Source organism: Gossypium hirsutum, chromosome A01 (genome assembly GCF_007990345.1).
Source record: "Gossypium hirsutum isolate 1008001.06 chromosome A01, Gossypium_hirsutum_v2.1, whole genome shotgun sequence".
Lineage (NCBI taxonomy): Eukaryota > Viridiplantae > Streptophyta > Magnoliopsida > Malvales > Malvaceae > Gossypium > Gossypium hirsutum.
In genome coordinates, this window is record NC_053424.1 from 12,818,460 (window position 1) to 12,885,891 (window position 67,432).

The 67,432-nt window shown below is 31.4% G+C and overlaps 5 protein-coding genes across 12 annotated transcripts; 1 reads left to right on the forward strand and 4 right to left on the reverse strand.

Annotated features, from left to right (window-relative positions):
• Positions 1-32,230: 32,230 nt before the first annotated feature.
• Positions 32,231-34,927, forward strand: LOC107917825 (uncharacterized). 4 transcript variants are annotated; one of them, XM_016847164.2, is made up of 3 exons: positions 32,255-32,573; positions 32,844-32,967; positions 33,399-34,927. In XM_016847164.2, exon 3 carries the CDS (start codon positions 33,422-33,424, stop codon positions 34,691-34,693), a length of 1,272 nt encoding a protein of 423 aa, XP_016702653.2. In that variant the 5' UTR covers positions 32,255-32,573; positions 32,844-32,967; positions 33,399-33,421; the 3' UTR covers positions 34,694-34,927. The 4 variants fall into 4 exon arrangements, with proteins under 4 accessions (XP_016702652.2, XP_016702653.2, XP_016702654.2 ...); XM_016847163.2 differs by lacking the exon at positions 32,844-32,967 and having other exon boundaries at positions 32,231-32,573; XM_016847165.2 differs by lacking the exons at positions 32,255-32,573; positions 32,844-32,967 and adding an exon at positions 32,587-32,843.
• Positions 34,928-35,091: 164 nt separating this feature from the next.
• LOC107917826 (protein TORNADO 1) lies at positions 35,092-40,380 on the reverse strand. The gene is made up of 3 exons (XM_016847168.2): positions 38,244-40,380; positions 36,923-38,163; positions 35,092-36,702 (listed from the first exon to the last, which is right to left on the reverse strand). The coding sequence occupies exons 1-3, from the start codon at positions 39,757-39,759 to the stop codon at positions 35,311-35,313; spliced, it is 4,149 nt and encodes a 1,382-aa protein (XP_016702657.2). The 5' UTR covers positions 39,760-40,380; the 3' UTR covers positions 35,092-35,310.
• A 3,436-nt stretch (positions 40,381-43,816) lies between these two features.
• LOC107917827 (heterogeneous nuclear ribonucleoprotein 1) lies at positions 43,817-46,951 on the reverse strand. Of its 4 annotated transcripts, XM_041076457.1 has the most exons (6): positions 46,633-46,951; positions 46,383-46,496; positions 46,217-46,291; positions 45,867-46,093; positions 44,475-45,669; positions 43,817-44,384 (listed from the first exon to the last, which is right to left on the reverse strand). In XM_041076457.1, exons 4-6 carry the CDS (start codon positions 46,086-46,088, stop codon positions 44,371-44,373), a joined length of 1,431 nt encoding a protein of 476 aa, XP_040932391.1. In that variant the 5' UTR covers positions 46,089-46,093; positions 46,217-46,291; positions 46,383-46,496; positions 46,633-46,951; the 3' UTR covers positions 43,817-44,370. The 4 variants fall into 4 exon arrangements, with proteins under 4 accessions (XP_040932391.1, XP_016702659.2, XP_016702660.2 ...); XM_016847170.2 differs by having other exon boundaries at positions 43,817-45,669; XM_016847171.2 differs by lacking the exon at positions 46,217-46,291 and having other exon boundaries at positions 46,633-46,950.
• Positions 46,952-48,407: 1,456 nt separating this feature from the next.
• Positions 48,408-50,262, reverse strand: LOC107917299 (probably inactive receptor-like protein kinase At5g41680). Its single transcript, XM_016846664.2, has 2 exons — positions 49,137-50,262; positions 48,408-49,057 (listed from the first exon to the last, which is right to left on the reverse strand). Exons 1-2 carry the CDS (start codon positions 50,260-50,262, stop codon positions 48,408-48,410), a joined length of 1,776 nt encoding a protein of 591 aa, XP_016702153.2.
• Positions 50,263-51,644: 1,382 nt separating this feature from the next.
• Positions 51,645-53,184, reverse strand: LOC107918163 (probable serine/threonine-protein kinase WNK11). Of its 2 annotated transcripts, XM_016847694.2 has the most exons (3): positions 53,046-53,184; positions 52,236-52,739; positions 51,645-52,071 (listed from the first exon to the last, which is right to left on the reverse strand). In XM_016847694.2, exons 2-3 carry the CDS (start codon positions 52,737-52,739, stop codon positions 51,691-51,693), a joined length of 885 nt encoding a protein of 294 aa, XP_016703183.1. In that variant the 5' UTR covers positions 53,046-53,184; the 3' UTR covers positions 51,645-51,690. The 2 variants fall into 2 exon arrangements, with proteins under 2 accessions (XP_016703183.1, XP_040932393.1); XM_041076459.1 differs by having other exon boundaries at positions 52,236-53,120.
• Between the last annotated feature and the right edge of the window lie 14,248 nt (positions 53,185-67,432).

Here is a 67,432-nt window from a genome sequence, read left to right on the forward strand (position 1 = left end):
ATTCAATGGAGGGTACATATCCCTCTTTTATTTGGAAGAGTTTTCATAAGGCTAAGACAATGATTCTCGAAGGTACTAGAAGGTGAATAGGAAACGATAATGTTATTAATGTCTTTCACGATCCTTAGGTTAATGATGAATTTAATTTTTTTTATTGACATTGCTCCTATTGAGCGATGTGATAATATGGACGTTTGTGATTTCTTTCCGCATATTGGGGGATCGTGGGATGAGGAGATGGTGGAATGGTTGTTTGAGCCATATGACACTGAGCGGATTCTATGTATTCCTTTGAGTTGGTTCCCAACGGAGGATGTTTTTATGTGGCACTTTAATTCTAATGGCCATTATTTTGTTAAGTCGGGTTATCAAGTGGCTTTTTGTTTGTTTACCAACATTATAAATTTTCACGTGAATGGTCATTAGCAATCCCTTTGGAATGAGGTTCTTCCGCCAAAGATTAAAGAATTTTTATAAAGATTATTATGTGGTTTTGTGGATTGTATTAGTCAATTTTTAACTCATGGGGTGAATACTAACATTACAGATTTTCATGTGAATGGTCATTAGCAATCCCTTTGGAATGAGGTTTTTCCGCCAAAGATTAAAGAATTTTTATAGAGATTATTATGTGGTTTTATGCATTGTATTAGTCAATTTTTGATCATGGGGTGAATATTGACCCTTATTGCCTGGGATGTCATCAAGCTAATAAGGATTTAGACCATATCTTTATACATTGTCCTTTTGCATTTATTGTGTGGCATGAACTTAGTTTAGCACCAAGTGTTTTATTAATTGATGAGCTTGTTCATAGGAGTTTGTTGAACAACAAGATAATCAAAAGACACGTGTTTTAGGAATGCTATGGGATATTTGGCATATCAGGAATATGGTGGTTTGGAAACAAAATATTATGACGAAAGACCAACTTGTCCAGCTTGTGGATGAATTTATGCAATATTGGTTGGGAGCGAGGTTGGTTTAAAACTCTTAGGCTACAATGCATACTTCGATAGAGATGGGAAACATTTGTTGGCGGAGGCCGGATATGGGAAAGATTAAATGTAATGTTGACAGTTCCATCCTTGCTGATAGTGAGAGTATAGGATGGGCGGTAGTTGTGCAAAATGATTCAGGTAATTTTGTGTGGTGTATTTCTAGTTTCATGAAAAGCACTCTCGATCCTTCTCGGTCAGAAATTCTTGTGGTGCGGAAGGGCCTTTCCTAGCTCAAGCCTTTGCATTTAGACAGTATTGGAATGGAGACTAACAATCAAAGGCTTTGGCAAGCTTTTCATCTTAATGGAGTGGATGTCTTGGATTTAGGTTTGTTTTTAAAGGATTGTATTTCTATTGCCTTGGATTTTGAATCTTGTTTATTGTATTGGATTCGTAGATACGCTAATAAGGTTGCTCGTGTCTTGGCAAAGAAAGCTTTATTGAAAGTGAACTACATTGATTGTGTTGTTTGTTTGTTTGTTATTGATAATATTGTTAATGCCGAGAAATTGATTATTTTGGATGATAACGTGGGGAGTTAGGATTTGGGTGTATTAGGTAAGTCAGGACTTGTGTGTATTAGGTAAGTCTTATGGCTTGGATTTAGGTGCTCCATTTATTTTATCCTTGTTTGATTCTAGCTTTTGATTTATTAATGAATATGGTTTTTCCTAAAAAAAAATAATACTTTTATCTCTCTTCTTCCCTTACTGAGGGTATATTTACTCTTAAAATAAGAATTCTCCTAATTCTTGTATATTATTTTACCATTGATTTCATTTAGTTTTAAGGAGGTTGAAACAATTTGACAGCGAAATCAAGTATTTTGTATTAAAAACATTTAAGTTGAATTATTAATTTTTTATAGAGACTAAAAGTATAGATTTTCAATTTAACTAAAGAGTTAAAAATTTTAAAAATTATTAATCTTACGAGGAATAAAAAATGTAATTTTTTTTCATTTGATAAAGGATGGTTGATATTAAAATATTAGTTTTATAGAAAGACTTCATTTAACTAAAAATGCCAAAGCTCTAACCTCCTTTGGGTTCCCCATGATTTGATCTTACTAACATTTATTCATTTAATAAACAAAACATTACAATTTATCTATACATATATACTAATCTATACCTATTTATTAAGGTAAGGTCGAAGAGATTTTCCCCATGCTGATATATAGCATACACCTACAATACTTATATATATATTATAGAAGTAGTTAATTTTCAGTTTTGATCATTCTAATGTGCTTAAATTTGATATTTAATCCTTATACTTTAATTTTTAATACATTAAAAGTGATTATTTTTCAATTTCGGTCCTTCTAATATGCTTAAACTTGAGATTTAATCATTATGCTTTAATTTCAAACATAATTTGGTCTTTATATTTGTATAATGTTATTAATTAGTTTAATATTTTTGTAATGTAATTAATTAGTTAAACTAGTTAATATCTTTAACTTTTCAATTAAAATGTTAAGTGATTATATATAATTTGAAAGTTGATTCATAAATCCCAAAAGTAGAAGGATTAAATTCTTGAAAATAAAAGTTGGAGAACTAATTTCCAAATGTACGAAGTGTAAAGACTCAGAGTCATGGTTGTTTGAATCGGTTGGGGTATCAATTCAGATAGAGACATCAAAGCAGTTGACCTGCAAACCAATATAGACCAATTGAACCAAGCTAAAAAACGGATTGAAATGGTTTTTTAATATTTTTTAATGGTTTATTGAATTGAACCATACGAATTAATAGCCTGACTGGTTAGATCACTGGTCCAGTTTTAAAAGCCTTGCTTGAAGTATATTTTAATTTTCAAAATTTTACTCTATAATTTGATATAAACAAATAATCAACACAATGTGAAGCATAAATAAACCATACTAGTATAAATTAAAAATTTTATGACTATAACTCAATTGTATCAAAATTTCATAAAAAATTCATTGAACTCACATCATGAAACCAAAATTCATAAAAAAATTATGCTAAAGCATTTCTTCTTTTATGTGTTTGGTGAAATGAAATTACAGTGATTCTTAACTTTTAGGTATTCAAAACATAGAAAACCACAGATTTATTTGTTGCTTACCTATCATTACTATTATTCTTTCCCCAAAATAGAGGCTTTTATTATTACTTAGATTTATTTATTTAATTGTTTACTTCTCTTTCATATATGTTTTAAATAAATTTTGAAAAGGGTCTCATTCCACCTAATAATTGACTCATTCAAGGAATGAATTTGATGATTATAATTAGTTTTGATTCAATCCCTAAAAGATCGATTACCCAAAAACATGTCATGTATAAATAATAAATTAGCTAGTGTGCAAGATATCGAATATGTCATAATTAAGATATATCAACAAACTTTTTAACAAACATACCAAGTCACAATTGCTAAAGATTATTAAAGTTAGATCATGTCATTTGAAAATTATAAATGAACTAAATTATTTTAATTTTATGCTAAATATCACATTTTGATTGTTCAGTTATGGATTATTTTGGGATAAATTTCAAAACTACACATTTATCTTGGTTTGATGTGTAATTTTATACAAAAATTTTGATTTTGTGTAATTTTATATATAAAATTTTGATTTGATTTTATTCTCACAAACTATTAACACAATTATCGATATAGTGTAATTTTATGTTTATATATCGCATACATAAATAATTATTTTTATCCAATATAAAAAGAAATTAATGAATTTATTTTTTCAAAAATGTGTAATTGAATTTAAATTAAATTTTCATGTAGAAATTTAGGTCAAAATTGAAGTTTCATGTGTATAATTGTAACAAAACAAAGGTAATGCATCAAGTTACACATTAAAACAAAATTCATGTATAAATTTGAGACTTGCCCTTATTGATACATTGATACAACAAGAAAGAGGTACAAATGAGAGAGTGGCGGTAGCTGTGAAGGTCGGTTTACCTAGTCGAGGCAAAGAGCCTGAGGTTAGAAAAAGTGAAAATGAGAGTATGAAGTCTAAGAGCTAAAGGTAAGTTAGCAGAATATAGGATTGTTGTCTTTGAAAGGCATTCATTTCTTCATCGTTCTAGAGGTATTTATAGGTAAGGGTCTCATGTGAGGTGATATTAAAAATGTTAGACTTGCTATCTAACAATTGTTAAGGAACACATGGGGTGGGTGTCTTTGATGGGACGAGAATGTTTGTGATAAGACAAATCTTGTCATTCATTCTAACTTGATGGTATAGGGTAGTTGAGCCCACATGGTGTTCAGTGACCAACAACTTCATGTTCTCAATGAAAGCTTAAATATTCAAATGTCGGATGGTTCACGATTATCTGGATGGCTATTTCAAGTGAAAATCTTAATGACGACCTTTCAATTTACTGGTAACTAGCTTACTATTTGGGTGTCCTTTTGGTTTTTCATGTGTCCTCATGTGGATGAAGGTATAACAAAATTCCCTCATTTGAGTCGAGAGGAGAGTTACAAAGTGGCCTTCCTCGAGGCATCTTGATATGCTTAGTATTTTCTCTTCAACAACTTGTTTTGGATAATGGCATTGTTTAATGGTGAATCGTTGTATGAAAACCTTTAACATTCTGTCATAAATGTACTTTGAGGACTGCATATTTAGGGAGTCATGATAATGATGAATAACTTTTTGGAACGGGTGGTGAGTTGCTATTGGATGTCGTTTGTCCTTCGAAATGATGTGTTTTGGGAGATAGGTCTATATATTCTTCGAGTTTTCTTTGTTGAGATTACTTTGCCTCTCTTTTCTTTGGAAATTTTTGCAACTATTGTTGGCTGTTTTCTTGCTTTTAATGATTTTTTCAATAATTTCTTCATTTTAAAAGTTTGTTTGTTTCAGTTTGTCTTGTGGTTTTTCTTCTTTGCTATTCTTGGAGTTATTTTTTATATTTTTACTAGAAAAAATGGCTAGGGAAGATAAATAGTCTAGTAAGAATAAAAATAAAGGTGGTGATCGTACAGGTCATGCCCTACTGAAAAAGGCGACGAAGAATCAGAACACAACCATAGCCAAGTTTGACAGAACTACTACAACCAAGTTTAAGAGGAAGAATTATGAGTCTATTCTTTAGTCTTAGCTATCACTTCTCTAGAACCTATTAGGAGATGGAGAACCTATTAATGTGTCGCAGGTTGTTTGCAAAACATCATAAATATGAATTCAGTATCCTGGGAGAGTCACATCATCTAAGCGAAGTGTTTGACCCAGATTCAAGTAGTGGGAGGCTTGGGTTCTATTGTCCATTGTTTCTTCTAGAGGCGGGCTTTACTTTACCCTTCTTAGATTTCATCTAGGATGTTCTATAGGATTTTAACGTAATATCAATGCAACTAATAGTTCTTTTTTAGTGGCTACTTGTTGGGTTCTTTATCATGTATCGTAAGAAGGGTATATATCCTTATGAGCGGATATTCTAGTATATGCACTTCATACTGGAGTCGAATGAGGAGAAATTTCCTAGGTTGTTTGAGTTTGACCTCGAATAATGGCTCCCCAGACAGAAATATGCTCTACAATGATGAGGTGACCATGTGTGTTGACTATAACAAATATATCCTTGTAGAGATGAAGTTTTAGAGGAGATTCAATTTTCCCATTGACTGGATGTTCCTATTGAAAAATGTTATTATCATCTACGTTTGCAAGATGTACCCATGGGTTCTTGTAAGTAAAAAATGATGAATCAAAAAAGGATATTGGTGGTTATCATTGAGATTACTTTTAGAAGTTTCTTCAAGTATTGTCTTGGAGAAGAGGGTGTTTCCGAGTTCACCTCTAAAAATATAATAGATTACTTCCGAAGTAATAGGGAAATGCCCTTTGGTGTCAGGTGTTTTCCCTTTCTATGCCAAATCTGAGATTGCTTAATGCCTGTGATGAGTGACTTTAGAACTCATTTGTTATATTACCAAATTCAGTCATCTGCACGATCGCAGCTAGAAGGTACTTTCGAGTACTGGCCAAACCATTCATCTACTTTGAGATAATTGTCATTTGGAAGCTTTAGAACCTCTTTCTTTTAACAATAATAGTTATGGTAATTAACTTTGTGATAATTTTTTTCATATCTAACCTTTTTGTTGGTTGTGTTGTGCAGGTAACATCCTTTTATCAAGTTCAAAAAATCTTGGGGAAAGTACTAAAGGTTTCGAAAAGAAGCAACTAAATGAAGCACCATTTGAGAGGGGCACTTTCACAAGGTCTACAGGTCCCAACATTTCCTTCTGGCGTCCAGCTTTGCCTAAGGTTTTTCTTGTTAGATGTTTAGTGCAGGCTTTGGTTCAAACCTCAAGATCTATTATCATCCAACTAAAAGGTCATACACGTGCTTCCTCAGGTCACACCATCATGGGGCTGTGTCTTAAAACGAGAGGGAATAATGGTAGAAAAAGAAGAGTTCATTGCACAAATCTATGAGCGAGGTAGAATGATTTGTTACTTGGAATCCAACCTCAATAAAGCCGTTGAGAGGCTAGATAGGCAAACTCAATCTTTTAGAAAGGAAAAAACTTGCTAAAGAGAGAAGATAGAGAAATAGATGGAGATTGAGAAAGTTGCAAATATGGTGGAAGGGGTTGTTCCTTTTATTGTTGTGCAAGGGGTACTTGTTACTATGAAAGTAGCTTTTAGGTGTTGAATCTAATTAAGATGAACTTTTAACCTATTTTTAACATGCTCCAAAAGGGTTATCACTTTGATTTTGACGTATACTACCCCTACAGGCTTAAATGGGAGAAGTTCCAAAATCATTTCAAGAGGTTAGTATATTATGGGGTGTTTTAATTGTAAATCTTTTCTTCATCCTGAAGACATTGAAACTCAAGCAAGACCATCCGAAAAAATAACTACGAATAATGCTACCAGCAAGGATGCTTCTAGTTTTTCTAGTGATGATAACCTCGATCCCAATACTTCTCGCAACAAAGGAAAATATCTTGTAGATTTAGATACCTCTCGTAATAAGAGAAAGGGTCTCGTTGGTAAATAAGCTTTTATAAAAATTTTCTTTGTATAGTTGTTTGTAATTTCTCCTTTGTACATTATTCAAACTTTAATGAAATACATATGATTTTCTTCTCTTTTGTGTCTCTTCTTTTGGCTTTTATTTCATAATGTTTGTTGGTAGCATGATATAGTATTGAGTAATCTTAATTATTACCAGAGAGGATGGTCCATGCCCAAACATCTAGTTGTTTTCATATGTTTTTAGAAGAATAAATTTTTGGCATGTGGATCTTTAGAAAATTTGAAATCTGTTGCATAAGCTTCTTGGGAGGATAGAAAGTATATTCAAGAGCATATAATTCAGGACTTGACAGTGTTGCTTTGTAACAGCCCAGTTTTAACTAAATCGAAACAGTGGTTTTAGAACAAAAAATCTGATGTTGAAAAATTATTTTAATATTATTTTTGGTATTTACAGCATGTTATTTGATACGTGTGAAAATTTTGTGAATTAATTTTATCGATTGATTGGTTAAAGTATAAAAAGGACTAAATCGCGTAAAATCAAAAGTTTCATTCTACTTGTTAAAGGTGTCAAATAGCTTTGGCTTTTAAACATGATGGCCTTAAATGGTAATTAAACCATTTGAAACATTAGTGGACTTATATGGACATATGATTAGGTGGTTTTAAATGTTTTATTAAAGGTTATTTAGGTAAGTTGATTATTAATATGATCATAAACAAAACAAACAAACTTTAATTGCTTTCATCTTCTTCAATTGCCGAAATTCAAGAGGAAAGAATACCAGTTTAGGGTTTGAAGGGTTCGGTCATTGCTTAGCTCAATTGTAAGTTTATTTTTGTTTCATTTTTTATGATTTCTATATTTTTGTAATCGTTGCAGCTCAATCTAGCTAGCCTGTACCTTAGATTTCGAAACTGTTAAAGATTTTAAGAGTTTCCATTGATGAGTTTATGAGTTCTTTGGTATTTGAAGATGAAATATAAATTTTTGATGATAGATTTTTATGTTTTGTAAAGTGATTTTTGATGAAAATAAATAATAGGGATTAAATTGTGAAATGTGCAAATTGAGTGGTTAAAATATGAAATAAATGAAATTTTTGTGCTGTTAAGGACCTATGAACAATTCAACCAAGCTTGGGTTTATTGAAATTATGTGAATTTTGTGTATTTGTGAAATTAGAGACTAAATTGATTAAATGTAAAAGTTTAAGGGCTAATGTGAAAATATGTCTAAATGTACGTCTTGGACTAAATTGAATGAATGGTTGATTAAATAAGTTAATTTTGAATATATTTAGGTCAAGAAAAGAGGAATTCAGAATTAGATCAGGGGAAAAGTAAGGTTATCAAGTAGTCGATCCAATCTGTCAATTCTGAATACAAGATAAGTTCATATGTGGTAATTTCATTATAAAAGTATGTTAAAAGCTTTGATATTGCATAAACTGTGATTATAAGCTTATGGATAATGTTCGAATTGTGAAAATGACTCTACGAATGCATTTGATGATAGAAACGGAAAGTGTAAAATCCCGGTTGAATTTTAGGAATAGATTTGGATACTAGTGTCATGTTATTAGATGATAAGTTGAGTTGGCTTAATGCCATGATATTAACACTTCGGTTGCGAGTTATACCGATTTGACTTCGGGCCATGCATATTGGATGATTTGGCTTCAGTCCATGAAAATTATTCTTCGGATAAGTTACCTTAATTTGGCTATGGGACATGGTATAGGTACTTATCGTATGAGACTATTGAGTATCTAATTTCTATTCCAAATGGTTTAATGGGTAAATGAATGATATGGTTGAGAAAAATGTTAGTATTAGGCGATACAAGTATGTGCAGAACCTATTTGAGTATTAAATAGAGAAAGTTTAATGGGATGGTATTTAATCGTGTTTTAAGACATGAGAAAGGTTTGTAGTTAATGTGAAATTGGTTGATTTACATTTATTCGATGAATTAAGTTATTTACATACGAGCTTACTAAGCTATGAAGCTTGCTTCGTGTTATTTTTCTATGTTTTATAGTGAATCAAGGCTAGCTCGGATCCAAAATTCGTCAAGAACATCATCGCACTATCAGACATCTATTTGGTACTTTTGAGTCGTGTATATATAGTATATGGCATGTATAGGCTAGATGTGGTATTTTAGTTGTGATTATAACCATGAGAGTTGGCTTGTAAATGATGTTAATATTGATGTATGTTTGGCTAATAGAAATGGCTTATTTTGGCATGTTTGGTATGAATATGGTTAATTGTTTTGTAAAGTATAAATTCTTGAGAAATGCTTTGATGAAGTATGATTTTAGAAGTTGAGTCGATAAGTATTTGATTAGGTAAATGGCATTCAATTGAGTATTGAATTTGGTTGAAATGAATATTATATGAATTGTGCTTTTGGTTGATGATTTTGGCTGCCTAATTGAATGATGAAATGGTACTATTTTGGTTGTTTAGGTGAGCATGAGTTGAGGTGGCAAATTGGCCTTACAAATGGCCTATTTTTGTCCACACGGGTAGAGACACGGGCGTGTGTCTCGACCGTGTGCGACATACAGTCTTGTTATATGACCGTGTGTCCCCTGGTGTTGTTATTAAAATGAAGTCAGTATGCCCCACAAGGTGTCACACACATACGTGTGACTGGCCGTGTGGTACAAGTCAGTATACCCTCTAGTTTTCACACGGTCCAGTACACGGACGTGTCCTCAGCCGTGTGATACAAGTCAGTATGTATGCCCTATTTTCACAAGGCCTGAGACACGGGTGTGTCTAGAGCCGTGTGAGGCACACGGCCTGTTCACATGGGTGTGTTTGGAATCGAGTGAGGCACACGGCCTGTTCACACGGGTGTTTGACCCCTGTATGGTTAAAATTTTACTAAGTTTCCAAAATTTTTGTAAGATATTAGTTTAGTCTTGAACCACTTCTAAAGCATGTTTAAGGCCTCGTAGGCCCTTATAAAGGACAATGTGATTGTGTTGAATGATTTATGAGAATAGATGTTTTATGGTTGATAAATGTATACTATACGTTGTGTATTGATCAGTAATACCTCGTAACCCTACTTCAGTGACGGATTCGGGTTAGGGGTGTACATGCTTGGGAAAAGTTCCAATGATGATGCTTAACCTAGAATGTCTTGTTTAACCACGTGTCGTTTCAACATTGGAGGGTGTTAAGACATCATTTATTTTGCTAAAACACATCATTTGGGCGAGAAATTTTATAAAACCCTTATTTTTCCTCTTCAACAATTTGTTTCTTGCACTACTATTCTATTGCTTTGCTTTCATTTTTTTTTCATTTTTCTGCTTGAGTTCTCTTGATCTCGTGTTGGTTTTTTTCTTTATCTTTCTTTGAGATTATTTTTAGAGTAAGAAATTTTCTTTTCTTGGCTTTTATTTTACTATTTACCTTTTTCATAATGTCTTCTACTGAAACTCAGTCTAGTTTATTGAAGGTTTTTGAATCTCTAATGATTAGAAACCGTAGGGGTGAAGTAGGTTCTTCAATAGTGTTGATGGTGGTAATGAAGGGAACCCTTCACATACGATGTAGGAGGTTGCAAGTTAAGGCTTTCAATCAATCAAATACAGTTGTGTCTGTCAAGACAATGTTCATATTGTTAGTCGTTTTACATGCACTACCATGTATATGGAATATACAGTATTATTGCAAGCTCGGAGGTTCTGCCACAAGATGACTATATATGAAATATATCGAATAAAAGAGGAATATGGCTTACATGAGACTTGCAAGAACCATTTATGCTTCTTTCTTCCTTTGTATGCTTTAGAAGAGGGGTTTTACCCTTCTGTTGCATCTTTTTGTGCGGAAGGTTTTAAGCTTCTACAAGATAGCTACTTAATAACTATCTAGAACTTCTTAGCGATTATTGACTAGTTTTATCATCTTTTTTTTAAGAGATGAGGATGAAACTAAAGCTCAAAGTCTTTCTAAATTTGTACCAACTATCCGAAGGGAATCAAAAGAAATAATTGAGGCTGCTATGATTCTACTGTAGGCAGGGGAATCCCTAAGTCAAACATATCTTGTTTGGGAAGATAAGCAACATAAGGATTGACCACTGCAAGTATATTTTTTTACAATAAAAATTCAGGGATAACTTTGATTTTCCTACCAAGTGTTTATTGCTCTCCGAGACGTTTGCAACCTTAAGCCTTCTTTAGCTGGAGATTTCGAGGCAAAAAAATATTTTAAGATCATTAATCGAGAGGGTTTACTTGTTGTTCTCGGAATATCTCTTTTCAAAATGTTTTCAAGTATTACCTTTTATTACAGGGAGGTTGTCGATATAGTGAAATAGATCTTGAGAAGGGGTTTAATCCGGAAGAGCATTAGAAACCTGAAGCTACATCGTACCTATTCGATTGCGATTCTGTTATAGACAAGATGTTAGCAGTGAGGATTTTAGAGCTCTGAAACCACTTGGTGAATATAGGGCTCACCCTAACTGAAAATGGCTTGTACCTAGATCAACAGTAGTGCATCCCTTGCCTCACTTATCCTCGTGTGGAGGTCCTTATGGGATCATTCGAGATTGGACTAAGAAGTTTCTAAAAAAGGCAAACTTCGTTTTCCCTCCTGCTCAATTGAAAAAAAGTGTAATGCCCTGAATAATTTATTTCTGTTTCTATAAATATCTTACACAAATATCTATTTGCTTTAGTGGTTAAGTGTTCTGGGTATGTCTGAGAGGTCTTGGGTTCAAGTATCACCTTTGCCAATTTTGTTATTTTTGGATCCAAGCCTTATCCTAGTTCAATGGGCTTATGTAAAAATATTTGTTAATTCATATCATAATGAGCCTGCTGGCTCGAATGGTAAGGGAGTTGGTGTGTTAGAGGTCTTGTGTTTGAATTATTGCATTAGCGTGGGTGTTAAGTTTTTGCTCGGTTGTATGTTAGAATTTTGGTAGTGTTGGGATTCTGAGGAAGTTGGGATTATGTGGTTAGTATAGAGTTAGATGTTATCTAAATTATTTTATTTTATTTTATTTTATTTTTCTCTCTCTTTCCTCTTCATGAAATTCTGACGTTTCTTTTCCCCTTTCCTTTTTTTTGTTCCTCCTTTTTTGTGGCTTTCCTCTGATCTCTGTTTGCTTTTAATCGTCACTATTGTGTCATTGGTTCTCTATTCGACTGGTAAAGGATTTTCAGTCCTTAAACTATTGGTTGGGGTTTAGCATGTTAATCTTTGGTGGCTAAGTGATGAATGTTGTGATTAGAAGAAGGCTGTGAGGCAGAAAATCCTGCTTCAAAGATTTGATTAGAAGTTGTGCTTGTTTTTGTAAGCAGTAAGTCAGTTTTGTGTAATTTTGTAAATCATGTTAGGCTAGTATTTGGTTACTAAAAGGTGTTGGGTTATCTGTTTTGGGTGCTGGTGGTCTCAGGAGTTATTTAGTGGCGAAAACGAACTAGACGTGTATCCCTTACGCAGAGAATCAAGCTTCGGCAAAAGTCAAAAAACTATTCTATCGATGCCACACAGGCGTGTGCCTGGCCGTGTGATTGGCCATGTGTAAGGCACGGTCGTGTGGTCGACGAAGGCATGGCCATGCGCAAGATACGATCATGTGGTGATGTAGGTGTCGTTGTGTGGGCCACACGGGCTAGGCCAAGTTGGGCGTATGGGCCACACGGGTATGTGGGCCAATACGAGCATGCCACAAGGGCGTGTGGGTATTGGGCCAGGTCGTGTAAGCCACACGAGCAAGGCCAATCTTGGTGTGTGGGCCCACACGAACATGTAGGCCAAAAATTTTAAAAATTTTTATAGGGTCACACGAGTCGTTCCGATCGATTATAAGCCTACCGTAGGGCTGGTAAAGGCTAACCAAACCCTATTTCGTATGTTATGATATCCTGGTAGACTAATCTGAATAGGATACTAAACATATGCATGTTATCTGATTATAAGTATGTTGAGCATGTCAAATCTGTTATTTCTATATTTTTTTATATCTATTTTCAGGTGGGATTTACATATGAGAAGGAAGTTTTTTGTATGGGAAGTTTTTTGTATGGCGATCATCGCCTACCATCTGGCAGCTTGGCTGCACATTATCTGATATGTGTCGCATCGACACTATATGGTGTATAGTGATGTGTGGGTGTTTTTAACCTCACCTGATGTGATGGGATGGATGGATATGGTGTGTAGAGGATAGGGGTAGCACTCATTGTATTTGTTATGTATATTCGCATATCTGTTTTTGTTGTCTGTATCTGAAATAGACATAAGTCTGAATCTGTATCTGATTGTATATGAGCTTACTGTATGTTTTGCATGTCTATTTTTGTTGGGTTACACACTGAGTTTTCGTAAACTCACTTCTGTTTGTCTGTTCTGTATAGGTAATCCACAGACTTAGACAGATAGGTACAGCGGAGTCTTGCGGTGACCACTAGTCTATGAATTGATTTTAATTTAAGGTTTTGTTATTTAAGGGTTATTTCTAGGAGTTTTATATTAATTGGACTCCCCAGACTGTTGATTTAAATTTTGGGGATTTGGATTTTTCGTTTAATTTTTTATTGGGACGACTAGCTAAAAATACGATTTTTACTAAAACAAAGATTTTCTAAACTTACGAATGGGATTTTAAGAAAATAACATTTACTTATATCCGCCACAAATTTTTGTTTTGGAAAATAAAGTAATTAATTAACATTTTCGACAATGGATATAAACGAATATGAGTTGTCTAAATCGAAACGATTTAACGTAACCGTTTTCATCTAGGTCGGGTTTGGAGGGTTACAAAAAGAAAATATAGTAAGAAATCTTCTCATTTTTGGTCCTAATTAGGTTACTAACTTATTTCTGACTTCTATTATTTATGCAGGTCAAATAAAAATGATGAGATTGTTCAACAAAAGGCTAATTCCATGCTGAAGAGTGTGTTGAAGGGAGTGTCCATATCCCTTCCAACTCTAATGAAACAAGCTAGCAAGAAAAGGAAATGAGCTCATTTCGAGGCACCTGTTGAGGTTGATCGTCAAGATGATGCGAATGATAACATATTTATCCTTTCGTTTACCATAACCTCTTGCTTGACTGTAAATCTTGTTATAGGTGACTCCTCTATTTAGGTTGTTGTTTTTTCGAATGGGAACCCTTCCATTAAAGCGAGCTTCCCTTCGCTTCTTATTATTGTAGTTTCTTCCTATATTGCTACAACTCTAGATAAATTTCTCAAGTTCAAAAGCCTTGTTTTACCCTGTTTTTCACTAATTAATGCATGATACTTGTGCAAGTTTTATGGATCATATGATGACTATGAATTTGGCATGTGAACAAGTGGCCCAAGAATTGTCATCCCTTTAGGTAACTTGAAATAAAGCGGAAGGTTCTGCAAATTCCTCGAATGAAAAGAAAAAAAACTTTTGGTTTCTCTAGTGTGGTTGGTTCTAATGCTCATATCTAAGTTTGCCTACCCCTTAGATGGGTTATTGGCTATTGATAGCCTTGAAATTTCTTGGGAGGCAATCATCGCAAGAGGTTGGTCTAACGAGATGCTAAGGTAGAGGTATGGACACAAACGTTCTCAACCTCATCCCTTTTTGAAAACTTATGCACCATATTATAGAGATGGGAGAGCTTGCTTGGTGTATTCCAAATGATGATGTACTTCATATGCTAGTGGGTGGTTTTAATAATGAAGGCTTGAATGACCCATTCATCTATAGCTCATTTTATGATCATGGTAGAAGCATTGAAATATTGCACATAATTATGAAGGGACTCGTTTGCTCATTAGTGGATGGTCATCAAATAAGTCGGGGATTGCTAGAGTGTTATGTTGTCCAGAAAACGACTTATGGATTGTTTGGATAGTTGCTCAAAAGAGTGATTGGACCATCAATGCAACAAAAAGTACCAACGTTGAGCTGCCTACGAAAGGGTCATAGAGAAGCCCTACACTGAACTCCATCAAATGCTCATAGTATATTAATGTGATTGTTGTACATACCTAAATGGTCTTTCGAATCTCCTAACTTGTTATACATAAATTTTAGAAACATGAAGGATGTTGAGATGTGGTTATTTAGAACCTTGAGTGTCAATGGCTCATTGAAGTAGTTTCAAACAGATTCATCTATTTTTACCTCTTTTACTTCTTGCATTAATTCTGCTCTAAAGGTTCTAAGTTGTTCTTCCACGGAGATATTGTTATTACCCTAGGAATGTTGGGATACTGCTAGAAGGTTGACATATTCCTACAAATATATTCTAAATTATTACATCTATTGTCCCATCGAAGTGCGAACTAAGCTTCCTCTTCTTGATGTTCTGAATTTTCCTGTCTTGGGATTTTTCGTGCAACTCTTAACACAACAATAAGCTAGTCATTTTAGGCGTTCTTTTTCTCAAGGACACGCTGCTATTCTTTAAAACTACGGTCTTACTGTGAAAACTACTCTTCCAAATGTTGTAGCTTCTTATGAGTTTTAGAGTCATGGGGTTGAGGACCTGAAGCTTGTACATGAGAACCTTGATCCAGTGGAATATGAGTCATAGTTGGTGGAGATGGTGCAGTTGTAAGGCAGGTTATAGCCTATTGAAAACATTAGGTTATCTGGTCAAAAAGCCTAGGGATGGATGCGTCACGCGATTTGTTGATGCTCTGTGATAACTGGTGGAATTGGAGTAATTTGACAAGTAACGGTTGTTGGTGCAGAGAGAGCAACTAGGTTGGAGACCTAAGGATCTTTCAAAGCTTTTACCAGTTGTTCTATGGTAAGGAGAAGGACGTTCGCGTACTACAAAAGGGTTCCTACAAGGTGGAGAGAAAAATGAGGAATTTGAGTGGAGTTTAGGCCAATAGAAACTCTTAAAATAGGTGGAATGAGAGTGTCAAATGGAGTGGAAAAGTTTATTTAGTCAGCTAGGTCACTGATTTGGTTAGCTGGGTCACTAATGGTGCCATTTTAGGATTGTGAAGCCATGATGTCCACACTTATCGTACCAATTGTTGATACAGTGATACAATAATGAAAAAGTGCAAAAGAGAGAATAGTGGTAGTTATGAAGGTCGATTCACCCAGTTGGGACAGAGAGTTGAAGATTATAAATAGTGAAAATGAGGAGAGTATAAAGGCTAAGAGCTAAAGGTAAGTTAGCAGAATATATGCTTGGTATCTTAGAGAGTCGATCATTTCTTCAACATTCCTAGAGGTATTTATAAGCGAAGCTCCCATGTAAGATGATGTTAATATGTTGAACTTGCTATCTAGCCATCATTATAGAACGTGTGGGGGGGAAGGATGTCGATAATGGAACATGTCTTGTCATTCATTTTGGCTTGATGGTATAGGCAATTAAGCCTATGTAGTGTTTGGTGACCAACAATTTCATGTTCCTAATGAAAGCTCAGGTACTCGAATGTAAGATGGTTCATGCTTGTCCGGATGGTCATTCTGAGTGGGAAGCTTAAAGAGGACCTTCTAATTTATTAGCAATTGGCTTATTGCTTAGGTGTCTTTTTAGTCTACCACATGTCCTCATGCAGATGTGAATATAACAACCTCGATTATTTTCAATGATTTATCTTTCAATGCTAATGGGAATATATCAATATATATATAAATATATATATAAATACATATGAAAGTAAAAAAGAGAAAAAGCTCAATTTCTATCCCTATTAGAGGAGTTTTTTTCTCCTTTGACTAAAGGTAAAAGTGGGTGTTTGGTTATAGGGTTTAGAAAGTTATATTATTGAAAACCCTGAGATGTACTTATTTTGGATTTAGAATTTTTCTTTTTCAAAGGGATACTTGAGGTTCATTAATATATCATATCTTTTTAGGTTAAAATATACCTATAATCTTTATACTTTTTAAAAATTAGGAATTTAGCCCCTATATTTGTATTTTTAGGAATTTAGTTCGTTTACTATTTAGATTTCAAAATTTAAGTCTAACTATTAAATTTTTTTATTACATAGTTATCAAGTGAGTAGTTTTTTGTTTTATTTTAAAATGTTATAGCAACAAATTTAATAAAAATAATTTAACAGTTGGACTTGAATTTTAAAATCTAAAAGGTAAAAGGACTAAATTTCTAGAAATATAAATACAAAATTAAATTCCTAATTTTTAAAATAAAAAACTATTGATATATTTTAACCGTCTTTTTAAGTCTTTAGGATTTTAAAAGAAAAAAAAAGAAATGACCCTATCATTTTGAATTTGTCTTTGGATTTTTAGATTTAAAATTTTAAATCTATTGATTAAATTTTTTATTTTTGAGAAAAGTTAAAAAATGTAAAATTTTTATTTAAAAGTGAGGTTAAAAAACTATATTTAATTTAAATCAAATCATCCTTTAAATGAAAACTAAGCCAGAAAGGGTTAATCATGTTTTGGAAAATAAAAATAAAACACTGATTCAATGATTAAAAAAAAACCCACAAGTTGTGACTTGAGAAAATTTCATGTCAATGTAGATAATGTTTTAATTTCAATCAATACCCAAATGGTCACCTTCCTCAATATCAATGAATATAATAAGTTTCCTTCAAAGGGATTTATAAATGAAATAAGCCTTTTGTGAGGTCATATTGCTTGCATAGCGACATTGCCCAAAGGCTCAGCTTCCCCTTGCACTGGCTTCAACATTTTGATGGTATTTCATATATCAAACCTTTTAGTGTAAGTGGGAAACTAATTGAAATGATTTTAGTTGTGGGACAAATGAAATTTCACTTTCAAGTTTGTTGTAGTTTACAAATTTATTAAAAGTTTCCTTAAACTTGCTTCAGTTTATTCATAGGGTGATGGTTGGTTTTTTTCCCTGGTCTCCCCTTTAAGTTCTTCCTTGTTGTATGGTACAAGTTAATTCCTGTTTTCAGCTTCCATATCTTTTAGGTCTCAAAGCAATTATGAACAAAATATTTGCATTCAAATTTAGAAGAAACCAGCTTTCACTCTCTTAACAAAGATCACTTAAATTTAGGGAACAAAATTTTTTATACAAGATTTGTTGATGGGGTTGAAAACAGCTCACACAGAAATCAAGTGACTTGTAAGAGAAATGGAAAATTCTTTGATCAATTTTGTGGAATGTTGGATATAAAATGGTGCATTGGAGTGATCTGATGAATGGAAAGAGTTCTTATAATGTGAATTTCTTGAGTATGTCATGGAGAAGATGCACATGCATTCAGATGTGACCGGAGATCTTTCTATTTTGTTATGAAGCCATTAGATAAATCTAACGAGACTTGAGAGTAGTGTCTGACAAGGTGTTTCTATTAATGATGTGGTTTCCTCGCCACAAGATGAACTGTTTGTCATCTTTTTACTAATGTAATAGACATGAATAGTGGTGGAGTCAAAAAAAAAATTTGGGAACCGAAGTTAAATTTATATTTTTATGATATTAAAAATATAATTTTATCATTTTAACAGTCTATATATTTATAATTTTAAAAGGTTAAATCAATTTTTTATCATTTTTGGGGGGAAAATTATAATTTTACCATTATTAATTTAAAATTTTATAAATTATAAAAGGCTTAAATTAAAAATTTATTATTTTGGGGGAAACTACAATTTTACCATAACTAATTTAAAATTTTATAGATTATAAAAGATCTAAATTGAAAATTTACTATTTTAAAGGAGATGGCCTCCTGAATCTTTTAGTGGCTCCGCCACTGGACATGAACAAAGTAATCATATATAATAAAAAAGGAAATTGAATCTAAAAATTAATTTTTATAAAATTATATTTAAACTCGGCATAATTTAAAAATCTTCAATAATATTCAAATTCAAAAATTCGAAGCTCCTTAAATTCAAAATGTGTGTTTACTTATTGCTTAGGCACTTAAACTCCTCTGGTCATTGATAAAAAATAAAACTGAAAATGACACAAGACTGGAAACCCAGAATTGTCAAACTAAATAAGACTGAATGATAATGAATAATGTGGTTAAGTAGTTGAGTGCATTTGCATATTATAATTTGAAAGCTTGAAACATATCACTGCCTAACCATAGTTTATTGTCAGTGAAAAAGGCTTATATATACTATGCAGAAAAAGCACCCAAAATGTTCTAAAATTTGTCTAATTTATACTTTTTTTCCCTATAAATTTATTTGGAAACCATGGAATGCATATGCACTTGACGGGGCTCAAGGTTATAAAAGTCAAAGACAAGTAGAAAAAAAAAGCATCCAACAGTAATTGAAAGGGCCAAAAGGGGTGTGTGTAGCAATTGTCAAACCAAACCAAGTCTTTTTTAAGTTATCTTGTGATATGGTTTCAAAAAAGAGTCAAGACTTGCTGACATTTCAATAAAGAAGATATATATACATATACATACATACATGTGTATATTAAGCAATGACTAATTTGCTAACTACTATGGCATCCCCAGGTGAAATATATATATACATTTCAATAAAGATTAACAATATTTTGATTTCTTTTGATACCTTGAAAGAGGATCAAAGAACAAAACAAAATGTTTGAGCTTTTTTTCTAACCCTTTGGGTATTGGTTTGCATAATACCTCACCACCCCACCATCAAAAAGTTCTTCAACCACCTATGCTAATGGGGTATTAAGAGCTAATAATAAAAGGTGTTTGTTTTATACAATGTTTTGTGCCTACGCTAATGGGAATATATCAATAAATATAGAGATGTATATGCAAATAAAAAGAGAGAGAAGAAATTATACTCAAATTGGTGTCATCTATCTCTATCACCTTAAAAAGAGAGAAAAAAAACAAAAAAGAAAGAGAGAAAGCTCCATTTCTATCCCTATCATGGAGACTTTTTTCTTCTTTTTACCCCTTTGATGACAAAAGGCAAAAAGGGGTGTTTGGTTAGAGGGTTTAGTAAGCAAACCCTAATCTTTGCTTATTTGGATTTAGATTTTTCCTTCTCCAAAAGGACAGTTGAGGATCATTGAATATATCATACCTTGTAAGTCATTAAGATTTAAAAAGAAATGGCCCCACCATATTTATTTTGCCTTTTGGTTTTCTACCATTTTGGGTTTACAAGAGGGATCTTTAGTTTGAATAATACAGCAGAAGACTTTGGAAAGTGCATGGTATTAGGGACCCATTTAAAATAATAATAAAATAAATAAAATAGTTTGTCCCAAAAAATTAAAAATAAAAGGATAGTGGTTTTATCTCTCTTCTTCTTTTAGTGGGGTATTTTATTTGTTTATCTTAAAATAAGAATTCCCCTAAATTCTTACCCATTATTTTCACCTTTGATTTATTTAGTTTTATGCAGATTCAAACAATTTGACTGAAATTAAAGAAGTTTGTGTTAAAAGATTTTAAATTAAGTTATTATTTTTAGAGAGATAAAAAATGTATTTCCTTATATTTAAGTATAATTTTTTTAAAAAATATATAATTAAATTATATCAAAATTTCATAAAAAAACATCCTACTAAACACCTAATTGATAACATATAGAGGACCACTGATTTATTTATTGTTTAGCTATCATTGCTATTATTCTTTCCCTCCAAATACAGGCTTCTATAATTAGTTATTTATTTTTCTTTCATATATGTTTTAAAAGAAATTCTAACTTCAATTATATATGTAATATGTTATAAGTTGAGTTATGGATTATTTACGATGGACTCCGAATAGTTTGGGAGGTTAAATGGGTAAATGTTATTATTGAGATAGATTGTGCTCTAGTTATCAAAGGTGTTCATGGAGATTTTAGAGGACATTCAAACAGAGATTTGATTTTGCAAAGCCAAGAATTGTGCAATTATGAGTGGAGAGTGTTCATTAAACAAGTACTTAGAGAGGTGAATTTTGCTGTGAACACTTTAGCTGATCTGATAAAAGGTTTTTCATTTGGCGTGAGAATTTTTCATGTTGCCCCTCCTTTAGTTGATAATCAGATACGGATGGATAGACACTTTCTACTATCCAACTCTACTCTTATTATTAACTCGTAATTGATTTATTTTATATTTTATTATAAAAATTAAAAAAAATTCTAAACTCGCTAACTCCATCTAATAATTGACTCCTTCAAAGGATGAATTTGATAATTAAAAACTAATTTTGATTCAACCAAAAGAATGTCATGCATAAATAATAAATTTGCTAGTATGCATATATGTCATAATTAAGAAATATCACAAACATACCATGTCATAATTGCTTCAAGAATACAAAATGAACCAAAATATTTTAATTTTATGCTTAATCTCACAATTCCATTGTTTTTTACTACCAATTATTTTTAGAATAGATTTCAAGACTACACATTTATTTTGGTTTAATATATAATTTTATACAAAAATTTTAATTTTGTATAATTTTATATATGAGAGTTTTTTATTTGATCTAATTCTCATTGATTATTAACACAATTATTTATATAGCATTATTTTATGTTTATATATTACATACGTAAAAAATAATTTTTTATCTAATATAAAAATAAATTTATGTATTTATTTCTTTAAATATGTATAATTGAATCAAAATTAAAGTTTCATGTATATATTTGAATCAAAATCAAAGGTTCATATGTATAATTACACCAAATCAAAGTTCATGTATGATTTTGAGATTAGTCTTAATTATTTTCAATGATGTATATTTCATTATTCGGTCCTGAATGCAATGTATTGAGTGCAAACTATAAATATACGGAAGCATGCTTGAATTTTTCAATATGAAACTTGTGGTTTTTATATTTCAAATCAACGCATACGTTTTTAAAGAGAGATAACTCTTTCTTTTCTAAAAAAGGGACGCTAGAAAGAATTAGTTACTTGAGTATTTACACATATATATATTACCCATAATTTATTTAATAATTGAACCTTGATTAACTTTAATAGTATTAAATTACTTGTAATTTGGACTAACATTTTATGATAGTAAATAACATGTAATTATTCTCATTTTACTAAAATGTAAGTATTGTTAGTATATGTATGTGAGTTCATATACTCATCAAAATCCAAAAAATAAAGGGATCGAAAATACTATCACATGCAAGTATTTCAAATCTCCTTTTCGGTATTTCTTATCTATTACAGTAATATGCAATGATTCATTAAATAAAACAATGTTATAAAAAATAAATAAATTATTATAATATCAAAACCCACAAAATTTGAATTGTGAAAAATACTAATTTCATTTTCAAATGAACAAAAATAATCGTATTTGTCCAATGCTAAAATAAAAATAAAATTTATCCCTATAAACAATTAATATATATATGTAAGTTTATTTTAAGTTACAAGTACAATTATAATTCCGATTATAAAGATGCATAAAATAATTAGGGGTAAAGTTAAAATTGTTGATAAGGGAGGTGGGATATTTTTATAAAACATAAATGTTTAAAATAGAGGCCGGACAAGGTATTTTTAAATTCGGGATGATCTTAATTACCAAAATCTAAGAAAAACAAAATAAGTTAAATGCTCAATTTGTTATATATATATATATACTTATTTAAGTTTATTTTTACTTAATTAATATTTAAATATAATTTATGCTTAGATATTGCAATTATTAAATTTTATTTTTACCAGATTAAATTTTAGATACTAAAAATGTTAATAAATTTATCATAAAAAATTATAAAATTTATCAAACAAATCAAATTTAGAAAAAAAATTGGGGCAAAACACAAATTTATATTTTTTCAAACACTAATTATAATATCAAAATAAATTTTTTTTTTAAAAACTTAAAGGGACTTAAAAGTTTTTTTTTTTTACAAAATTTAAGGGGTGGAGCCTGCTAGCTCCCCTAAATTCACGTATGTGAATAATTATAGCTAGAATTAATTATTATAAAGAACATTCATACTAATAACCAAAATATCTCTAGACTTGAATAAAAAATATACAAGGTTCACACATGATAGGACAAAAATTAAAATAAATATAAACAAAAAACACATATATGATTTACAAATAGTAAGATTCAAATATGTTATCTTAAAAATCTCATGATATTAACCTTGCGATTAAATCAAAACCATTAACTTTGAGATGAACTTTTTTTTTTTTGTTACTCTCTTCCTTTATTGATTTTACATTTACATTTTATTAAATTTTCGTTTCATTAAAATCTTTTAAATGATAGTAAGTAATTAATTTTACATAAAATAATTTAAAATATCTATCTTGAAATTAATATGTAACTAAATTAAATATAAATATAAAATATTTAATTTTAATTGAAGCAAAATATAATTTTTTTTATGAAAGAAGTTAAATACATAGATAAATAATAGGGGCCATAAAAGAATTGATGGTTAGAAAGTAAAAGTTGTACATGTTTACAGAGAAGGGAGTAAGGTTCTCGTTTTCTCAAGATCTTTAGGTATGCATAAGGGAATTGAGTTTTCAAGGCAAATACTATTTAGTTTTGGTCCAACATTGAACAAACCTCTTCTTTTGCAAGATGAATGAGAAAGTAGATATGGCCAAATTTGTAGCATAAAAAAGTTAGAAATAGTAAAGCAAAGATATAACACAATGTATCAAGAAAAACTGAAAAAGTTAAAAAGATACAATGAATTATACAGAGCCAGCCAAGATAATGGGCTGCTTTCATATTTATTTGCCCACCAACTTTGACAAATAGTTATGAATTTGCCATTTCAATTTCATATTGCATGCAGAATTATTATTTGAAACACCCATGGTGATTTTTTTTTTTAATTTCTTGTGTATAAAATCTCAAATCTTAAGAAAATGTGAAAAAATAAATTAACTTCTTATATTAAATTCGTATTCAATTAAATTTTCGTAGTTAATTAAAATAATTAATTGAGCCCTTTAGTTAATTGTTTTCATCACTAATTATGTTGGCTGTAAAAATAAATTGATAAACTAATCAGATGGTGATATATGACAGCTTCTCGTTTGATTTAATATTTTCTCATAAAATATTAAAAATTATTAAAAAAGAATAGAAAACTATAAAAATATATTTTTTAAAAAATTGATATAAACTTAAAAATTATAAAAAAAATTATAATATATTATAAAAAATTATCAAATTAATAAAAACATATTTAAAATATTAAAATTTTATAAATGTTATAAAATAAAGAGAAATGGAGAGAATAAAGAACAAAGAAAATATGAAAGCTATAGAAGATGTACTTTATTGATCAAAAGGGATGGTTACACCCCTTAGATGTCCATTGGTAGATAGTGTGCCTCGTTAAAACCTTATTAGGAAAAACCCAGTGAGATAAAAATCTAATGAAGGCAAAAGAGTATACAATCTATAATACACATAATATGCTATCTCATTAAAAACCTTACCAGGAAAACCCAATGAGACAAAACCTCGATTAAGGGAAAATAGTGCAACGCGTATTTACTCTCCCTCGTGAAAACATTACATATTTTCTCACATTCTACGTATTCAATCTTGAATACTATTTTTTCAAATGACTATTTGAATGTATTTGATAAGCATTATATTACTATTCTTTTAAAAGTGATGACTGAGGGAAATTTGGGGGAAATATATTTTGATCTCTTCAAATGATTCAACAATAATCATGATTCTTTTATAAAATACAAATAGATATTTCGGATAATTTTATAATCCTACTTCAACTACTAGTCACTAAGTCAAATTTACCACATATTCAAATTATTTCAATTCATATAAATGAACAATTTCTCGAGAATTTCAATATGCTTCTGGCATCCTAAATCCTTCAAGGATTTTAATATAAACTTTACTAAATAGTGATTCATAAAAGGTTATAACAATAACCATTAAACGCAAGTTAAATCTTTTATGAATTGTCAATTTAATAGTATATCGAAAAGTTATTGCATCTACCAGAAAAGAATATTATATCTTTTCATAATTAAAGCTAGGACTTAACGGAAAACTTCATATTTTTATTCCGCTTTTGCAAAACTACTTCAATTGCACCTTCACTGGCTTTATACCTTTAGATATTTGGACTACTGGTCCAAAAACTCCACGAATTTAATTGTACTTGAGTTGCATCTTTCTATTTTCATCAATTTATTCCATATCTATATTTCTCAATAGATTTATTCAAGATCTTCCTTTTATTTCATTATTTCAATAATAAATTGCATGCAAAATCATTGTCGACCACTTTTATTATTTGGTTCTACATTTTTTCGAATTGACATAACTTATCAAGATATCTTATTTTCATTATTTTAAAATTCAGTTTTAGGTACCTGAATCTTTTCTGGAGTTTTACTTATTAGTTATGTTTTAGGTCTTTTCTAGAGCACTCGCCTCCACTATACGACCATCTAGAAGAATTTTCATTTTTGGAACCGATCAATCTATTATTTATTCTAACTGATTGTCCTTCTGGAACTTTGATTCAAATTAAAATTTTAGATGGTATATAACACTTAGTTATTCTCATTAACCTTGTAAATACATCTATCAGTTAACTTGTAATGAGTTATCCTTATTGAACTTCTAGTTCAAATTACTCTCCCCTAACTTATTACAAGTTATTATTTCTCTTCCCCGAATGTTGGGAAAACTATCGAATCAAATTTGTAATCACAAATCATGTCATAATTGAATTCCAATGCATTCAAAACATCTAATAATATAAAGAAACTTGTAATTAATATATATTCCCAACTTTTTTTTAGGATTCATTCATCTTTGTACGTTGTGATGAAGTAATTGGAACATATATGCACATACAAAATTTCAAAGATGAAAAATATTTAGCTCTTGATAAAAAACCAATTGTAATGGGGAGTACTTATAACTTATTGGCTTGATACGTACAACAGATAAATTAATATAACTCATGTTGAAATAAGAAGTTTAGTTCTCAAAAGTAATGGTTTAGACATTAATCAGAGGTGTTCAATCAATAATTTGTCTAAACCATTATGCGCAAACTTTTACAAAAGTTTTTCAAACTCTATCAATAAAAGATTGAAATATCAACCCATTAGTATTAGCAAGATGAATTGTCTTAATTACATGATCTGTAATTAATTATTTAAACAAGCAATCTTGCAAACGATAAGTTGCAAATTGATAACACATATGTGATTATTTTATAGATGCATCTACCAAAAACATATAATATCAAAACCATCCACATGGTGGATGAATGAACCCATATTCATTTCAGAAATGCAAGACATTAAATCTCAACTTTAGGTAGTGAGTTTCTAATAATCAATTTTCATTGAGAACAAGTAACATATAAGAATTCTTTTAAATTAAAGAATCTTCGGGTTCTTTAATGAATGTCCATATGAATTCATAATTAATTTTGGTATCTTATATGATCCAGGATGGTCTAACTGGTCACGTCAAGTAGTAAATATTTTTGTATCAGTAACTTCTGGTTTACTTTAACATGTATTTCAATTGTACTAAATTGTAACAAATTAATAATTTTACTATCATTCCTTTTACTTTTTATTCACATATAAGTGTTATTGTGACATTTACTATTGGAAATGTCTAAATTAATTTGAATATTATAATGTTACTAAGTCAACAAAATAAATATAATTTTCAAACAATTATATGCAATATTTGCTTAAGGGAATATGCCAAAATCTTTAAATATCTAAAAAAAAATTTTACAATTTTAGGTGCATCCAACCATAACGAGTTTTAGATAGAATTATCATATTTTATTGCTTATAAATAGATCAACACTGTCAAATATTTTGTTTTCAACACCTTAATAGGGATGATGGCAAAACAAGATCACAAAGATTATAATATAAATTAATAACCCAATCCTCTCTTTTTCATCTTTTCAAAATAGATATTTATAGCAATAATGATTCATATGAAATATAATATTTTCCTCATGCACAATCTCAATATAAGATATAATATAAATATCCTTAAAAATCAATGGATTAACCATTACAAGATATTAATATATTAGCTCTTCTGGAGTTTTTGTCTGGTTTTGTACTATCAAATATTTGAATAGTATTTGTTTGTTTTAGTACCAAATAAGATAAATACTTTCTATATATAATGATAGAATTTATTACTACATTCTCGTATCATTCCTCAAAGAATATTAACAGAAATAAAATATTTAGGCATATGCTACATATGTGGCCAATAACCTTTCATATCACATTGATAACATAAGTTATCTTTACCCTATGAAGAGTTATTTTGAGAACTCTCATTATCCTCTCATTTATTACTATGTTCCCATTTTTAGTGTCCATAATTATATCTTTTATTTTCTTATGTTTGCATTCACTTCAGGGAATGCAATAAATTTAGTAGGATAGACTTCTAAACGCCTCCATTGATTCTTTATTTCATAATCACCATCACAAAACATGCTGGATTTCAAATCAAAATATATCTATTCATGTTGTCATGATTAGTCTCCAGTCAGATCCTCAATTACAAAAACAATTATGATCTTTATATTTTCATTTTTCATAATCGTAATGTATTGCTACATTCACTTCAAGGAATGAAGTAAAACTAGTAGGAAGAATTTCATAGTTTTTCATTTGGTAACTTGTTATTTTACTTATCCACTAGAAGGTATGAGATTGTTTGAAAATACTGTTAAAGTCATTTTCACAATATTGCTACTGTAAGAGCACATTAGATATTTCAATCATATAGTGTAATGTATTCCTTTGGAGAATATATATAATACAAATACATGAGTATCTCATGTTATTCATATAAATTTATATAGTTTTAATGTAAAACACATGAATATTTTATTCAACATATATCTTCTTGATTTGAAAATTAATATTATATTTTACAATATTTTGCATCACAAGGAGCTAAAATATAAGCTCTTAAAGAGCTTTTTACAATTTGATGCAATATTAGCTCTTCAAGAGCCTATAATTATTTTATTGTATAACTTTAACGAATGCTTAATTTAAACAAAACTTTATTTATTCATATAAAAAAAATGAATAGGTATAAATAAAACATATATTAAACGTAACAAATAATAAATTCATGCTACTAATAAATCATTGTGGTTAGATAATATATATATTTTATATATCATACCACAACAGAATACACAATATTATAGTGTCAAATTAAAATAACTTTACAGCTATAAAAGTTTAAAAATAAACATTTTCTAACCTCCACTTCTTATGACATAATTTCATCTCAAATTTTATAATGATATGAAATTATTACAAACAAGGTGAATATCCCAAAGTTCATGACAAGTAAGTATTTTTACTCGCATTCCGCAATAATCATATATCTTAATTAAAATTAAAATTAAACCAATAAATTCTATTAAAAGTGAAAAAAAATTATCTCCACATAAAAATCCCAATAACTAAATGCGTGAAGGATTTTATAAATTCATAGAAATATGAATAGTGAATTATATAAATTGAATTTTTTAATAGAAATCAAATCAAATTTCAAAAGAATTTGATTAGATTGACTTATGTTACCGTGGATGAGAAATAGTGATTATAAACATCCTTTATAATGAAGAAAAATAGATTATCTCCAAGCAAATATCAAAAAGCAAACTTTGAGAGTCATCTTACTTCTTGATTTCATATAGATAACGATATTAAATCTTTCACCGTCTTTAAGAACAAAAAGTAAAATAAGTTAATCAAAACAATGATAACGTATAATAAGAGAAGAATAAAAAATAATAATCAGATATGAAACATTAAATAAAAGAAACTTCCTGTAAAAACTTTGCATCTTGCCGTCAAAGATATTGAAAATCATGATGGATAAATTTGATCGACAAACTATCACCTTGAGCAAGATCATGCTGATAACATGTTATAAAATAAAGAGATATGGAGAAAATAAAGAACAAAGAAAATATGAAAGCCATAGAGGATGTACTTTATTGATCAAAAGGGATTGTTACAATGTTTCATTAGAGTCTTTATTTATAGGTATAAGAAGTATAAAAGAAGTAGAGATCTAATTCTAATCACTATTAGAATTTAAAGTATACCAAAACTTTATCTTGATCATGATGGACATCCACTTAATAAGATATTCATAACAATAAAAATATATTAAAATTCTTAAAAACTTATAAAAATCATATAAAATTATTAAATTAAAAAAATTAATATAAACTTATAAAAATTATAAAAAAACATAAAAACTTGAATTGGATAGGCGTAGTCGGTCGGGTCGATTAGACTGAAATCATCAAAGGTAGCGATCCTGATAAACCCATCAGACCAGTTGACCTGGGAATTGAGCGGTTGAACTAATTTTTTTTTAATGTTTTTTATCAAATAAAAATTTCATTATCCAACTATTAGAATATGTCATAATGAAATATTCTAACCATGATTTTTAGAACTGGATCGATGGTCAAATCAATCAGGACACCGGTTTGCCAATTCGACTAGTCCATCCAATTCAATTAAATAAAACATTAAAAAAAATTTAAAAATTGGTTTAGTTGCTTTGTTTCCAGGTCAATCAGTTCAATGGCTTTCTTCAGACAACCCTTGTCGATTTTGGTCTAACCAGTTCAAGCAATTAATTTAGTCCAGTTCAAGTTTTATGTTTTTTTAATAATTTTTATAAGTTTATATCAATTTTAATTTTTTATAAGTTTTTAAGAATTTTAATACATTTTTATAAAATTTTAAATATGTTTTATTAATTTTATAAATTTTATAAAATTTATAAGTTTTTTTCATTTTATTATATTTTAATAAGTTTATATAAGTTTATTATTTTTAAAATATATTTAATTTTTAATAATTTTTATACTTTTTTTATAACTTTTATGAAAAAATATCAGATTAAATCAAAAATTGCGATGTATCATCATCTGATTGGTCCATTAATTTATTTTAACAATCAACGTTGTCAATGCCGGAAACCATTAATGAAGGGGCTTAATTGATTATTTTAGTTAACAATAAGGATTTAATTAAGTGCAAATTTAATGTAAGGGCTTAGTTTATCTTTTTGCATTTTTAAAGGTTTTTTTTTCTTTTACGTATATGTCATATAAAAAACTTACTTCTCAATCAAAATAATTCCAGATGTAACGGACTCTAGATTTAGGATCTGTTTGCACAACAAAAAGTAATTAAATGAAAGTATAATTATTAGAGTAGTAATTATACTCTCTTGTAATTACAAAGAAGTGTAATTCCTTAAATGTGTTTGACTAACACAGTATAATTACATCATAATTCTCAATGTCGTGTTTGGTAGTACAAATTGTAATTACACATATTTATATTTTTCAAAATATTAATTACTAAAAAAATATTAGTATGATAAAATAATCATGTGTATTATGTTAGTCTAAAAATCAATTAGTAATACAGTTTTGATAAAAAGAACAAAAAAAAAACATTGTATCTCCTTCCATGTAGACTTCAATGTATGAATCATCTCAATTCCACCTATGATTGAAACTATGAAATGTTCAACATGCTACTATGATCCTAACTTGTTTTCTATGTTATACTAAGATCTTGTTGTTAATATGAGAATTAGTTTTTTAGAACAACAAATATCTTTACAACTACATTTTGAAACCTTGAATGTTTCAAATTAAAAAAGTTTGTGAGCTGTCTATGATGTCTTTGTATGACACCATTTTCTCAAATGGTATCATACCTCACGGTACGGTTCAAGAAATTCTTTTGTATTTACATAATTAACATCAACCTTATATTTGGGTTCACATTACAAATAATCTGTAACTTTAATTATAAAAAAATATATAAACTTAATTTAAAAAAATATATACTAAGTTAAATCTATTTTTATAATATGTAAATAAAGTAAAAAAATAATATAAATTTTATAATATATAACTTTTATAAATAATGTTTTATCAATTGTCTAATAACTTTCATAGCACTTCTTATAAATAATATAATTTTTTGTCATAAAAAAATATTTTTTATAAATAAGTTATAATAAAAAAATTATAACATTTTCTTATGAGTAAGTATATTATTTTTATAACATATAGCATAGACTATAAATAAGTTATGTTCATGCTTCTTGACCATAATTTTTATAAATAAATATATTAAAACACTTTTACAACATTAGAATTTTTTTTCTCGTAACTTTAAATTTTTTTTAAGATTTAACCTTTTTTTATAACTTTATAAAACATACAAATTATTTTTATAATATAATTTTTTATAATTTATAATATAAGAATTTTTTTGATAACCATCTCAAATACTAACACGTACTCATACATATAATATAATTTTTATAATTTATGTAAAAATAATTTTTTAAAATTAAATTAACGTATAATTACTTATATAATTACTCTAATTCTCATATTTTTCTAAAAATTATAATCGGAATACTCTTAATTCTACCCATTATAGTTACTCAAGTTATATAATTATAAATAATTAGAGGGTTTTAATTTAAAATAGCGTCAAACAGGAGAAAAGAAAAAGAAAAGAAAGTGAAGAGTAATGATGTCCCTACAAATACCATAAGCGCATATAGAAGGGTTGTGATTGGTGAGAACATGGGCATGGCATTGTCGTGGGCCGGTGCTTGTCCCACTCCAAACCCTTCTCAACTCTCATTCATCATTACTACTTTTTTCTTTTACTGTCGGTTTGATACAAAATACAACTTTGGTGCTATTTTAACTCAAATTTAACTATAATTTATTTCATGAAAATAGTTTATGGTTTTGTTTTTGTTTGATCACGATCGGCTAATGCATGGTAAAGAACTCATAATACTCAAGATTTCACCACCTTAAATCTGCAGTTTTTTTTTAATAAGTGAATTTCAATAACAGAATAAAATTTAAACACTAAACACAATTAACACAACTCAAACTTAAATCATATTTAAGATAATAATTACTCTTTACTGTTAAACCATTACATGAAATTTTTAAATTTGAAATTTTAAATATAAAAAAATTGTTGTGCAAAACAAATATCAAATGATGGCTTCTTTTAATGATCACAAAATGAGTTTATTTATAATGAAAGGAAATGTTTTAAAAGGGGAAAAATTGATTCCGTAATTATTGCATAATCAAAAACATGAAAACCCAAATATTCAAAGTTACTTTTTATTTTATTTAATTTTTCTGAAGTTGAGATAATAATTAACAACAGTAACAAGAAATAATAATGTAACAATAAAATTTCCCATGCTTTTGTGATCGTTAAAGATAGATATAAAGCAAATAAAAGGAAAAAAAAAAAAAAGCCACAACTTTAAACTGTAACACACACGCACAATCTCTGTTTGTCGACAAGTTTGACGCCCTGAAAATCCCTGTGTTCTTTCTTTGTAGTTTTGCTTTTCATTACAACCAGAGTTTCCACTTCTTGTTGTTGGACAAAATCAGGAAAAAAAAGCGCTCAGTTCTTAGCACATAATAAAAAATAAAACACGTCTATTTTGGGAATTGGGTTGTGTCCAAATCTTGAATTAGAGCCGTAGATTCCAACGAAAATATCAAATTTTCTGCTTTTATTTCTTGATTTTGGAGTAAAAAAAGCCAGAGCCGAAGGTGAATGTAATTTTTGTTTTCTTTTTCCTTTTTTCTTTTTTGCTTTGAATTGTTGAAGTTAATATTTTAAAGAGTAAAGTTGGGAATTTTCATTGGGATTTTCTTTTTCCTGTTTTTACTCTTCCTTGGATTCCGGTGTTTTCTGAAGAAAAAGTTGGTTGCTTTATTGGAATCTGGGCTTAAACTGTTGATGGGTCTTCGGTTAATATTAAATCTCGGGGGAGGGGGTTGGAATTGGAACTAGCTCACTTAAGATTCTCAACTTTTCAGGTGTTCTTGGTTTCTGAGTATTGAAGGAATTCTCTGTTTTTCTTTTTAAAGCTAAAGAGTTCAGCTTTTGGGGTTGATGCCTTGTTGGTTTCTTGGCTTATATTGAAGAATTTTTGTGTTCAAAGTAAGGTCTTGTGAGGCTTTGAATTGGGGATTTATCTTTCAACTTCTGTTTTTGCTTCACTCTCGGGATGTTGTGGGTGATTTTAAGTTGCTAGCTTAAAACAGAAAATCACATTTTTGTGCATTGGGGTACTGGATGTTGGGAAGTTTTTGGTTTCTTAATTGTAGGCTGTGTTACCTGTGTGAAAGTTCTTCCTTTTACTGTTCTTTTTCTTGCAAAATCATGCATGTGTATGCTTAGGGAAGGATTTAGTAATACAGAGGTTAATGATTTGGCTTTAATTTAAAATTTTCATACACTAGGGGCTTGAAGACTTGGGGTTTTAGGTTCTAATTAGGTTTCTGATTTGGAGATTGTTTCTTATTTTGGTTTCTACTTCTGAATTTTTGGGTGACTTGATATTCTAAAAGGTGTTGTTTTTGTTTTGCCAGGTCCATTTCCTTGGTGCTTTATCATGGATTCCCCACAGTCAGTTGTTTCACCATTCAAGAACTCTGTTGTAGCTGAGCCTGAGAAGCAGAAAACCGAGTTTTTCAGTAGGAACTCGGGTGGTTTGTTGTCAAATGGGTCCGAGGTTAACAAAAAGGAAGAGAATTCCATTGGTGTTCTTGAGGTTTATGTTCATCAGGCAAGAGATATCCATAACATCTGCATTTACCACAAGCAGGATGTGTATGCTAAGCTTTGTCTCACCTCTGACCCCGAAAGCACGGTTTCCACCAAGATCATCAATGGTGGTGGGAGGAACCCGGTGTTCAATGATAATCTACGCCTCAATGTTCGAACTGTTGATTCCTCCCTCAAAATCGAGATATTCATGATGAGTAGAGTGAGGAATTATCTTGAAGACCAGTTGTTGGGATTTGCATTGGTGCCACTGTCTGAAGTGCTCCTCAAGAATGGGAAGTTGGAGAAAGAATTCTCTCTTTCTTCAACTGATCTGTTCCATTCACCTGCTGGTTTTGTCCAGTTGTCTCTTGCATATGCTGGATTATCTCCTGAAGTAATCGCTATTCCTGCTATGCCTAGAGATGTGGCTGCTGACGAAACTGTGAAGGATTCGGAAACAAGTGAGTGTGAGTTGGAAAAGATTGAGTTCCCGGATCCCATAATCGCGAATGAGAACCAGATGATGGTGTCCGAGTATATCGGAATCCAATGTTCTAATTTGGACTCTGAAAGTTCCGAAAGTTTGGGCACCTCTGATGCTGAGAGTCAAATTAGTTCAGACATGGGTGCTCGTTTAATGGAGAGCTTCTCTACTGCTACAGTCAATTCCATCCAAGCCCCCAAGCTTGATTCTCCTCCGAGCAGCGTGTCAACCAACGGGGTTTCATCTCCTTCAGCTGGTGCAAGCTCTAAGTCCTTCGATGGTCTGGCTGCTTCGAAGACTTCTACTCAGGAACACATTTCAGCCCCGAAAGAAAAAGCTGTGGATGTTGGAGATGTTGACAGCCATTCCTCAGGGGCACAAAGCGATTCCATCGTGAAACCTGTTGTTTCCGTTAACATTGAGCCCGAGCAAAAGCTGGTGCAGCAAGACATAGTAGACATGTACATGAAAAGCATGCAGCAATTTACCGAGTCATTGGCTAAGATGAAACTGCCTCTGGACATCGACAGTGGACCGACCAAATCGGAGAATTCAAGTACCACTGATCAGAAAATACAGGCATCGAAAAACACCAGCTCCCGAGTGTTCTACGGAAGCAGGGCTTTTTTCTAAGCTTCCTGATCCTCTATTCAAAGGAAGACACACAGGTGACTTTAGAATTTTAGGGTGGAGACTAATGCTACTAATAGTGAAATGTAATAATAATGTATCATGTAATGTGGTCTTTTCCTTTGTATGTCAACATGCTTTAGATGAGAGGAGGCAAAAATCATGACTTTGTACTGTTATTAGCTTTGTTCCATTGCAGTTCCGGTTAGTATATATGAACCTTTCCCTTTTTTTCTATAACATCGTCTTCTTGCTGATTTCCACTTTCAAAATAATTGCAAAAAATCACATTCCAATCTTAACCACAGTGTAATTTATGCATGTAATCATATTCTTGATAATTTGGTCCCACTTTCGCATGGTGAACCATGCAAAATTTTGCTTTCTGCTGTTTGTAATACTAAGATTCAAGATATCATTGGACCTATATTCATATTTACTTTACATATCCATCATAGAAAAGGCAATTGGCTAATATATCTTTTTACAGTGTCATAATCTTTTACCAATATTTGAAATTCAAAGCGAGAGCAAACCAGTGTCTATTTCAAAAGAATATAATTAAAGGATAACAAGATAGAAAATAAGTGATGATCTTGTTGCATGTAAAGGAGCAAAATCTAAATAGGTACTTCAATGATTTCATTTGCTCTGATGGTCATATGCCTTCTGCAGATCCATGCAATATGGCCATCATCCCTGTATCTCACCCTCCATAACCCGAATTTATCTGCAATATCCTTTCCTGTTGAGCACCTCCTGTCCCTTAAGAAGTCCACCACCCATTGTTGTGCTGATCTTAGGTCTTGTTGAATATCTCCTCTTCTGTTCTGGTTTCGGATTCCATTTATTCGTACCATTGCTGCAGATCCAGCAGCTCCAGCAGCGACTGCTCCTGCTGCTCCATAAATTACAGAAGAGTCAGCAAGATGGGCAACTTCCCTGCTCAAATCCGGTATCAAGTTTCCCATACCGGCTGCTAAATGTGCTCCGATTTTGAGAGCAAATGTGACCAGTTTCATGAACTTGGTCATGTATGGAGCTAAGCATTTTACAACAGTGTTATCTACGTGCATTACTTCACAACCAACTTGATCTTCAACAACATGCATTTCTCTCCTGAATTCACATAACATGTGCAACCGAAGAGCAGTCATGCCGGAAATAACGGTGGTTACCAATCTCCTCGAGTAGTTTTCAGTTTGAACAAAATAGAACATGTTGGGAACTTTCCGTCCTTCGACGTGAACATTAAAGTTCACAAGGTAGTTCACTTTACGGTGAAGCTCGATTAGAAGTCTGTGCTCATAATACCTCATTCCCTGAATCTCCTGTTTCAAATCTCTTATTTCTTGTTCGATGATCTTTAATCTCTGTAATACTGTTTCCACTCCCTTGGCTATCCCACTAAAAGAAGGATCAACTTTGCCACTTTCAACAGCACTGGATAATGAATTCTCTTCTTCATCAGGATTGTTTTCTGGTGGAACTTGCAGTTCCACAGCAAGGTTGTGCAGGTCATGATATCTTCGGTGCAGTACTTCCCGGAAATCGTCATCAGATAGGAGGTCTCGAGCTAAATCAAACCCAGCTCTAAGTAGTAGTTTGCCTGAATCCGACACCGAATCCCAAGTGTGCTGATAATCATACATGGTTTCAGCTGGGACCGAGAGTAGTGCTTGTTTAAGTTGTTGAAGAGGCACATATTGGGATTTCCGGTACCTGGGAGGAACTAGGTTTTGCACACATTCTGGCCTCATAATATTTTCAATCAAAGTTACACCATGGCAAAGGCTTTGAATTGCTGGAACTATGAGCTGGTGGATAAGCCTGAGTGTTTCTGTAAGGTTCTTGGTGGAACAGGCAAGGATGTCAATGTAGTAACCCAACTGTCCTCCGAGCTCTACTCGGACATGGATACCATTGATGTTAATAGAAATGAGGTACTTCTCAAGGCTATAAGTAGCTCCATGCTGATTCTTCATTGCCATGATTCTGTTATGAAGGTGCACCTGTATTTGCAAGAATTAAAACTGAGTGAAAAGTTAAGACTAGGACATGGTCATTAAAAAAAACCTTCCTTGATGATATATGTTCTCATGGTGTAAGCTATTTGAATATATTCACACTTGAAGGAAAACAAATCAGCATCTCTCTCTCTATATATCTATATATTCAAGTTCTGAAAAGCAACATGAAGCGATATGTGAAAGAGAGTGGAAAAAATCTTGCCTGTAAACGCGGAAAGAAGCCGGGTGTAAGGAACATATGGCTTGAATCATCACACTGAAGATGCCTCCCTGCATAAAGGCAATCAGCACCTCCTAATTGCCACTTCTGCGGTTTACCTCGGCCTTCTTCAAGAATGGAAGGAATCAACAGTAAAGAATTTGGATCAGACGGGTCTTGTTCATAGCATAGTTCAAGTTTCATCATCATTTTAATAAGGTCATTGGCCTCTAAGTTCTCAAACACCTTTGAACCCATTCCTGGAATCTGACTCTGCAAACTTGCTCTTATAATCTTCTCCAGTTCTTTCCTGCTGATGAATCCATTCTCTGCTGAGCTTTGCCTTCTAACCTCCAATTTAATCAGTTGACTCAGTACTTCACCACAAAACCACTCACAATCCAATATCAGGAAGCCTAATTCATCGAAATAGATCACCTCGCCAATATGATGGAGACAAGTAGCAACCGCCCTCCTTCGAGTTTCGATTTTCTCCTTTTTATCACGTCGAGATCGAATCCTCAGAGGTGGAACTTTAACTTGGCATAGCTCAGCAAACTCTTTCCACTTCATAGCTGGCTTGTTATAGTTTTCTGATCTCCAATCTGATAAAATTTGTATAAGATCATTGCAAAGCTGATAAACCCGAGGAACTCTCTGGAGAACAGTTTTGCTTGTTTTTCGAATGTGATGAGTGAGTTTACTGACTGATGCAGACGATCTTGCATCGACAGTAAACACAGTTGGATAGAAATCAACATAGCCATTAAACTTGTCTCTCAACTTTTGTATTGAATTCACTGCGGCCTCCAAGTTCTGGGATGTTTGATTGACTTTGTCATAGTGTGTGAGGACAACTGCTACATTGGGTAGCATGCACTGCTGGACCGCCCTTTTTGAATTGGAAACGATGAACCTGAGCCAATATTGGAGGTCCTCTTCAATCTCCATTGGAGTCTTTGGTTCTCGGTTGCTTGGTTTCCTGAATAAACTGGATATGATGAGGAAAAACGATGCGCTCCCATGCCCCGGGAACATGAGATCATGAAGAGAGTAAAACTCATGCTGACCAGCAAGATTCCATATCGATATCTTTGTGTCTTCATCTTTGAAAGTCTTTATCTTCATACCAACTGTTCTAACAGCTTGTTCAACTGGATTCACGAGGGTCCTCACTTGTTCAAGGTAGGGAAGTTTAGGAGAAGAGAAATTCTGTGATATTGAATTGCAAAGTGTTGCCTTACCTGAAAATAGTAATTAAAAGGAAATGGTTACTTTTGATCTCAGCATTAATAAGTGGAAATGTGTAGTTAATAGAACTTACCAGCATACTCTTGGCCACAAAAGAATACCCTACAGCACTTGGGCTCAGTAAGTGGCATATCCTTGAGCAAATCATTTTCAGGTTCAGTTTCAGGCTTCCCATTCTGACCCAATCTATGATAAATGGCATCTGCCTTCCCCGTATTATGCAATGGAGTTCGAACGAGATCAATATCTTCGATCCAAGGATTTATTTGCAGTGTCTCCATTATTGCCTGCAACAACCTCTCCCCTCGAACTCCTTTGCAGCCTTGTAAAGACAAACATCTCAAACTGGCATTCTTCTCTAAGCTCTTGAAGATTCTAAAAAAGTCATCTGGTCTCATACTTTGATCATCCACGATAGCTAGCCGAGTCAAAGTTTCGTTGGTGGTTAACATATGCAAAATGGCTGCAAAACCAGATCTTCCTATTTTTGTTCTACTACCTCCAAATGTCACCGACCTTAGTGTAATGTTGGCTTGGCATTGCAAAGCAGAGAACCTACTCAAAGGGCACAGCAGATGCTCGAGTCCCACACCGCTGAACCAGTTTCCATCGAGGTGCAAGCGTTCCAAATGCCTGTTCTTGAATGGTCCAGCTGCTACATACACTATTCCCTTGTCTTTAAGGCAGGTTTTTGACAAGGTTACCTCTTTCAGGCTTCGGTTCTGCTCCAAAACCCATCTAAATTCCTTTGCCCACCGTGATTTTAGGCGTACTCCTGTCATATCGAACGATGAGACGGTCGAATTCATCCCAAGAGCACAAGCAACCCTGCAGGCACCCGAAACATCGATCTTGTAGATCCTAAGAGTGGTGTTTTGAGGTGTAAACTCAACCACCTTGGAACTTTTATCTCCACTTTCTCCACTCCATACATGGACTTCCATAACTCTATTCCTTGCTAAAACAGCAGATATAAGGGGAGTTGCTGTGATCGAACTCGAGTCGAAAATCGTCAAAAGCTTCAGCATTGAGTTAGCTTCAATCATCTTTGAAAGCTCCTCAGCACCTCTTGATCCAATTGAGTCTTCCCATATCTGTAACTCTTCCAAGCTTTCATTCACCTTAAGAGCTGAGGCAAGAAATATAGCACCAACTGTCCCAATATGTGATTCACAAAACATCACCTCTTTGATAGCTCCATTTCTCTTCAAAATATCAGAAAACTCTGATAAGCAATCTTCACTGAATCTGCTCCTCATGAACACCAGTTGTTTGATGTTCAAGTTACTATCTAACAACTCCCCAAGGTTCTGCACTTGTTCTAACTCCCATTCAACACAATGAAACTCTAAATTCCGAAGAGACAACAAGCTGGTCTTGGCTGGTCCTAGCACTATAAGAATTAGGGAGAAGTATTCAAGACAATCTGAGGAAATGTTAATGGCCATGGAGTTTTCTGTTTCTTGATAACAGCCTGAAACAGGTTGGGAAAGGTAGAAGGAAATGTTGTGTAGGTTAAGGCTTTCAGTTTCAAATGCTTGAAGAAGCCATTCAAGATCTCTCAGCTTCTGGTTTGATGCCATTGCCATTGTAAAACTGCCCCCCACCAACAAAGATACCAAAACTAAAAGAAAATCATAAAACCCCCCAATATATTGAAGCTGGTTGCATGATATTGATATTCATGGTAATATGCTACAGTGCATTTTGAATTTTGATGCAAATTTTCTGTCATATTCTCTTCTTCGTTTCAAAGTTATTCCTTACTGCAATACAGTTTAAAACTAAAGATAATATGATTTTTTTTTACCCAAAAAGACATCTTTGCATCTTTTTTTTTCTTTCTGAACTCTAAACCATGTCTCCACTTCATTATGGTTCATTTATCAAGTAATTTACTTGGTTAAATAAGATTAAAAGGTGGTACTTCTTACAGGTGTAAATGGAGGCCTACACCTTTTTGACTTTTTTTTTTTTTTTCTAAAGCTTTCTTCTAACTTTGTTTTCTCATTGAAGAAAATGAAAGAATCCTATAAAGCAATGACAAAAAGAAAGAAAAAAAGAAAAGGCAGTTAAGTGATGGACAAATTAACCTCTTTTTAAGGAAAGTAATTATCCCCAACAGGACAAGAGACAAGCTTGTTTAATGTATGATGAAGACATGCTTGGACATCCTATTAAGATTAACCATGGTTTTTATTTTTTATTTTATCCATCCACCAAACATACCTCAATTTGGCTAGTGAATCATATGCTCTTTCTGGGTTTAAAATCTTATCTTGAAAAACCATAAGTGAAATATATAAAGTAGATTGCCTCGAAAGGTGTGCAAATTGGCCAACATAGTCGTGAATTTGCGGTGCAATCAAGGCCGTAGGAAATTTTCAGCCAAGTTTGGACCCCATATATGTATGTCATTTTCATGTGGGAAAAACTTAAACCACATATATATATATTCCCATGAAGGACTAAGATTGAACCAATCATGGTGAATGGTAAACTTAATATCAATTATCATATAGCAAATGAAGAATATTTTTCAAGCTCTGGTAAGTTTTGGAGTTAGAATGGTGGGAGTCACCATACAAGGTTCATCATTTCATTTCATGGCATGGGGGACCTCAATCTTTTCTTTTTCTGACAAACATTCATTAAGTAAATGGACCAAGAAAAGAATACTCAATTTGGGAAAAATAATTCTTTGATCCTTAAATTATACATATTTTTTCACTTTGGTATTTAAAATTTCTTTTTGTTTATAGATTTTAATCTACATATTTCAAGGCGTTAAAAAAACTTTGTTCAATGAAATCATGTCATCTGCCTTAATTTTTTCATGTTATTAAATTATTTTGTGTAAAAACTTTTTATAATTGACTGAAATATATTAAAAACTTCTATATAAATGAAATTCTTCTTATAAATCTTTCACCTCAAACACACCTTAAAAGATTAATACAGTTAAATATTTAGAGTAACTAAAAAATAGTTTAGATATTACGATGAGATAAAAAATTTAGATATCAAAAAAAAAATACATAGTTTAAGGGCTGAATTGAGAATAAAACCGACTCTTTCTACATCATGAAAACAACAAAAAGGGCTCCTATTTTTTACTTAGTCCCATACTCCCATATCAGTTTGGGACTTTCTCCACTGATACTTTTGAAAAGCTGATATTAACATTCTATTTTTTTCTGGCAAAGTTTAAGACGGAAAATGGAAACCCACAAAAATAAAGGTGAAATGGGAAGTGGCAGTGGCAGCCTCCACACTTACTTTCAGACGTAAAAGAAAGAAGCAATAAAAAATTTGACACCAGAATAGAGAGAGGACCACAAACTTACTAACATCAAACATCCTCCAATGCTACGTGTGACATCCATTTTTATTGAGTAATTTTGAAGAAATTAAAATTTTAACTTTTTTATATATGAATGGAAAGTTTCGAGCAATCAATTTCAATATACCAGAAATCTATATTTAGGTGTTTGTTTATTTTAAAATTTAGGTGTTTTTCGTAGTATGAAGTTTGTAGCTTTATTTAGTATGGTTATCTTGGCTATACAAGTATCGTATTAAAAGATACGAGGCCTCAAAGTAGATTACTCGAAACTGTTAACATAAAAATATTTAGACAAATTTAGATGATTTTTTATGTTCTGATTTTTAAAACTTAAGTTTTTCTGTGGCCAATTTTAAGGAAACAAGTCTCTAAGTTTTAGTATTACATCAATTCTTTAACTTCATGTTTTTAAACTATTAAAATGCGAAGTAATTTTTGCGTTTAAATAGCTTCAAATAAAAGTTTAGAAGTTCAGAATTTTAATTTTTAATTGTTTATAAAAATATTTTCTATTTGATTATTTGATTAGAAACCATACTAAACTGAGTTTTATTAATTTATTAAATTTTCACACACATATAAATATATATATTATTAAATTTAATTTACTTATTTGAGTTAAAAAGATAATTTTTTTAAAAAAATTGTACATTTATATTATGAAATTTTAGACATGTGTACTTTGCTCTAGTTAAAAGAAAGCATTTGTAGTGGGAAACATTTTTCCCAGTTTAACCTTAGAATGCTATTATAAAAAGGAAAATTATTTGATGCATTGTCATCGGAGTTTTTAGACTCTAATATTATAGTAAATGGGTTGACAAGTGTCTATAAAGATATAGTAAAACATTAAAAATGTATATTTAAAAAATAGACGCATGTCAATTTTCAAAGGCTGCTTATGGAATAAAAAAAATATATTGTCAGTGTACCAAATATTAACCCTTATAAAAATACATATATTATATAATAAATATAAAAATAAACATATTATAAATTTTATTATATATAAATTTTATTTTTATACAGGCAATCTAATAAATATATAAATTCATTATCATAAATATATTTTTAACTATTATTTTAATATAATTTGATTTTAATATTTAATATAAATATATTTCAAATAATATATAAAAATGTTAAAATGATTTATGATTTTTATTATATAAAATATATAATTTTAAGTTTTATAATAATTAAATAAATATATAATAAAATTTATATGAATTAATCATAAATAAGTATTATATAAATAATAAAAAACAAAAACAAATATAATTAATGAAATATTAATTATTTATCAATAAATTTATTATTTAAGATAAAGACAAAATTAATATATATATTTTTATTTTTAATATGAAATATAATTATTTATTTTACATCTACATTTAATCTAATGTTCTTAATGGTTATTTTATACTTTCACTACATTGCCACGGATGTTATTAAATCCAAACATATATCCCATCATTGATTTTAATCTCATCACTATAGTAATTAATTTCATTGCCATTGTTGTCTTTAATCTCATCGGAGCCAATCTCATAGATGATCCAAAGGAAACCTCAATTGTTAGTAAGATTGCCACACAATTGAAATGTTTTAGAATTACCATAGAAAGTTGTACCTTTTAAGCCTCTAATTTATTGATTGAATTCTAATTTTAAAGTTGGATTATTGAATTATAGGCTATTTGATGATTTGTGCAAGTCATTCCTCAAGTGTCGATTCAGTAAATTGAAAAATTAACTACAAAGACTTTATGTTACTTATGCAAATATGTTGACCATGTTTTTTTTTTTAAATTTGGGTTAAAGATGGTTTAATTTTACAATGTACAATTTTAAATTAGTTAAGTGCTATACTTTTCTATACTTAAATTAAATTATGAGGTACTCAATTATATTTTAGTATGTTGTGTTTTGAAAAATAATTCCAATTTATATTTTTGCTAAACGATGTTTTGGGTAATCAAATTTTTATGATTTCGAAAAATTAATGAGGGTTAAACATTGGTTATGTCGACATGTATTTTGTGCTTATTTAGCATAGTGCCTTTCAATCCATTGCCACTAGGGTAAATTATGATTTTTGTTTCAACCCACTAACATCGGGGTTAATTGTTATTTTTGACCTTTTGGCACTGAGAATAAGCCTGAGGATTATTGCATTACTCTAAAACTTTCAAGTTTCGATACTCCGTGCGATAAAGACAATGTAACGGAGCATGCAGAAGATTAAAAAAAAGAAGCAGCAAAAGCATATAGTGTGAGTAGTAAAGCTGTGTTGATGTATTGAATCAGAAAGTTTGGTTACTTATTTTATATGGATGATGATTGGATATGTCTCTAATGTTTCACACTAGTAGTAGTAGTAAATTGGAACTGAAACAACTCCTTACAATCTGAGATCAAAACAATCCCAGATGATAGGCAACAATTATCAGGACAAGAACCAGCATCCCAAAATAAAAATGGAAAAAGAAAAAATTTAGTACCCTATTGTTTGATGTACCACTACTGGCGCGCCTTTGCCGCAGACACCTTCCGGAGTATATGTCCCGCAATCTGATTGTACACCTCACTCACCAACCTACATTTTCACTATTACCATAAACAAAACAAACAAACAAACAAACAAACAAATCGAATCTCAAACCTTACACAAAACCTCCCCTTGTAACTGCTCACTCTCAAATCAATATCCCTTATTAGTGTTATAACATCAATTTCCTTGTAAGCTGACATTGTAATAAGGCAGTTGTATATCGAATTCACAAATCCTTCACCTGTTTATTCACCCTACTTCATGACTTCTGATATCCAAATCACAGTCCTCCCCCCCCCCCCTAGGCAGCAATTCCTGGATAAGAAACCAAAGAGACTAATTAAACACATGCAGCAAGCTGGCATTCGAGTCTCGAGTCTCAGGACTGCTTAAACAGAATATTACCTCTACTCGACTGTCTACTAGCAACACCGTAGCTTCCAACATAATCCTCGGAGGATCCTCCAGTACCATCTACGGACACATTCCCAAGCCCATAACTGAATGAGCTAGAACCATCCAAGTCAGCAGTTGTCGACTGCCAAGTTGAATCACCATAAACTGAACCACTATGGTAAAGATCTCCATAGGACCCCTTAAAATTACCGGTTGGCCCAGCAAAAGAAGATGTTGGAGCCGTGACAGTGCCACCGTTTCTTCCATATCCTCCCCCACCCAAACCATAGTTGTCATCGGCACTTCCAAAACCAGCACTCCCACCAGTATAGCCAGGGGCATTTCCTCCACTTTGAATGGGAGGAGAAGGGCTCCAATTAACCCCACTATTTCCTAAAGGACCAAAACTCCCCCTTCCAGTCCCCAAGAATCCACCAGGGCTGGTGGCATTTGTGGCATTGCTAAGGCTTCCATTTCCCCAGATATCCCGAGTACCAGAGCTTAAATTAGAATCATTTCTTCCACTTCCAACACCATAGCCAATAGGAGTATTATACCTGTTTGAAATCCCACCATAATAGGGGCTAATTAACCGTCCATATCCAAGATTGTTGCCAAAGTTAGAACTCCCACCAAAGTTTGGGCCCATTCCCGGTTCCATATCCATACCTATTCCATAGCCAGGGTTATTAAATGGAGGAAACCCAGTTCGACCAGAAGCAAGAGGATTAAACCTACCATCCATCCTAACTCCTAAGTCGGCTAGTGGGCTAAGATTATATCCCTGAGCATAACTATTGAGAAAGTTGGCAGTCCTACTCAAACCATAATTATATCCAATCACAGGGCTGCGGGCAGGGCCTGGAGATAGTTCTTTAGGAACTGCCCTCTTGACCTCAACCAATTTCCCTTTGAGTTCATGGAATGTTTTATGTAGAACTCTATCTACCGCATCCTCTGAATCATAAGTGATGAAACCAAACCCTCTTGGCCTTTGTGTATTATGATCATACATCACCACAACATCTGTAATTGTACCAAACTGATCAAAGTAGTTCTTAAAGTCAGTCTCTGTGACCGAAGAGGCTAAACCTCCAACAAAAATCTTTTTAGTGCGTCCAGGACCTGGAGACGCAGTGATGCTACTCATGTTCCTGTTTAAAATGTTTTGATCATCCCTAGGAACAGCCTTCTTCGCCTCAACCTGAAATTTGATCAAACAATTGCATCACAGTTTCTATCCCAACCTAACCATTGGATACAAATTCACTCGAATAAATATATATTCGGTCAATGCTATAGGGGAAAGATAAAATTTTAGCAAATTTAACTCATTCTGATTATCACAAATCTCAAACTAATTGGTAAGGTATAAAGATATATCGTAATCAAGGCTCTTACCGTGCGGCCATCAATCATATGCTTATCCATAATTACCCTCTCAGCAACAGCAGGATCAGCAAAGACAATGAAACCGAATCCACGGGCACGACCAGTAAACCGATCTCTCATGATCATTGCTTCCACCACTTCTCCATATTTCCTGAAATACTCCTTGAGACGTTCCTCATCAGTGTCCCAAGATATCCCACCAATGAAGAGCTTACCAAGATCTGATTCCATCTTATCTACAATCACCATCATCAACCACCAATTTCAATCCCAAGAGCAAAAATCTAAACTTTTCTCAAAACAAAAGCACCACAATTTGATTCAAAGATCAAAATTTCTAATTCAATCAGAATACTAACACCAATTCAATGAATGAAACTCGTGAAAAAAGCCAACACCAAATTATCCAATTACCATCGGCAGCTAAAAAGGATCTATCCTTATTCAGAAAAAAAACGAAGTAAAACAGATCAAAATGTGAACAATAACAACAATCAAACAGGAATATTAGAAAAAGAAATTTACCTTTTGATATGAATTACAGACAGAATCTGATCGGAGACAGAGTTGGTAATTGTCAAATCCAATCTAGGATCATCTGAAAACTTCATGCACTAATCAGAAAACAACCCAAAATTCCTGACAAAAAAAAATCGACAATCGAAACATGAGGATCAAGACAAAAGAAAAGTCCAGAGAAAAGACCAGGAAACAGATAAAAACAGAGATGAAGAATATGATGAACAAGAGAGAGAGAGAGAGAGAGAGAATATACCATCTTGGAAATGACCCAGATGAGAAAATGGGAGGAAAATTAAGATCTGAGATGAGAAACGATGACAACGGAAACAGAAGAGGAGGTTCTGCTCTTCATATTTTTTATATGTCTTTAAAAAAAAAAAAAGGTTTGTCTCTCCTCTCTCTCTCTCCCCTCCTCTGTTTCTTTTCTATATCTTTCTTGGTTATTCCACTCCTCTTAATTAAATCAAAAGAAATGGAATTTGAGGAGAGAGGTAGAGGGAGAAAGAGAGAATATATATATATGGAGAGACATTGAGAGCAATCCTCTGGTGTAAGAATATTTGGAGTAGCTTAAAGAGTGATGACAGCAGATGGTGATGTTTTATTTTATTTTCTAATTTTCTATTTTTAAGAAAAAAAATTACAAACATATTATTACAACTTAATAACCTTAAAACACAGCTATTCTTTGCTTGGATGGAATGCTAGAACCAAATCAAGCTTCAACTTTTGCATTTATTTTTAATCAAATTGCAAATTTTTTATATGTTTGATCAAAATTTTGGCATGCTGTTGTTGTCCAAAGTTCATGTTACAATACAACTTTATGGTACATATTGAGTCTGGTTGGCTTCAGTTGAGACCACACATCTAATTAGTGGAGTTTTATAACTTACACCTTTCTTGATATTTTATTTATTAATCTTTTCTTTGCCCTTCTTTTGTTCCTAAAAGAACACCAAAAAGGATTTATACAACATCATCACAATCATCATGTCTTGTTCTGGTCCTTCTTGACTGTTATAAGCGTCCAAAAGTTGAAACCTTTTCAAACACCATTTCAGAATTGAGTTGTAAATTTACAAGTACAATTCATCCTATGTTTGGGTTTGTATAAATCCAATGTAATTTTACAAGTTAAGTTTTGAGTCTCGTTCTATTGATATTTGAAGAGTAATATTTTGGTCGCATAAATTATATTTCTAATTTTCTAATCTTGGTTCAACAACTTTTTGCAGTTAAAGAAGGGTGTAAATTTTACTTAGCGTAAAGCAGAAAGCAAAGGCCCAATATCTAATTTAAGATTTATAAAAGATATATATTGATTTGTAGTTAAATATATTTGGGGATATAATTTAATGATTTGGCCTGCAACTTTCTAACATAGTATAACGCAACAAGCAATGTAAGAAACTATGCAAGATAAACAATGTTTTCTTTTTCTACAAGGTCCAAATTAATTTGGTTTGTTAGAAATAAAATATAAATATAGGTCATAACTTCCAAAACCAAGTTGAATTATTACAACAGATTGATGGTCCCAAATTGCCAAATACCATAATTAAAAACATGCACACTATTGACTGCTGTTTGTGCTTATTTCCTTTGTTGTTTTATCAAATTAGAGTAGAGAAATGGTAAGTATGGACACGGATCATGTCTTATCGTTCATGTTCGGATATACATCGGGCACGAGTGTCAAACTTAGATATTTCAAGAAAATCGAAGAGTCGTGGTGCTTACCGGCTTTTAATAGAATTTGGTCTGCTTAGCATTACTAAGGGTTAGCAGGTAACTTTCAGACAAAAAAAAGAAAAGAGACAAGCAAACAAAAGACAAGTAAATGTAAAGTTTATTATGATAATAACATGACTTATAACTATATTCATTCTCCATTATGTACATTGGCCTAATGGCTCCTTCATTTCCACTAAAAGGCTTATATATATATATATATGTTATGTTTTATTTAGCTTAACATGGAAGTTCTTCAATGGTACCTTTCCTTTTCTGGTTCTGAATTGTCCACTAATAATTTGATCCTGGAGTGTCCCAAGTCTCAGGTATGACACTATGCAGCATACAACAATCACGGGGACCAGATTCCCATGAAGACATAGAGGAGACCGTACGATCTTCGTGCGCAAACAAAGCCTCATCTATCTTCTGCAAAACCTCAGCTGTAGTTAGTCTATCTTTTGGTGAATGTGAGACACACTTAAGAGCAATATTTAGCAAAGGAAATGCCCACTGCATTGCATCTTTGGTGACATCCTTGCCAAACAACTCTCCTGTCCATTCTTCCCTCACCATTGACCCCACCCACTTAGGAAGGTCTACCCCGGTTTTTTCCACGGTTTTTCCGGTTAGTAACTCCAGTAGGATAATCCCGAAGCTGAAGACATCGCCTTGTTCCGATAAACTCTTCTCCGGTGCCATGTAACCGTTGGAGGGGACGAGGCAATTCTTTTTAGGGTCTAAAAGCCTTGAGATCCCGTATTCACTTATTAATGGTTCCATGTTTTCACCCAACAATATATTTGATAGCTTTAGATTTCCATGAGGAATGCTGTCCTGGTCATTGGAACTCTGGTATATGAATGCCAATCCCCTTGCAATTCCAGTTGCTATTGTCAGCCTAAGTCTCCATGGAAATTCTTTTTTACCCTCAATGTAGCCTGCACGATCAAGCAGCTATAAGAATTTAGGCATGCAATGCTGTTATGTTTAAGGGTGCTGTGCCCTAAAATCATTTACCTCGTAGCAAGCTTAGTAGGCTTCCATTGCTCTGGTACTTGTAGAAAAGAAGTTTCTCTGTGTTGGTACAACGATATCCGACAAGAGGAAGAATGTTTCGATGCTTCAAGTTCCCTATCCGCCCCATTGTTTGCTCAAACTCTTTAAAAGAAACCTGCAATTTCTTCAATCTTTTGACAGCATAAGTAGCATTGTTCTTAAGTATTACCTTGTAAAGGCTGGTATAAAGGCTTTGGCTTCGTAAATTAGCTGAGGCATCTAGTAGATCATCTAGCTTAAATCTTTCATGGTCTTCAACAAAGAACACAAGCTCTTGATGTCTACCCTCAGGCTTCAGTTCTTGTATTGCATTGACTGGAACATGTTTGAGAGGAGATTCTTTGATAGCCCTTGGAATCTCATTAGCTTTACTTCTTTTACCTAGTACCTTGCCCATACAATATAAGAACATAAAGAAGAATCCAAGGCCAAGAAATAAAGGTACGAAAGTCCACAATAGTGTGTTTGACTTGTTATTATTAGACTCTGTTGGTGTTCCTGCAACATTTTCATTCTGAACGGTTGCATTTAACTGACTATATTTATAAACGAGCTCGAATTCTCGGTTAGTGAAATGATTGTTGGAGATGTCCAAGCTCTTGAGATATTTCAACTTGGTTAGAGTACTCCATGAAACTCTCCCACTTAAAGAATTGCTGCTTAAGTTTAGATACCTCAACCTTTTGCAGTACGATACTGACCGAGGTATCGTCCCATGTATTTGGTTCCTCGCTAAGCTAAGAACTTCAAGGCTTTGGAGCTGACAAAGGGCATCTGCATTGATTACCCCACTGAGATTCAAGCTTTCAAGCCTTATTTCTATTATGGAGGTACCCTGCAGATTGCACTTCACAACTTCAGATTTAACCAAGCAGGGACTTGTTGAAAACTCATTCCATAGGTAAGCTCCTAGTTTCATTTGTGGATCAACTGATCTAATGAAGCTAAGCAAAGATTGGGATTCACTTAACTCACCTCCCATACACACTGTGGTTAACAGAGGAACAACTGCAATGCATATTAGCCCCTTGACAAACATGTTAAAGCCTTCTCTTCTCTGCATCTTTCGACTACTTTCACCGCTCATCATTAAGGCACCTTTATGGAGTCAGAGAACATTGTTGTTCCTCCTTGGTTTGATACATCAGATAAGGACATGTTTTTGGATTCCAAAACTTCTTGTCAGCAATTTTGATCAACTTTACTTAATTTGATATCTTCAATGGACTAGATTGGTACCAGCATATTACCGAGATGCCTTTCCATATCTGGCTCGCTGTTTGTAAAAATATCCGCGGACAAAAACAATGTTTATTTTTGGAACATCCTACGAAACTAGAACCTTGTGCTGTTCAGCCACCAAGCAGCAAACATACAATATTTTACCTTTTCTTTGTCTCAAATCAACCTGAATATGCATAAACAATATTCATTTTCCTAATTAGTTCATTATTTCAGGGAATATCAACCTGCAGGCTTGAAGTGGAAACAGAAACAATTGCATAAAAATTTTATTTGATGAATGCAACCCTTTCAGACATCCAAAAAATTAGCAATTTTTTCATTAATTTAAACTAAATACTAATTTAAAGCAAGGGCTTGAAGTTGACTTCGTAAAACTTTTATTTTAATCACATCAACACTCCAAAATTTGTTTAGTTTGACATATTAACAAAAAGCAAAAGTGAAAATTGTTATTATTGTTATATATCATTATACTTTATTTCTCATCCCTTCAAATATTATAAATTACTCCACCTTATAGGCAAATGTAAATTACAAGCTTCTGCTAAAGTAATTGAAAAACCTTTTTTTTTTGGGGGGGGGCGGCGGCAACATGCCATTTGCCCTTTATATAAATTAAATATATAAGATAAAGTTATCAAAGAAGGGCACTAACAAAGTGTATGATATATCATCAAATTCTACATTTTTGTAGGATATATCATCAAATTCTACATTTTTTGTTTTGAAAATGGAAAATCAGTGCAGGCCAGCCAGATCAGTGCCATGCTGTAGCAATCATTTCCCAACAATTTTGAGTGTGACAGCAAATACAAAACAAATGCCCTCTTTATCAACCAACTTTATATGATAATAATATATGCCAAGGGCCACTTTAGGTTGGCTGCCTGTTCAAAACATAGCATGTTCTTTACATCAAATTCAACCCTTTGAATGGATCTTTCTGTTTAGTTAATATTGTTTTGACTTTACTTCAAATACAACCAAAATCCCATTTAATCTTTATCTTTAGTTTTAAAAAAATACATAAAATATAGATGAATTCATGTGGAAGAAACCTAAAGTTCACACACAATATTCTTTTCTCCCATTCAAACTTTTAATCAATATGTTTTTCTGTGGAAACCACTATCTATGTACACATTTAAACGTAAACCAAGCTCTAATCAGTCAAGATAATCAAAGTTTACCATACAATCATAAACACTATTTAAGACTTTTAAAAAAATGTAACAATACAATAACAAAAATATATGCCTAAGTACTATAATCAAACGTTTTCGTCATAATCATCAACTTCGTCGTAAAACGGATCCTTAAGCAGTTCCGCCGCGGACGGTCTTTCCCCGGGCTGAGCAATGCATCTCTCAATGAATGCCCTCACATCTGCATCTCTAACCTTGTCCAAGGCTTGAGGCTTCACCCCACTTGACACTTTCTTGTAAATTTTGGCCACATTATCGCACTCGCTATAGGGAATTTCCAAGGTCACCATCTCAAGCACACACATGCCAAATGAGTATATGTCAATGAGTTCGGTGTAATGCTCGTCGTACAACTCTGGCGCCATGAATTCCGGCGTCCCGAGGATCGAATGCGCCGAGTGGTTCTTCCCCACGATCGCCGCCAACCCCAAATCACCAACCTTAACCTGTTGATGATCCAGATTTGCTCATCAAAACCCAAAGTACTAAGCTGTACTTTTTTAGTTTTTTTCAAACCCAAAGTACTAAGCTTTACTTTTTTAGTTTTTTTCTTAGTGACCAAACATGTAAGTAAAGCAACATAAAATAAAAAAAGAAGTAACTTTATTACCTGACCAGTGTTTCCATTAACAAAAACATTGCTGCAATTGAGATCTCTATGAATGATACAAGGCTCATGTGAATGTAAATAATTCAAGCCTTTCAAAATCTGCTTTGACCACTTCTTCAACGCCTTCATTGAGACTTGCCTATGTTTCTTCCTATATTCCCTCAAATTCCCCGAAGTACATACTTCGGTTATGAAATTGAGTGTGTTATGTTCCTCGTCACGCCAAAAACTGTACAACGAGATTATGCTGTTGTTGGTTAATGACCTTAACAACCGGACCTCCGAATAAAGCCGATCGATCATCGCCGGATCGTCGGAGAAATTCCTTAGCTTGACTTGGTTCCATGCAACTTCAATTCCTTCTTCTTGATCGAATGCCCGGTAAACTTTTTTGACGGCTCCGGATCCTAGAAGTTCTGTGTACCGACCGTAACGACCGGTCGGATCGACCTCCACAAAGGGCTCGGAATCCTTGTCGGATTGGTCTGGGTTGACGCTAGGCATCTGCTCACGATAATGATCACGCAAATAACGTAAGTTATAAAAGAGCCATATAGAAAACCAGTTAAATTTATATAGATAAACACTTTTTGTTTGGTTTTGGATCAAAGTTTTAAGAACTAAAACAAGGACAGAAAAATAAAATACTTGCAGAAGATCTTAGTATGAAGAGAAATTTTTTAAAACTTCATGAAAATCCATCAAACAAAATGAAATTTTATCATCAAAAGCTTATGGTTTTAAGGCAAAAAAAAAAGAAAAAAAAAGGAAAATAGTAAAGAGAAAAAAAAGGGTTTCTAGAGAGCTCACCACAAAAAATATATATAGGAGAAACAGAAGCTTTTTCTGCAAAAAGAAGGGTATAGCGGAGCACGGAACATGGCAAAGCCAAAGTGCCGCTTTTACGAGTAGTATTTATAGGGAAGATTCTTCTTAGGTTAAAATAAACTAGGTTAGTGTAGCTATCTGTAATTTATATTTACATTTATATATTTTTATACACAGTGATTGAGGAGAGGTCTAATTTTTTTTTATCTCAAGAATTTAATTTTCCTTTTTTTTAATTCAGAAGTTCAATTAATAATAATATTAAAACACTTCAATAAAATTGAATTATGTGATATTTTTTAAAAGTAAAAAAATGCTCACGTGGTTAATATTATGCACGTGAATGGAAGGTCAAGTAAATAAATATCTTGAGTTTGAGGTTGTGAGATTTTTTTTTTCTTACTTGATTTTTACTCAATTTTAAATTGTTTATACGAGTAATTTTTTATTTTAAAAATATCAAATAATCTAATTTAATGGAAAGATTTCAATGGTTGAATGAAATGAGTAGAGAGTTTAAATTTTAAAAATAGAAGGATTGAATTTTAAATATGAAAAGAATATAGGGACCGAAATCATAAATAAACTGTAAGGAAATGGCTTTAAGCTGAACCAGGATCTAATAATATTCTGTTTTATTTTTTTTATAAAGATTTAATTACGGTCTTATATAAGCTTAAATATAAACTAATAGATAAAGACATAAGATCTTTTTAATGGTAAGCTTATATTTAATATTTTAAAATTAAGATTTTAATTTGTTTTTTTGTTCTTTTTAATATTTTAAAATTAAATTTTATTATGTTGATGGAATTTATTTTTCATATTCTACTATAAGTGTTAATTATTTTTTTTAAAAAAAATTATGTTTACGTTCATTGCTTTTAAAAAAATATTTGAATTTCCTTTGGCCGCTGTCCTTTAGATTTTACCACATTGCAGCGTGTGTTTGGGGAATTTTTTTATTGCCTTTTTAAGGCTCTGTTTCCTTGTATTTTGCAAAAATTAAAAGAGGTCAACTTTGGCACTTTTTTTAATACTGAATCCTGGCCGTCCATGTTGTTTTGGATGATTTGGACGGCTTAGATGACACTAGAGAGGTTTTAGATATACATTGACTGAAGGGAAGAAGAATGGACGTAATCCTAATGCAAGTCTATGACTTTGAAATTTTCTTATTTTGTGTTCTGCTTTTTGTGTCATGGAGTCATAAATTTGGAGCGTGTTTGGCTTCCAAGAAAGTTGTTGAATGAAAATTAAAATTTGCTAATTTTTTTTTTATTCATGTGATGAATTTTAAGCATTGATCATCTTTTTTAAGTCAAATGTTATATCTACAAATTTTTTAAAATTTGATATTCGAATTAAAAATATATGTGTAAGGTGTAAATTAGATATTAATAATAATCAATTCGAATGACTTATATTGCAAATATTTTTTATAAATAAAATTTATTTTTAAAATTAAAAAAAATGTATTTTACAGTAATGTGTACACACATATAACAGCTAAAGAAATATTCTTAATTTGGTCAAGCTGCCAACCTTGTAACCCAAGAAATAAAAATGTAGGTGAGACATTAATATCGAGTATACAAATACATAATGTTTGTATTTCATTTAATTTTAAACTAATATCTTAATAACGTGCATCCATGTAATTAATATTTTTTTTCAAATCATAATTAAACTAATTACATAATATTAAAAAAACTAAATCTGTAAACTTTTTAAAAGATGTCCAATGTTTATCGGATATTATCTTATCTTATTTTTAAAATTTTATTTTTTTAGTTTAAACGATGTTTTCATTATTTGTTTTTATACAATGCATTGTAAAAAAAATTAACATAAAATTATATTTAAACAAATTTAAAATGTTGATTAATTTTTTTAAAAAAATACTAATAATATTATAAAAAAATATTTAAATATTCTCAAACTTGATCATCATCTTTAACCTATCATCTTCATCCTAACCTTCAATCAACCTAGATTCTTACCAATCAACTATAATAATAGGGTGAATTGTAAAAATAGTTATTTTTGTTTGTCTCTGATTACATTTTAGTCATTCATGTTTGAAATGTTACGTTTTAGTCACTTACATTATTATTTTGTTACGAAGTGGTCAATTTATCGTTAAACTCCGTTACCTCTCTAATGACATTCCTACATAGCAGTTCAAATAGGTTTTAAATGCCAGCTTGGATGTCCAATTGCTGGGATGAAAATAGGTTATGTAATTAAATAAATTTAATTTGGACTGCCACGTAGGACATCTAAGTTGGCATTTAAAACCCATTTGGACTGTCACGAAAGACCGCCGTTAGGGAGGTAACGGAGCTTAACGGTAGAGTGACCACTTCGTAACAAAACGATAACGTAAGTGACTAAAACATAACATTTCAAACATAAGTGGTTAAAATATAATCTAAGGCAAATAAAAGTGACTATTTTTGTAATTTACTCATAATAATAAATTACTTACTTTGTTCAACTCATTCGCTTTTAATATATTTAGAATAATTTGTAAAATGGTTGTAGAATTACTTTAGTGTTATAAATTAAATAAATAATTATAAAATTATAATAATAAATAGGAAGGGATAAATTTATACGGGTGTAAAACTTGAGTGGTTTTACATATTTTATAATTTTTTGTATGATTAATATTTTAATTATTCAACCAATATTGAATTTATCAAAATATTTTTACTTGTTATGCCTATAAATTTTTTAATCGATCCAATATCTTTATTATGTTGATCTAAAATATTATTTGCATTAATATATATTTAACCATTAAATTTTTTTAAAAATGAAATGAAACATTAGGCATGCCAAACTTGGCATGCAAGATCTACATGAATGGAGAAGGAAATATAACGATTGGATCTCGTAAAACCATTTAAGTTTTACACTGATGTAAGTGGATCCCTCCTCATATTAAATAACTAGTTTCTTTCCTGTGCATGCACAGATTGATTGTATGTATTAATTAAAATACAACTTATTTTTAATTTAATACTAAATAATTTAAAATAATTGATAACACATAGAGAGAAAAAAATTGAGAATGAGAACATAGAAAAATACATATTAAAAATGAAGAAATTAAAATACTATTGTAACACCCCTTACCAGACCTGATCGTCGGGTTCGAACAATAGGATGCCACATTCGTTGTCAAAGCAACTATTAATAATTTCACATCATCAATCATGAAATCTATAATAATACAACTTTGAATAACATGAACATTATTTCTTGGGTCTTATACGAGCATACGAATGCTTTAAAGTCAACTCGAGATCAATTAGGGACCTTTTTGTAACATATAAAATGTTAGAACAAGCTCGCCATAAATAAATCCTTCAAGTATTCAATCTTGTCATAAACATCTAGATATTATGATATTCAATCAAATCTGAACCTTAGTCAAGCTTACGAGAGCTCTTTTAATGACCTGAGAATGGAATAGGACAAAATTGTAAGGTTTTGAAAGTTTGGGCTCGGCATCGTGGCGTCACTATCTCCACGTCATGATGTCACCAAATAGTTTATCACATCACAACGTCAAACCACAAGATTTTACGACGTCACAAACTGTCGGTCGTCGTTATGACGAGGGATATTCCACATTGTGACGAGATCCCTATTTTTGGTAAAATCTGGCCATTTAGTACCTATTTCGTGTCAAATCAAATCAATAGCTCATTTGGTGCATAAATACACACTAAAACCTGCACAAAACCAATTCAAAACATATTTCAAGGCATCCATTTAATCATTCCTAATATTAACTAAACCAAAAGGCCATATTTGACACCAAACTTAGTCATTTCACCTATTCATCATAATCTATATTAATATGCTGAACCATTCAACATCAACATCATACCAATCATTCGTATAGCCTTTTTCAATTTAACTAATCAAACCTTTTCACTAATAGACATCAAAACATATCAATACAACTTGTACTAATTCAACCTACTTAACCATTTAATATATCCATTTCAAGTCATCATTCATTCATACCATTTCATGCTCAATAACCCTTATGAAAGCCATTCAAACATCACAACATTTTACTAACATTGTTATTCATATACTCCAACTATAGCTTAACTTTAACAACCCAAAATCCGTGAGCACCGAAAAAGTGTGTTATCGGGCCTCCATCTTAGTGAAATAAGTTCGAAAATAATTATTAAAAATATTTATGAGCCTAGTAGTGTGTCTAATTAGGTTTTAATTAAGTAAATTTAGCTTAATTTAGAGTAATTAGTAAAAAGGATTAAATTGAATAAGGGTAAAAGTTTAATTATAGATTAAAGAAAAACTAGAAGGACTAAAGAGGAAATTAAACCATTTCCTATAGCTGAGGCGGTTTAAATATCAAAGATTTTATTGATTAAAATATATATATTTGTTTAATAATTAAGTATATTATATTATTATATTATATTATATTATATTATATTATATTATATTATATTATATTATATTATATTATATTATATTATATTATATTATATAAAAGAAACAAATGAGTTAAAAAGAAACAGAAATGAAAACGAAAACAGAGAAGAAACAGGGGAGAAAGAAGAAAAAGGAAAATTTATGTTTCAAGGTTCAAAATTAAATTGGTAAGTCAATTTAATCATTTTCTTGTAATTTTTAAGTTTTTGGAGTCCTAGGACAAAATATGTCATGATTTATATTGAAATTTTGAAAGATAGTAGATTTCTAAACATGAGTTATGTTGAACAAATGATAGAATTGGGGGTCTATTTGATAGAAATTCTAATTGGAATTGAATAAATGATTGAATTGTAAACTAAGCTATAAGTTTTGAGTTTTAGGGATTAAATTGAAATAAATTCGAAATTATGAAAATATGATAAAATTTAAATAGTTAGATGTGGGTTTGACAAGAAATTGAGTAGCAAAGAGGTATGAATTGAGAAAGAAAAATATATAGGTTTAGTTGGGATTAAATTGGAATTAAAGTAAAAGTTAGATAAAAATTTCAGTATTTAAATTGTGTTATGCTAATAATTGTGAAATTATTTTAATTGTTCGTAGCTAATATCGAGCTTGAAGCATCGGCACAAAAAGGAAAAGGAAAGATCGTCGAGGATTAAATCCGAAGAAAAAAATTCTGGTTTGTATCAATATAACTAAAGCTTTATAATTAATATGTGTTTAATTTAATATGAATGTGTGGTAAGTATTTTAAGGTAAGTATTTAATGAACTGATAAAATTTATAATTGGGTATTAAAATTTAGATTGATACTGAACTGAATTATGGGATACTGAATATTGTTTTGAATACTGAATTGAACTGTGAAATTACTGAATAATGTTACGTATATTGCATTGAACTGTAAAATTTCTAATGAAGTGAATTACTGTATTACTGTGAAAATTGATCAAAATAATAAATTATAATTAATATTGAATCGAAATGGAAATTGTACTGAAAATTATTTAAATACCCTATTAACTAGTCGGGCTAGTCGGATATAGTTGGCATGCCATAGGATATGGAAGAGTACGGGTTTTTGCCTGCTTACTGATCAGGCACTTATGTGCCGACTACTGTTACTGTTACCGTTACTGTTACCGATTCGACACTTTGTGTGTCGAATATTGTTACCGTTACTGTTACAGATTCAGCACTTTGTGTGTTGAATACTGTTACTGTTACTGCTACTGCTACTGTTACTGATTACTGATTAGGTACTATGTACCGTTAAAGCACATTGTACCGTACTGGTGTGTTGGTTGGAATCCGTGTATCCGCCGAGTCCGAGTCAAGTTAATAGGGGCAAATGAAATAAATCTACTGATAAAACTAAATTTCAATGATATGGCATATGTGAAAGTTGAGAATTGAAATAAAGAAATAAGAATGATATATATATATATAATCGAATGATAAAATAAAAAGATTTAATTGTTCATTAAGTGATGATGATTGTAACGTAAAAGTATGTGTGTGATTTAATGTATTTAATTATAAACTGAAATATAGTGATACCACTGAGTATATGCATATTCAGCGTACGGTTGTTTCCGTGCGCAGGTTGTAGAAGTCAAGTACTGAACCAGCATCCAAAGCCAGACCTGACTTCAGCAAACTTTTGGTGATGTATATTTTCTTTTGGTAATGTGGCATGTACATAGGATGTGTATAAAGGTTATTATGTTTTGAATATAAATGGTTTAAAATATTAGTATTGCAAGTCAAAAAATTATAAAGAAAAAGTTTATCCATTTCAATTTAATTTGTACAATGATAATTTTAAATTGATATTATATTTATTAAGTTGATTAGAAAGTATTTAGGATAGAAAATAAATGTGTGAAATAAATTGGTTGAATTGGTTATGTTTGAAATGAATATGGTTTAATTGTAGGGGGTTTTATGTAAAAATAAGCAGAAATGCTGTCGAAATTTATAAAAAAAAATAAATTAAAAAAATTAGAGTACTTAAACGAGGCCCGTTTCACTTAAATGTATGATTTAGATTTGAATAGTTCAATATAGGGATTTAGTAATTAAATTATGCTATGAATGTTATTTTATTTGTGAATTATTCATAAGTTGTCTGATACGACGGGTAATGCCTCGTAACTTTGTTCCGGCGACGGTTCAGGGTTAGGGGGTGTTACATTAACACATTGCCAACATATTCACTTATAAACACAACAAATAACCATTCAAACTCAAGCATCATTTAAGGTTCAAAATCATTATCTTTCAAGGTAAACACATATACATAACCAACCTATATACATGCCACATATATAACCGAGTCTAGAATGATTAAAAGACTACCAAATTGAAGGCTGGATAGTGTGAGCTCCGAGGCAATTCAATTGATGCATTCTGTAAAATAACCACTACAGAACCAAAAAACGAAATAGAGAAAGCATATCGAATGCTTAGTAAGTTGATAATAAATATTCATAAACCATTCCATAAGACAACCTATAGGTTAGTATCTCACATAACAAGATCATGGAATTTAAATTCATATACATGTACAACCAAATTACTTTACGTCATACTATTCAACCTTGTTCGATACTAAAACACATAAATGAAATTCATATTAAATCATTTCATTACCATTTAATTTTTTGTTTTCTATCTAGAAAACTATAGCGATTTAAATTTATATACACGAGACTAATTTACTTCTACAAACTGTATAGCTAATTTACTTATGCAAGTTTTATTTGATACTACTCACCAAGCTATCGAGAATCCGCAACATGCTCTAGATCTCAACCATCAATAAAGAATTATCACGCCCTAAAATATATGGGGTTAATTGTAATGGATAGACAATGAATGAATTAGGTTGAATGGTTAAGTGTTTAGTGTCCTTCCTAGAAGTCCTAGGTCCAAACTCCACTCCACCTATTTATTTTCCTTTTATTTCAACAACCTAGGGTAAAAGCTATATCTAAAATATATTCGGTCAGAGATAAAACTTAACAAGAAATAGGTTTTAGGCCTAATGGTTAAGAGCTAAGCTCTCCCCCTTTTGTTCCTAGGTTTAAGCCATTTATTTCCCAAGTGCATTTTTATTTTTCAATCAAAATTTTGGGTAAATTGCCAATGCCGCCCCTAGGGTTTGCAAGCCCTAAGTATTTAACCAATTTATTTCCTAATTGGTCTTTCACGTTCCCCTTTTTTCAATTATTATTAGAATTTTGCCTTCTTCTCCTCTTTCTTTTATTTCCTCTCATTTGCATAATATTTTTTCATCTTTCTACTGTTAATTATCTTACTATCCCGGATCGAAACATCCCCCATTCAATTGTTCTTCATATCGGTTTTGGTAATTTTCGTCATAACATCCTTAGCATTGCCCAGAAACGATAAGTACACCTTATTTCCAATGAGTAGATCCCATATTTCCATATCCAACGCAAATCTTTTGTTAATTAAACAATCTTTTACGTTCTTGCCAAATCTTAGAAAATCTTGTTGAAAACTTGACACTAATTGCAAAATCGTGTGTAATGTCATTTGAAAGACCAAAGGTAAATCATATCAAAATTGGGCGTGAGGAACGTCGACTGACAATGTGGTCAAAGGTGTGAGTTTTTTCCTAAGTGAATCGAGGCAAATCGTGTGTAGGATTAGGGTCACACGGTATCTCGCACGGGCATATGGACCATACGACCATGTGCATCTGACAATCCTAGGCTAGTTCGTGAACTACACGGCCACAACTCTTCCACATGGTCCTGCCTCTCCTGTATGGTAATCTTTACGTTTGCCACACGATCATAGTCTGTTACACGGCCAGGCCACACAGCCGTGTAACCTTTCCACCCAACCGTGTGACTCATGTTTTACAGTATTGCCTAAAAACTTGTGAAATATTTTGTTTATTCCCTACGTAGTCCCCAAACTATTTTTTAAAGTTTTATTTTTCTCAATTAAATCCCTAATAATATGTATATTGGAACTTATGATCTGAGTGACTGAATTGTTACTGTTATATGAACAATATGGAAATAATACATGCCTACTGCTACCGTTAAACTAAATATATGTTAAACAAGTTTATTGCTACTACAATGATCCACTATAAGCATATTAATTGCTACCATGTTGATCTATTATAAGCATGATAATTGCTATTGTATCGACTTATTATAAGCATGTTATTGCTACCGTATTGGTTTGTTATAAGCGTGTCATGTTGTATTGCATAGGGTGGGACAATATAAATGGAGGAAGAGTTAACAGTTTCTCTGTAACGACCAGTGGTTCATCCATAACGTTTTTAGTCGGCAGTTTATCTGCAACGACTAGTGGTTCATCCACATCGTATTACAGTGGTTCATCCACAACCTACTAGCAGCTTTTATCTGCACCGATGGGTGGTCATCCACCTATATTTTTATTACTAATAGTTCATCTGTAACAATCAGTGGTTCATCCACAACGTGGTTTAAGGGTAGAAGAGTTCATGGGAACTCCTACTATGATGTGTAGCGGAGTTGGGTAGAACCTATTCTAATTAATTGAAATTGCACGCCATTCATGATCATGTGCATACATAAACTGTGAATTCTAAAATATTATAATATTGATGTGTTGATCTAAAGAATTGATACTCTGAACCGCTATATTAGTGTGATTTTTATGAAAATTGTTATTTTGTATAAGTCATCTACTGTTTGCACTAATTTACTTGTGATGTGACTCACGATGAGCTTCTTAAGCTCACCCTCTATTTATTTCTATCTTTACAAATAATCCACTAGGTTAGGGTACAGACTTGGCATCCGGAGGGCCTCGGCTTGGAATCATTTTTTTATATTAATGTATTTTAGATTTATTATTTGAAATTTATGTTATTTAGAGACTATATTGTTTTATTTTTGAACTGCGGCATGGAACTTAGGTTTTGAGTTATATAACACGTATGACATTTAATTGACTTTAGGATGTTGAATTACGAATTTTAATTAATTATGCATAAAATTTGGTTTTCATTAAAACTATGTTAGATATTACTTTTCCGCTGCATGACCATGTAAATGAGGTTTGAAAAATACATATATATATATAGAGAGAGAGAGAGAGAGAATCCAACCTTTACAAAACAATCATAAAAGGTCAATTGGCTTCCAAAATTAAAGAAAATGTTTTAAACAACTATTTTTAAAATTTGATAATTCCGTTAGGCCATTTTGGTGGTCAATGTAATATTTGGAATTCAAGCTTAACGTCTAAGTTAGGTTGGGGAAGTTACGAGAATAATTTTAATTTTCTCACTCAAGCTGTGATATTTGGGTTGTTCACACAAGCTATATGTAACAGCCCGATTCAGATCCTAGTCAGAACAGTGGTTTTGGGACCACGAATCCGAGTCAGAAAAATATTTAAAAATTATTTTGTGTTTATTTTATGTGAATTTATATCTGTGAAATTTTCATGATTTAATTTTATCGTTTGAGTGTCCAATTAAATAAAAGGACTTAATTGCGTAAAATGAAAATTTGGTGGTTAAATGTGAAAGTGCTTAATTGAACTTGTCTTATTAATATGAAGCACTTATGAAGCAATTTAACCATTAAAAGGTTGCATGGATGGTTTTAGGTTTATAATATATGGTTTGCATATTAATTTTATAGGGTTAAATTTGTAAATTATGTAATAGTATGTATATAATAATAAAACATAAAATAAGTGGCATGCATTTATATTATTCTTCATCACCGAATATGAAAATAAGAAAGAAAAAGAAAAGAAGCTAGGTTCGGCCATCCTTCCAAGCTTGATTCAAGGTTCGTTTTTACTCAATTTTTTTTATAATTTTTACGTTTTTAAGATTGTTGCTTCGAGTACCAGTAAACCCATGCCTGAATTTTTTATTTTGGTGAATATTTTGAGTTATGCCATTGTTGAAAGCTTGTGATTTTTGTTGTTTGATGATGAAATATGAAAGATATGTTTTGGGTTAACTTGTTTTGTATTGGAGTTTTTGATGATTTTGAGTAATTAGGACTAAACTGCAAAAATAATAATTTGAGGGACTAAAATGTGAAATAAATGAAATATTTGGACTTGTATGAGTATGGGTAAAATTCAGCCTAACATGGGTATATTGGGGAAAATTCGGCCCAACATGGGTATATTGAAATTATGGGTAAAATTTGGCCCAACATGGGTATATTGAAATTTTGCATATTTTGTGTTTTGTGAAATAGGGACTAAATTGTAAAAAGTGTAAATGTCAGGGGTAAAATAGTAATTTTCCCATTTATGTGTTTTTGGACTAAATTGAATGAAAATATGTTTGAATGAGTTTAATTTAAATATGTTTAGATCAAGAACCAAAGAAATCAGATTTGGATCGGAGAAAAACGAAAGTTTCGACTAGTCGTCCCGTTTCGTTTTTCATTGTTCGAGGTAAGTTTATAAGCAGATAGATGTGGTTAAATTTCAATATATTTGGTCAATATATAGTTATAATGATTAGAAGTAAATTATGAATCGGCTTTGAGTAATGAAAATGATTTATGTCTGATGATTAAGTAATGAATAAGTTTAGTAATTAAAGTGAGGACATGAGCTATATATGTGAAAATGTTGATTATTTGTATAATAATTGCAAGTTAATATTCGGCTAAATGAGGTATATGTATGTGATATCAAAGTGTAAATCATGATAAATATATACATATATGTATTCAAATATATGATGATGTTGTGACATGGGTAGTGAGTAATAACTTTGTTAATGAACATATGTATATTTTGGTCAATTTAAAGTTGGTACCTGGAAGTATATGCGATTCCGATATATGTGTACGAGTAAGACCACGTTTTATACGTTGGCATCGATTTGCGACTCCGATATATGTGTGCGAGTAAGACCACGTTTTATACGTTGGCATCGATATGTGATTCCGATATGCGTTTACGAGTAAGGCCCTATCTGGGACAGTGGCATTGATATGTGATTGCATGTAAGACCACGTCTGGGATGTTGGCATTGTACGATATTTTTGACTATCCGAGTATCCTATCCAATTCCGAATGGTTCAACAACCAATGATAATTATGATTGAATGAATAAAACGAGCTAAAGTAATCAGGTATGTGATAGTTTATTACTTATTTGAAATAAGGTAAGTAAGTTACTTGATATGTATTATAAATCATGTATAATGTAAATGGAAATTGTATGTGCATATTGAAAATGTATTCGGCCTTTTAGTTTATATCATGTGAATATTTATGAAATGGTTCATGGATATATATGTATATGGGTTTATGTATATCGGCAATCTAATGGTACTAAGGTTTTGAAATTGAATTTTACCTAGATAATAGATATATGTATATGTTCGGCTAAGGTAAATTTGTATATGGAATTATATGTTATATATGAAATTGTGATCTTAAAAATAAATGTGATTAAGTTGGCATAATTTATTTTGGTTAAGTTGAGTTGTTATTAATATTAAGTTATTTATTTGGCTATGACTTACTAAGCTATGATAGCTTATTGTGTGTATTTATAGATTTTGGAAGTTGGTTACGAGCTCGGGGATCGTCAGCAAGGTCTATCACACTATCGACCGATTTCGGTATTTTATAAGCTAAATTTTGGATCTATGGCATGTATAGGCTAGATACTATTTTAGAAGCATTGGATTTTGGTTTATATATATAAAGGCCACACAAAAATGGCTTGCTTATTCATGTTAAGTTTGGTTTAAGTTTGATTATGTTATGGATATGTTTGGTTGGTAATTTTGAATGTGTGGTATTTAGCCATATGGTTCGGCTTGGTTATTAGGTTAGTTGTTGATTTATTATTTTAACTAAAGATAAATATATATTATGGTAAGTATAATCTATGACATGTTTGGATGGTGTTTTGGTTATATGATTTAGTCGAGTATTGATATGTTAAATTTATAAATTAGTCATGTTGGTATACTTAATTCATAGCACATATGTGGCAATGTTTGATTATATGATTCAGCAATGAGGAATGTCTAATATGATGTGTATATACATATATATTGGCTTATTAGTAACGTATTGGCTTATTACAAAGTATACAAAATTTGTATGATTTTCTTGTGGTTCACTTTACTATCTGAGTTGATAAGAAATAAGTGGTTTTATGTTAAATTTTGGTATAATGCATAATATGTGTAATTAACATTATGGGATTCGGCATTTGTATTTATAAATTAGGATGAATTGATTTGATTTCATATTTATATTATAAACATGTCGTAATGGTTATGTGATTAGTTATTAAGTGGATTAAATGCATGATTATATCCGAGTGGTAATAAATTTAATGGATGAATGGTATTTGTGATATGTGTTTTGTGCATTGAGGTTGATTGATGATTTTGAATATGGTATGAGTGATTCGGCTATGATATGTATATATTAGTATGAATTATGTTTGTTATGCTACCTTTGGTTAAAGTGATTTGATTATGTTTTATATGTGTTAGTAATGGTTTAAAATTTAGTTAATGGTACATTTGAATAACTGTCGAAATGAGTTAAGGAATATATTTGAAAATATACGAATATGTACAAACGAATTATGTTAGTCGAATAGATAAGGAAATGAAATAAATTTTATATATAACCTTTGGAAATATTGGTTTTGCTTATGACATTTGAGTTATTAATTTGTACAGATATGATATGAATTATTTGAGTGTAATGATACTGATTAATTAAATAAGGTACTTGTTTGATCCATAGTTATAATTTCGAATACCATAGTTATTAAATAACCATATGAGTCGATTGTTAATAATCATGGAGTATGCACAAATTGTTGTTAGTATGTGCATGAGCAATAGCTATAAAATTGTTTTGATACTCAAATAATAAGTGAGTTGGTTGATATATGCTTGGTATATGATATGTATTTCTAATAAAAAATCTTAAATCTTAAATAAGATGAGAGTATTCATGTGATTGATTTATGTAGTATAAATTGTTTAATTGTCTGTTTAAGTTGTGTTTTGATCTATAATGCTTCGTAATCATAATCTGGCGACGGATATGGGTTAGAGGGTGTTAGACTGTAGGTTAGGTTTACTTTTAAAAACTTTATTCGATGCTGCTCACTCAAACTGTCGAGAATCCACAACAAATGTTAGATATCTGTCATCAATAAAGAAATTCTTGACCAACAGCAATATCTTTTTGAAGCTTAATAGTATGTTATTTGTATTCTAATCATTTACTAAATTCACATGAGCTCTATTACCATTTTTAAATCATTTCGAACCTTGAAACTATATACTCGCTTTTCATATTGCGAATAACATTTCATATACACTTTTAATCCTGTAACCTCATCATATACATACTATTCAATCGTATATCAATTTCACCTTTAATCATTATCATGTATCTATTCATATTAGTAATTTATTTCATGTTTACTATATAGTCCTTTTGATGTCAAAAGATATTATTTACCTAACAATTCGAACTAAAAAGTAAAACAATATAATATAAACATAACATGAATTAATAAAATAAGTCCCCCTATGAATTTACTTGAAAATACAACAAGCAAACAAGGTTTCAGGACTAATTTAAAATTTCTTCTTTTTCTCCATCAAATTGAGATACCGATTATACGGAAGCTTTGAAACCTATTTTTCCTCTTTAAAATTCGGTGAAGAAGATGGACAAGGAACATGACAATTAGTTTCTTTTAATTTATTTTTATACTTATGGTTAAAACTAATTAAATATAATTTATTTAATTAAACTTAATTAATAAATGCTAATGACCATTAACTAAATTGGTGGACGAAAGT

Excerpts from the sequence above, each read along its gene's own strand:
- LOC107917825 (XM_016847163.2), top strand. The coding sequence starts at position 33,422 with ATGGATTCCCCACAGTCAGTTGTTTCACCATTCAAGAACTCTGTTGTA.
- LOC107917826 (XM_016847168.2), bottom strand. The coding sequence starts at position 39,759 with ATGGCAATGGCATCAAACCAGAAGCTGAGAGATCTTGAATGGCTTCTT. Across the intron at positions 38,164-38,243 it reads TTGTGGCCAAGAGTATGCTG|GTAAGGCAACACTTTGCAAT; the intron begins GTAAGTTCTATT and ends TACTATTTTCAG. Across the intron at positions 36,703-36,922 it reads GCTTCTTTCCGCGTTTACAG|GTGCACCTTCATAACAGAAT; the intron begins GCAAGATTTTTT and ends TTGCAAATACAG.
- LOC107917827 (XM_016847170.2), bottom strand. The coding sequence starts at position 46,088 with ATGGAATCAGATCTTGGTAAGCTCTTCATTGGTGGGATATCTTGGGAC. Across the intron at positions 45,670-45,866 it reads ATATGATTGATGGCCGCACG|GTTGAGGCGAAGAAGGCTGT; the intron begins GTAAGAGCCTTG and ends ATCAAATTTCAG.
- LOC107917299 (XM_016846664.2), bottom strand. The coding sequence starts at position 50,262 with ATGAGCGGTGAAAGTAGTCGAAAGATGCAGAGAAGAGAAGGCTTTAAC. Across the intron at positions 49,058-49,136 it reads CCTACTAAGCTTGCTACGAG|GCTACATTGAGGGTAAAAAA; the intron begins GTAAATGATTTT and ends TTGATCGTGCAG.
- LOC107918163 (XM_016847694.2), bottom strand. The coding sequence starts at position 52,739 with ATGCCTAGCGTCAACCCAGACCAATCCGACAAGGATTCCGAGCCCTTT. Across the intron at positions 52,072-52,235 it reads TTAATGGAAACACTGGTCAG|GTTAAGGTTGGTGATTTGGG; the intron begins GTAATAAAGTTA and ends GATCATCAACAG.